Source organism: Solanum lycopersicum, chromosome 3 (assembly GCF_036512215.1).
Source record: "Solanum lycopersicum chromosome 3, SLM_r2.1".
NCBI lineage: Eukaryota > Viridiplantae > Streptophyta > Magnoliopsida > Solanales > Solanaceae > Solanum > Solanum lycopersicum.
Window position 1 is genome coordinate 56,442,827 of NC_090802.1, and position 72,089 is coordinate 56,514,915.

Genomic DNA, 72,089 nt, shown 5'->3' on the forward strand with positions numbered 1-72,089 from the left:
ACAAACTTTTTTTCCTATTATACCCTTGTTTAAACTTCTAGAAAATTTCTAAGTTTTAGTTCGTCCTTTTTGAAACCATATTTAATAAAGGTAAAATTGTAACTTCACTTTCTTAATTATTATTATTTTAATATGTGTGTCTTTTTTAAAGTGAACAACTAAATACGGAGAGAGAGAGTACCATTTATCTCCGAGATATTTATCATCTTCGATCAATAATAAATATCAAATAATTTTAATTTATGAATAATATTTTTTTATTTCTATTAAAATTTAATAATTAAATTATATTTTTTAATTCATGTCGCTGATCACTAAACCATATCGAACCTAATATGATAATAAGTGTTGTTGTGTGTCTTTATTGGCATAGTTTTGATGGGTGCTTCTTATTTGTTCTAGTTAATCGAGGAATATTCCAAACCTGTCCAATTTTAAAAGATTTTTGTCATGGGCTAAAAATGTTAATATTTGGAAAGAAAAAAAATAGTATTTGAAGTTTAATTTTTGAAAAACAATCAAAAACTAAAGTTGGGTATGGACATGTATCAAAATCTGAAAAAAAAAAAAAAGAAGTTGCTACTAATTTTGTGAGTGAAGTTGTTAATCTTCAACTTTTTATACATGTATCAAAAACTAAAGTTGTTAATTTTGAGAGTTTTGGTTAGAGGGAGAATTTGTGGGTCACAAGCTTGATACATTATCACTTGTGTGAACTTCCCACGTTAAACCTTTGTGTCTTTTGGTATATTCCTCGTTGTCTTTCTTACTCATGGTCTTTTGAGGTTTGCTTTGCTAGCTTCTGCGTTTACACCTGCTTATTTTCGGTCCTAACACATTGCTCATTGAAAGCCTTTCTCTTGCCAAGGTTCACTCCATCAATGTATTATTATAAATCAGTACAGGACTTTTTCAAGGAAAGACTGCAAGCTGATCATCAGAAGGCTCACATCAGTCTTTCTTTCAGCCTAAAGTTTTCCATGGTTTCATGGAAACAGAGCGAGACATCTTTAACAGCGTCAAGAAATAGCATTACAGCCATAGTTGGGTATCCTGTCCAACTCCCAATGTCTTACCTTCCACCTCACATGCTTGGACCAGAAGCTATAGAGTAGATCGATGCAGACAGTTTTCTTTTAGTTCATTTATGTTCTGATGAATTCTGTTAGTGTTGAAGTGGTGATATGACCAACTTGAATCTTTTTGGACAGTTGAAGCACTTACAGTATGTGTGAGCAGCCCTTCACTTTCTACACTCTTAACATAACCTTTTAAACGATTTTGAAGTAGCTTTGGACGAAGTATTGATCTCAGCGGCTTGGTTGCACTGATAGGTGTAGCTGAACTTTTTTGACCAAGAACTCTTTGTCTCCTCCGCCTAGCAGGTGTCCCTGAGCAACAAATGTGCATCTTCTTACACTTCTTTTCATGTTGTGGAGAAGCAGTCAATGTCTCTTCAGCTGAAAGATTAAGCATGGACTTCAGCAGCAAGAGGAGAACCTCCACCGAATCATCGATCATCCTTGTCATCACTTCCATTTTGCAGTCTCATCTGTACAGATTTTTTACAAGCTTGGTGTTCTGTTGCATTACTTGCTTTGTATGTCTTTACTATTTTTCGTAATTTTCTTTTCAATCTGTTTTGGTTACATATTTTTTGAGCTGTCAGAAACAAGTTTTTCTACAAATAAAAATAGGATAAAGTCTGCGTACATCCTATCCTTTGCAAGCCTCACTTGTGAAATTAAATTTGTTGCATGTACCTTGACTAATTTTACGAGTATTTGTTACCTCCCACCAACATATATTGAGACATCTAGTGAAATTTGAACCCAAGACCCATGATTTTCAACGCAGTAGGCCACACTTGGGTGCTAGTATATGCAATTTTCAAATAAGCGTGATCTACCTCTTTGAAGTTCCAATATATATAGCTTAAAATTAGAAAACCAAATACTCCACTACAATATTAAAATCTTGTTCACGTAATAATAATTATGTATACAATTAACAGATCTGTATACACTGCGAATAGTACGATGGGAGCAGATTCTACAGTTCGATTAAAAACAATTACTACTATGAAAATGAAATAGGAATGAAAAAAAAAAAGAGAAATTAAGCTGAAAGATGTTAAAGCAATGAGTGCAGCTTACGTACCTGAATTTCAGTAAACTGACAATAATGGTGATGCAGTGGTGCGTTGCAAATTGCAATGGTGGTGGAAGTACAAGTTGAGAGTTTGTTGTAACAGAAATGATATTGTTCTAAGTTCTAAAATTTTTATTGTTTATGATAAATAAATAATATTATTAGGCAGCATTTTACCTTTATAGCCGAATATAATCGGATATCGAAAATTATATGTGGGTCTCACTTCTCGTGGCGTACCTCTTTTCTTTCCTTTTTCTATGTTGTTACTTTGTAGACTTTGTCTTCTCTCCCAAATCTCATCTACCGGTCAATCCTGCCCGCCGCTTACTTGGTCTTATCTCCCAGCGAACGGCCGGTCAACACTCTGTTTTTTTAACTCCAATTTTTGTCACCAAACCCATAAAGCACAAACATACATAACTTCAACTTCATTTCAATTATAATCTCTAGTAGAAATGGAGAATTCAAGTCAAGAATCGCATCTCCGATCTGAAAATTCCGTTACATATGACTCCTCTTACCCGATCTACGCTATGGCTTTTTCATCCTTCACTTCTTCCCTCACAAACCGCCGCCGTCGACTTGCCGTCGGAAGCTTTATCGAAGAGTTCAACAATCGGGTTGATATTCTCTCTTTCGACGAAGATACCCTAACCCTTAAGCCCGTTCCAAATCTCTCTTTCGAACACCCTTATCCACCAACAAAGCTCATGTTTCATCCTAATCCTTCTGCTTCTCTCAAGACTAATGATATTCTTGCCTCTTCCGGCGACTACCTCCGTCTCTGGGATGTTACTGATACTTCCATTGAACCACTTTTCACTCTCAGTAACAATAAAACCAGTGAATACTGTGCTCCTTTGACGTCTTTTGATTGGAATGAAGTGGAGCCGAGAAGAATTGGTACTTCTAGTATAGACACTACTTGTACCATCTGGGATGTTGAAAAAGGAGTTGTGGAAACTCAATTGATAGCACATGACAAAGAGGTTTACGATATAGCTTGGGGTGAAGCTGGGGTTTTTGCGTCTGTTTCTGCTGATGGATCCGTTAGGATTTTTGATTTGAGAGATAAGGAACACTCGACGATTATTTATGAGAGCCCGAAACCGGATACGCCATTGTTGAGGTTGGCTTGGAACAAACAGGATTTGAGATACATGGCTACCATATTGATGGATAGCAACAAGATTGTGATCTTAGATATTAGGTCTCCAGCAATGCCGGTGGCTGAACTGGAAAGGCATCAGGCGAGTGTGAATGCTATTGCTTGGGCTCCGCAGAGCTGTAGACATATTTGTTCTGGTGGGGATGACGGACAGGCGCTCATTTGGGAGTTGCCAACTGTTGCAGGGCCTAATGGGATTGATCCCATGTCAGTGTACACCGCCGGAGCTGAGATTAATCAAATTCAGTGGTCTGCTGCACAGCGTGATTGGATTGCCATTACGTTTTCTAACAAGTTGCAGCTGCTTAAAGTATAAATCGAATGGAATAATTGAAGTTTTACTTGTAGATTAATGGCTGTCTTTCTTTGTTAGAGATGAAAAATATTTTGCCTTATATTTCTTTAATAGTAAATTACTTGAATAATAAACATCATTATCTTTGGATTAGCGCCCTATTGATAGTGTCTTCGGAGTGTTGGAGAAAGAACTCAATCCGCTAATGGGGTCTCAGTTGATTTTCCTTTCTTTAGCTACTAAGATGTTTCAATTCGTTATGAATTATAACGAGATATTTGGCAAAATTTGAACAAATAGAAAGTCATTTAATATTATTGCTAGAATTAAATTAGAAATCTCATTGATTATTCACTTATTTCATGAAGAATAAACCTGTCCACTCTTGAAGTTTTATGATTTTCAATTTATTTCAGTGACCTTAGGCCATATCCTTGAAATTTATGACGCGATAATTTTCAACATATCCTTGAATTGTATGATCCAATGATTTTCAATTCATTTCAATGATCTATGGCCATATCCGCGAATTATATGACGCCAGGGCCGGAGTCACCTTGAACGAACGGGGTTCATCGGAAAATTATATTATTTATACATGGTTAAAATAATTTTATGTGTATATATAGTAGATATCGAACCCCTGATTACTTTATGTTTATTTCTACAGATTTTAAATCTCTTATTAAAAATTCTAACTCCGCCTCCATATGATGCGATGTAAGAACTAGTTGAGGATGAAAATCACACATATCGAGGTCCCATTACTCATCAGCCATGTTTTCTTTTTTCTCGTCGTCTTGATGGGAGCTTAATATTTTTCCAGTAAGTTGACGTATGGGCAAAAATGTTGAAATGTTAAACGAAAAATAATAGCGTGCTTGTAGTTAGAGCTTTTTAAAAATTAATCAAAAACTAAAATTATGTTTTTGGGGACATATATTACATCTGAAAAAAGAAGTTACTAATTTTGTCGTGTGGTTTTTAATCTTCAATTATTTTTTTACGAAAAACAAACATTATGTTTTTTTTTAAGAGAGGAAATTAGGAAAACATATCTATAAACAAGTTTCATTTTTCAAATTTATCGCCGAAAATCCATTCACGTAAAAATCAAAAAACAACATACACATAAACCGCGAGGGGAACATATACATAATCCACGAGAGGAGGGTGAGGGAAATATACACATAATTCACGAGGGGAGGGTGAACGGAACGTACACATAATCCACGAGGGAAGGGTGAGCGTTCTACCCATAATCCACGAGGGAAGGGTGAACGTTCTACATATAATCCACGAGGGGAGGGTGAGCGTTTGACACATAATCCACGAGGGGAACATACACAATCACGAGAAGAGAGTGAGACGTAGGGAAGTTGTTTCCAATAGATCCTTAGCTATCCTTAATTATAATCCAACAAAATTACACTATTAATATCTTTTCTTTTCTTAATTGAGATCTTAACATAGTTGGTTTAACTTGGTGTGATAATGTCCTTTTCTTAATCTATTGTCCATTTATCAAGATGCTTCACAATTAATCACAATAAAACCTTCTATGCAAAATCATTCATCAGTGTTATCAAAAACGCGCATCAAGAGCAAAGCAAGGCGAAGCGCACCCACACTTTTCTTCACTGAAGCGAAGGATTCAACAGTTGAAGCGACAAGTGCAAGTAAAGAAAAGGCACGAATTAGGGTTTTTCTCAACAAAAATTGCAAGTGCTGCGACTACCACAAGGTAAGTTGTATCTTCTTCTCTTTGGTTGCTATTTGTGCTTAGAAAGAAGATTTCTTTTTATTATTCGAACGTACCAACTGTTTAGCAGAAAGACGGATATTCCTTTGGTCATTATCAAACAATCACTTATTCTAGTTATGAAATCAGATAGCTAGCTAGCTAGTCGGAGAGCTACATTTGCCTCGACTTTATTTTACTCCTTCCTTTTTCTGCTTCTCGCTTCCCCAAAACACTGTTATTCCCTAATGTATACTACAACAGTTATATTAAAGCTTCTAAAGTGAAGATTGAATCCTATCTCTGTGAATAATGCTTGGGTGTATATCAATGGTGAATGTGACACACAATTAAGAACCACAAATCCCAGGCTCCTTTCACGTCATTCCATTTAATTCATGAGGAGTCACATTGATCTGTTAATAGGATATTGAAATAAATATCCAACTTACAAGGAATCAAGATTCCTGCTTTTAAGTTTACAAGATTGCTAACAAATAAACCTTAAACTATGAGTCTCCACCCTCTACTCAAACACAACCAAGCTTTGTTCAAACAAATAATTATAACCCACTTGGAGCAACAATACTAACAGGCAACCTGGTTAGAGTTTTCTTGCAATAAATTAGATCCAGGGAGTTGACATTCATATATTTTGGTCCTTTCGGAACCGGGAGGAGAAAGCAGAATTCCAAGATCCCAGAGATCGAGCATGGTGATGACAACAAGGTGTGACCAGATCATGGTGGTGTTATAACCATTTAACATTTAACCAAGCACTACAAAATGACATTGATGAGGATTTGTAACACAAGCTTTGCCACTTTTTTAATTTGTTTGATCAGCTCTTTGCACTAATCCCCGATGAAAGCAACAATAAGCTAAGCAATTCTTTTGTAATCTTTTCTAGTCCGCGATGTTGGTGGAATGTTTGGAAGAGGATTGCTACCTCTACGCCCTACAACAGCACAAAAAGATTGTGGTTAGAAACCTGTCAAAAATTATCCAATCAACTCTTAAAGAATTGGATTTGAAATATGAAATCATGTGCAAAAGAGAAAACGTTTTAACTCTATAGAATGCAACTAAATACAAAAGGAGAAAAGGACCAAAACCAGAGAGAGAAGAGAATACTGAATCCTTACCCCATGATGCACCATTTCTTACAGCAGAAAGTGGATTATCCGCATTATAGGTAGAATGAGATGACTGCGCCATTGCATGACCTTCACTATAATGAACAGCTGTTGCTCTCCCCTGGTTAAATCGGTGAAGAGGGGGCTGTTGCCCCAAGCGGCTTGGAGAACTTTGTGCAAAATGAGGCATCAAATATGATGGATTAACCATGTTATGCATATATCTACCATGCAGCTCATGACCTGAAGCAGGGCTTCCTACCTCTCCTGGTAAAAATGCTTGAGTATGCCCAGTAGCTCTATATCATGCAAGAAAAAGCGAAAAGAATGAAAACAAGAGCTCAATTGCCCAAGACAGGGGTAAAAGAAAATGAGCACAATTAAACAACTCAAGCAGTGGACATCCTAATTATCTCAACAGTCCTAATAAAGAAATTTCCAGACATAATATACTAATTCCTACAAATGCAAAGTTGGACCCACAAATACTTTTCAGTACAACCTTCTCTATCTAAAATAAAATAAAAACTTAATATATGACCATAACATTTGAAAAAAGAAGGAAACAAAACTTAACAACTCTAGTTTTCAGCATTTCACTGGAAAACCATGCAGAAGCAAACTAAGTCATTTTAGGACGAGGAAAGAAGCAGAAAATCCATGACACTCCTAAGATTTAGAGCATCAAGTCGATTTTGAAGCATAAATTTCATCAATAAAATTTGGTTAAGCAAAATAATAGGTAACTAGATGTGAGTAGCTAGCAATCAGAGCCTCCACTGTCCTAGGGAGAACAAACAAAAGTTAAAATAATGCATGATGAGATATAGACCAGATGTGTTTTGCCGCATAAAACAAGACTCTTAAGGGAAAATGTGTATAATAAAAGAAAAGGGATGTGAGGACATGTATGGGTGCTTCTTCAGAAAAAAGTTAAAATTAGAAGTTACCTCTGAGACATACTGGGATTCAGATTAGATATCTGGTTTGGTCTTCTCATTCCAGTAAATGGTTCTTGAGAGACCCCAGCTTGACCAAGATGCATCCCCTTGGAGAATTCACTAGATAAGCTGCTCATTTCTGAGCTATCTTCTTGCAGAAGCAGTTCTTCACTGTTTCAAAGACAAGGCAAAACCAAATATGTTATTACATATCATATGAACAAGGATTTACCTAATAATTTTACAAATTGAAGAGTACAATCCATGAAAGAAAACAAACGGCACAAGCCAAAAGAACTTGGTGAAAGAGGCTTCAACTTAAACCAGTACAGAAAACAATTGTTTCTTCTTGTATATTGAAAAAGATAAAAAAGGAAAACCTTGATAGTGACAAGAATAAAATTGACATATTAGAGTGTAAGATGTCAAAAAACTGCCCAGAGAAAAATCAAGGACAGCTACCACGTTTTGTCAATTACCCGTATGTACCAATTTACAAAGAGAGGTCAGTTTCTATTAAATAATGCATGCCCTTAATTTACCTATAATTGGGATCCCAATCGCCAGGATCAGGCAATGAGTTACTAGTATCAGGTTTATCACCCTGGGTTTTCTGGAATTGTGCATGCCCACCTAGCATTGATGGACTTGTAATATTATGTGCATTAGAGAAACCAACATTCACACTGTTTGATGCTTTCTGTCTGGGGTTTGAGTTACTGTGTATATGCATCAGAGAGCCACCAAAAACTGGAGAATTGGCTTGGCTATAGTTGTTGCCATCTGCAACCTGCCCTTGCCAGTGCGAGGATGATGATATTTCTTGAGACTGATAGCTACCTGGATATGCCCACCCTTTTCTTCTATTATACTGGCTACCTGCTGCCATCTTCCCTAAAGGTGATCCATGACAACTACCCCTCGATGGTGACGAAGGACCATAATTTCCTGGAGAACCAGCGGAGATCTGAGTATACATGCTAGGAGGAGTAAATTGTGAAGGACTCGTTCCAAGAGACATCGGAACAAAATTTCCTGGGCTGACACCAAGCCCATTCCCATGAGGAAGCTGCTTAAATCTCCTGGTGTCTGGACTGCTCCCAAGAATTGATACACCATTCTGTGCATAGAGATGCATCCCTGATGGACCCGCAGGTGAATAAAATGCATGGAGATTACTGTTATCACCATAACTTCCATAACTACTACCAAGCGCAGCACCATCGTGGTAGCTGCCATGACTTCCTAGGCTACCATAACTACCTATATGTGCATATTGCATAACCTGATAATGAGGGCTGCTCGGCACTGCAACTCGATTTCTGCCTGAAATCTGCATGACAACACAAAATCCTCTGCTGACGTTACTGAAGATAACAAGTAGGCATATTTAATTGTGTCTATATAACAGTTTGCTCACATTAGGAGATAGACCAGCAGCAAACCAATGGCCTCCAGATGGGTGATGATCCACCCTAACATTCTGAGAAACGGGCTGTAAGAAAAGAAAATAAGTCAGAAAATCAGATATGATTCCTTACAACCTTATGTTCTGAAAACCTATTATCTTTTTTTTTAAGGATAGTAACACTTCTGAAAACCTATTATCAAGAGAAGTGCATCAGTATATCTGAAGTAAAGTGAAGAGGGCAATCAGTTATTAGATAAAACAACATGAAATTGTAAACTTCAGTCCATACATGTGCATTGAGAGGAAAAGCTCAGCTCGAGCAATCCAGGTCCTATCTCAAACTAGGATGAGCACAGGGCACAACAATGAAGTAAGCTAAAGAAAGAAATTTAGAATTCATGTTGCAAATTGCAAAGGGGAATCGGCTTGCAAGGAAAATCTTTATTGGAAGTCCATATCATTCTATTTTCCTCTATCTCCGGCTAGAAAAGAATGTATGCTTCAAACTTTGATGTCTCCCTGGTTCAGATATGACAAGATAATCATCAAAATTGGGAAATCTCAACGGGAATACCTCACCACACCGGTACCGGTTATGAGCCACATTCAGCGAAGAGTTTCTGCTCTTTGTCCCTTAATGCATTATAAATTGCAAGGAAAAATGAAAAAAAAAAAAGAAGTGGAATTCTATAGGTTTAGCTAAGACGATTTCGGAAATTAGAAACATTCCTTTTTTGTTTGGTGCGAGCTCAACTTAAGCTATACATTGCCCGAGAAGAGCGGTTTCAACCACTTGCGGCAGAATCTCCAAAATCTATTTAGTATGGAGATGTTGGCACAAGAAGTACAGTGATACACAATTACTCCTACAGATTGGACTGACAAGCACAAAAAATAGATATAACACCACTCAAGATCATATAGATAATAAGATTCCTGGTAGCCCAAAAAAGGAACCACTCACCAGCCGAGGTGTCTCCGGTGCAGGTCTATAGGGACATGTGAAAGGCTCTCCAGTCACAAAAGGATGCTTTGATGCCTACATCACAATATTTACATCTCTTAAAATATGAAATTTGAAAAATTGACATAAGATGCTGAGTATCAACTTTAAGGGAAGTAACTTCCATCAACTAATGGTGCTATCAGGCGACATTTGAACCACAGTTGCATACTTCATTATTCATTATGTAGGATTAAGATGCACGAGACTTCTCAAAAGTGTGAAATTCAGTTACTTCCATACCCCTTTGATAGAGTTTAAACGAAGAAGCTCATCATATATGAAAAATTAAAAAGAATAAAGATGCCTAAAGAGAAAGGGAACTCCATGTACAAAGAAGGAGGGGGGGGGGGGGGGGGGGGGGGGGGGATCTGGAGACATTAGATGAAATAACCTTATCAGCAAAGGATTATATTTCATCTTCGAATATTTTGTCCACCTTTTCCCTAAGATAATTATTGTCTAAAACCTATCCGACTAAAAACGACTCATTTTCACAGAAACAAAGGCCTTACTGCAAGTTCTTACTAGTTATTCTTAAGACATATGCCACCACAAGATCTCCGAAAGCATGATGACAAAGGAAATCTACGTAACAAGCTCAAGGAAAAACCTCCAGCAAAAACAATGACAGTACCAATAGAGAGCATACAACTTCCTATGTTACAAATAATATGCATTCAATTACCTGCTTTGAGAATGACAACTTTAATTGCATGACAGTACCAATAGAGAGCATACAACTTCCTATGTTACAAATAATATGCATTCAATTACCTGCTTTGAGAATGACAACTTTAATTGCACTAGTGGTGCCTCATTATTCCAGGACTTTACAATGCTATGATCCGAGGAAGGGTGGAACTTTTAAGAGCTTATGTGAGAAAGCATTTCTCCGATTCAATAAAATCAGCTGCTTTATTTAACCAACATTTAAGAATTGGTTTGCCCAACTTATTGCATCAAGAACTAAATCACTCATTCTAAAATGACTTCACATTGTTCACAAATATTTATTTTCTATACAAAAAATTTCATTTCAAAACAACACTTGCATTGAAACCGCAGATGCTTTTTATCTTAAGTTATGCTTCCTGCCCGATCCCCATCCCCCAATCCTCATAGTCACTTGTGTCCCTCTATCATTCCCTCAATCCCATCAAACTTGCACCTACCTTTATAAGTCGGTCTCACTCAATCAAAAATGGACTTCGATTTTATTCGTAATCCAATCAAGAACTTTATTTCTTAAAAGGTTCAGATACATTTACTCTCTATAACTGATTTTGTCTCAAACAAGAGAAATTCTTTAGCATAAAATCACTTTCTTATAGATGATCAAAAGATGCTCCTACGAGAGTAGTTACAATGTGTTACAAACAACTACTAAAGAATATTAAAGAATTTTGACTTTGCAATTTGTGTGTTTGGTATGGAGGAAACAAGTTCCATAAGTGGGCATTCCACTCCTAACTATCCTTCAACACACCTCATCCCTCCCCCGATAGCTCCCACCTCAACCACCCCTACACCCCTAGCCCAACCCCAACCTCCCATTGTGTTTGTCCATATTATTTGTAAATGTTTTTGGGATAATATTTTCTGCTTACTTACCAAAAACCAGAAAATAAGTAAGAAAACCACTTATTTTTTCAGAAAACATTTTCCTTCATACAAACACACATGCTCATTCCATAGCAATGTTTAACCACCAAAAATTCATGATCACAGAAAAGTGAATACAGCATGATAAGGGAAGTAAATCCTCACTAAAGATATCGTTCAACAGAAACTAGAAAGCAAAATATTTTGTACAAGGAAATACTAAGCAACCTGCACAGGTGACCATCGCTTAGCTGGATCAAACTCAACAAGCCCCCTCAAGAAATCTATTAGTGCTAATCGTATTTGATTCTCTGCAACAATAAACTTTTGTCAAGCATCAGAAAATCATCGAGAATATGCAAACGGTATCCATGAGTATGTATTTATGCCTTGAAATGTATGACTTCCAACCTTTAATAATCTCATCCTCCCGCAAAATCTTCTTGTAAGGATATTTCCTGACGATGGCTTCAAGGTTCATGTGATTGAAATATTCCTTCCCAAGTACGGGCTTTTTTGACTCTCTCTGAAAGATATGTAATATGTCATTAGAGGCTGAAAATGAACACACAATTCAAGACCATATTGCAATTCCTCTAGGAAAAGTTGAAAAGGGATTAACTAGGATAGTTTCTTTCTTTGATAAGGTAAATAATTTTATTAATGATGGGAAAATCTCTAGTATATAAACAGTCTACCAAAAATTAACTAGAATAACTTATTGAAGAGCGCCACTCATTATCATGTGTGTTTACATAGGTGTATAACATGAGTGTGAGCAACATTCACTCATAAAAGGTTGGTATTATTTTTTTTCAGAAAGGTAAAATCAATAGTAATTTTTCAGAGAAGGATAAAATCAACAGTAATAACTACTTCAACATGTGAAGATGCCACACATTACAATGTAATGCACAAAATTTCTACGCCTGTTTCTTCTCATTAATGTTCTTCCTCTATCTTAGTATTTTAGATATTTTAGGTGCAAAAGAACTTATCTATGGCCTGGCTACAACTTAATTACCAAAAAACAACATATAAAAGAAATTAATCTTCTTATTATTGGTGTAAAAAGATAGAAATAGGTGAATTAGTACAAGTAGATTTGTTAGGATCTCTGTATAAGTAGCTTCCTCCTCTTTTTTTTTTTTTTTGTTGCTTCTTTTGAAGGTTTCCAGCATTAAGGAAATGCTGAGGAATACAACATTACCAATTTAAAAAAAGAAAAAGAAAAAAGAAGTTGATCTTCCATTAGTTTTAAATCTCATTGACTTACAGATTCATATTCTTCTTCTGTCAAAGCCTGATAAACACTAGATCTGCTCATAGGACCTGGCCCACACTCTTCTTGATTAATGCTCCCAACAAACTTGAAGAACTTGCTGGTATTTTTGGCATCCTTTAGCATGTAATCAGGGGGCTGCCCCCTACACAAAAAAAATTGTATTCAACTAAGCTACTGAGTTGATACATGAAAACCTGAACATATTGCAACATAATAAACAGAAGAGCAAGCAAACATGTTTCCTTCATAACCAAACTATGATCAAATCAATAGACAACTAGCATGGAGGACAGAGCTTTACAAAGAAAATAAAGACATCAGCTTGCCGAGCAAGAGCAACTGCCCTGCTGGTAAAGAAATAGTGAAGACAAGAATCTTAGCCAGTTAGGGATTAAGGGCTTGGCGTACAACCCTCAAGAAGATAATGATACCTCAGGACACCTTCTATGATGAGCATGTTAGCTAACATGTTTCAGATCCCACAATGGAGTCGTGTGCAAGGAAAACTTGTAAAAGATCCTACCTATATCTACTTGGTTTCTAGTGTTGGGCATCTCCACCAATTTAAGTGATCTCCAGAAATGACCTATTAGAGAGAGGAGCATTCCCTTCAAATAAGCCATTCCTAAGAACTATATCTGAAATTTGCCAAACGTTATTTTAGTATTTAGGTCTGATTGATGAGATTATGTTACATGTAGATTGATAGCCAACCATATCATCACTTTTCAAAGTCATGTGCTTCGTCTACTTCACAATATATGGAATGATGCTTGTTGCACTCACTATGAACTACCACATTGCTCCAGTACACTACTAGTAATTTGTTGCAACAAATATCCAATAGATTTGTTGTGGAAGTAACGATAGTTTTTAAAAGTTATGGGTATAAATCATATTTCTTAAGAAATGAAACATGTTTCCCAAATACTAAGGCCAAACACATGGTGAAACTTCATCCAAATTATCACCCAATAATATTTGCCAAAAATATGTAAGAATCTATGGCCGAACGCTAGCTAAGAATTGCAAAATGCCTTGCAAAGGCGTCAATTTTTTTTTTCTTCTATAGTCTCTCTAGCCAGTCCTCAATCAGTAATGTTTTTATACTCATAAGTCCACTAATAATGAACATGACCTCGACCAGATCTCTCTGTATAACACATCACATGCTCTCTGCTATCAGGATGAGTGATTCAATCTTCTCAAGAGAAATCTAACATGTAATATCTTGTACCTTAGGGCTAAGGTTTGACCCATTGAATATGAGTAACTCAAACCAAAGGGATACAGGTATACTGGTGATTTAAGGTCTACGGAAGGCTATAGCACAAAGTTGAATTGAAAGCTACAATACAAATTAAAATTTTAATTGAGCTCGCAAAAGGTCCAGCTTCAAACAGTAACCTCTCAAGAATTATAAAGAATTGAGTGGTGAATTTTTATTTTTTTTTGAGAATGATAACTTTTTTCCTATTTATCCACAGGTATACTACATCAAAGTAGCCCCCTCCAAAAGTATTACCAACTAGACTGACTCCATCTGTGCTTTTTGTCACAAATATTCGATAACATCAAAAAGTTTTTCTGCCTGTACTAAAACTTTCTGTTTACACCAAAAATAATAAAGAGCTATACAATTCATCTTAAAATTCTGTAAATTGTTCTTCTTGCCCTCAAAACATCTTTGATTCCTTTCTTTCCACACTGTCCACCATATACAAGCTAGGACAATCCTCCATCTCTCCTCCTTAATTGTAGTATTGCCTATATTGATCCAACAATTTAGGAGTTGTGCTATATTTCTTGGTTTCACCCAAATGATCTTCCTAAGGCTGCTGAATATTCTCCATAATTGATCTGTCCATTTGCAATGCAGGAAGAGATGGTTGATTGTCTCTGCCTGTTCCTCACACAAAAAGCATCTTGAGCATAGTTGGAACTTCCTCTTCTTTATATTTTCTTGTGTCAGCACTGCTTCCTTTGATAGTAACCATGTGAAACAGTTTACCTTGTATGGGATTTTAGGTTTCCATATCATCTGCCATGGCGAGAGCTCCTTCCTGTCATTTGAATTTGAATGATTGAGATCTTTGTAAGCTGACTTGACACTAAAAAACCCTTTGCTGCCAATCTTCCACACAACCTTGTCTTCTTCCCTTGTTAGATTACTAAATTGTGCCATTGTATCATGGAAGGCCACTATGTTCCCCATCTCCCAATCATTTAAATTCCTCCTAAGATGTAAGTTCCACCCTTGTCATGTCCAAATTCCAGCCACAGTTGCATTTGTTGCAAGCTCAGTGTATATAAGTCTGGGAATAAATGTTTCAGGGTTCTTTGGGCTATCCATCTGTCCTCCCAAAATAACACCTTCATTTCATTACCCACCTGGAATCTGATTCTAGAACGAAACAGAGGCCAAAGATTTCTTACTGATCTCCAGATACCACATCCATATGGTGTAGTCACCATCTTTGTCATCCACCTATTCTCCATTTCATATTTATCCCTAATCACCTCTCTCCAAAGCATATTCTCTCCTGTCATAAACTTCCAGAGCCATTTCAGCATTAAGCTTTTGTTTTGTTTCTTCATGTCTCTAATCCCAGTCCCCTCTTTCTTGTTTTTTATAACCTCTTCCACTTGACTAGATGAAACTTCTTTTTGTCTTTATTTCCCTGCCAAAAGAAATTTCTTCTCAAAGCATCTATCCTCTGTATGACTTTGTCTGGTGCTGGAAACACAGACATCATATAAGCCGGTATTGCATCTAGCACACTATTAACCATGGTTAATCTACCTCCCCTAGACAGATATTGGCTCTTCCAGTTGGTTAGCTTCTATTCGCATTTTTCTATCACTCCATTCCAAATCCCTATTGATTTGCTCCTTCCCCCAGTGGCATACCTAGGTATATTGTTGGTAGTTCCCCTACCCTACTACCCAAAACCCCTGCCAGATTCTCCACCTCAGCCACTTCATTTATGGGATAAATGAAACTCTTCCCCCAATTGATATGTAAACCAGAGACTGCTTCAAAGATGATGAATATTACTCTTAGGATCAACATTTGCCCCATCATTGCTTCACAAAAAATGAGAGTATCGTCTGCATATTGTAGATGGGTAATCTCCAAGCCATTTTGGGCACTGGTGTCCACCCTAAAGCCCCTTATCCAACGCTTCATCTTTGCTGTGTGAATTAGGTTACTCAAACCTTCCATGACTAAGATGAATAAAAAGGGTGACAGGGGGTCACCTTGTGTCAGTTCCCTTTGGGATGGAAAGAAACCACTAGGAGTTCTATTAACTAAAATAGAAAACTTAATTGTGCTTATGCAGAATTTCACCCATCTAATCCATTTGGCTCCAAAACCCATCCTTTGCATCATAAGTAATAATAAAATCCAATTTAAATGATCATAGGCCTTTTGTATGTCAAGCTTGCACAGAATTCCAGGGCACTTGCTTCTCTGTCTAGACTCAACACATTCATTTGCTATCAACACAGCATCCATTATTTGTCTACCTTTTATGAATGCCATTTATTGGTTGTCTACAAGCCTGTGTAGCACCTTCTTTAACCTTTCTGCCAGCAGTTTGGTAATGATCTTGTAAACTCCACCTATTAGACTAATAGGTCTAAAATATGTCAGTTCCTCAGCTCCCACTTTCTTAGGAATCAAAGCCACAAAGGTGGCATTAATACTCTTCTCAAACCTCTCTGCCTTATGGAACTGCTGCACTGTAGCCACCAGATCGGGTTTAATGATGTCCCAGCATTGGTTGAAGAAAGCCATGGAATAACCATCTGGCCCTGGTGCGTTGTCCCCTGCACATGCTTTTATGCTCTCTAGAATTTCCTGTTCCTCAAAAGGTGCCAAGAGTAATTTGTTTACTTCTTCATGAATCATAGGAAAATTTCTCATCTCCATGTATGGTCTCCATTCTTCTGGCTCAGAGTATAGTCCCTCATAATAAGTTACTATCTCCTTCTGTATCTCCTCTGGTTCAATCAAATTTTCTCCTCTCACTTTCAGCTTTGAGATTGTATTCATTCTCCTGTGTGCATTTGCTGTTCTGAGTGGTGAATTATATACAATTAAACTTCTTTGGATCTAGTTTTTAAATCATCAAACCATTTGTCAATCCGAGCTTTATGCAAGAATTTTTTTTTGGATGAAGAGCTTTACAGAAGAAGTTATGTACATTTTAAGAAAGAACTGGTCGTGGTACTCGTCCACGGGCTTGCAAAGCTAGTAGGCTAGCATTCCAAGGCAATCTTGTGTGCAGCGAGGCAGCGAAGTGAGGCCAAAAGCATACACGAGCACAGACAAGGAGGCGAATGCTGCTGGGCATGCAAAGGGTACCATGGCATGCGAAATTTTGAAGCCTTTTAAGTGTATTTTCGTGAAAACATTTTTATTCATTCTCTAATTATCCAAACCCTATTTGATTATCCTCTCTTCTCCTCTTCCTCCCAAGTTAAGATAAGCTTCTTCAAAGGAATATTCTACACTACAATCTTAGGATTTTCAAGAAAACTCATCTCAAGATTCAAGAAAGGAATTTTTTAGATGACTTAGTTGATCGGGCCGAGATTAGACTACATGTGCTCACATGATGGTTTTGTGTCGGTTATACTAATGAACTCCCACAACGAACTAACGCATGACTAGGACCTAAATGTCAAAACAAGTTGGTGACTCTGGATTCACCTGATCCTTCCATGTTGTGTCTATGATTCTGTTGGTCATCCTGTTTCTCTACTTATATGTACTTTTATGTTTCATTCTGACATTTTAGATACTGCACTATTCCATAAGTACATACATCCCTTGGCAGGGGGAGTTGCATTTTTTAATTGATGCAGACTCAAGTATGTATACACAAGATCGAGCAACACGCTAGGCTCCGCATTCTCTGGTTTTGGTGAGCCCCCTTTCTTTTCTTAGGGGCTTAGTCTCTAGTTTTAATAGTTAGGATAGATTGTTTGAGGTATGTCGGGGGTCTTGTCTCAGTAGACGGCACTCAATATGTTAAGAGGTGTGAGAAATATTGGAAAAGAATATTATTGAATTGTGTATCTACATTATTACACAAAGACCCTATTTATAGACACTAAAATACAATCCTTTACCAAGTAGAATACTATTTACTATTCCTATTCCTATTCTTGTTCTAAGTAGGATTGTATATACCTATACCTATTCCAACAAGAGGCTTCATGGATAGATAGATAACCAGTATGCAGTCATGTCATGTACTCAGATTTTGACCTTTGTGTGGTTTTACAATATAACATATGTAGTATCTACTTTACAAGATTTATTTCCTCAAATGCTTTAAATCATGTTTTCCGCTCATGTCTAGATGAGTGCTCTCGATTTATGTCATGTTATGGGTACGCTCAGACCAGCAAATGGCATCGGGTACGGTCTTGCCCAGGTGTAGGCTTGGGCCGTGGCACTTACCATCTTTTTACTAGGTACGTAAATCACCAAAACAAGGTAACTGCTATAGTGCCCCACAGGCTCAGGTACCCAAAATCTGCTAGAGTATCCAATTTTTGATACCCTAACAGTAAAATTCACTGCTAGAAAACTAACTGTACAAACAATAAAGCAAAGACCAAAAACAAAACATAAAGTTGGATGGCACTGAAGCCAAGACACAAACAGAAAATACAAAAATTATTAATATACAATGGAAACAAATTGTAAGATGAAATAGGAGATTTCTAGGCATGGGAAAGAAGCTTACCCAAGTATTTTAATCATTCTCCTCAGAAGGTCAAATTCTGAAGCTCCAGGGAACAGCGGAAGTCCTAGAAATAATTCAGCAACGATGCAACCAAATGACCACATATCAATAGCAGTGGTATATCTGAGGAAGGATTAAGGTATACGATACATAAAAAATCCAAATAAAAAGGTACAATACTACATGGAAATAAAATAGCATTTGTGATTGTCCCAGTATGATAAAAGACTGCAAAAATAGAACTTCACGTAGCTGGTGTCTCACGAACAGCCATGTGAAGGGGAGCAATCATTTGTAGTGGATGTGCACTATGTGAGAGACACAATGAGGATGCCAAACATCTTTTTATTCACTGCAGTTATGCTAGATAGAATGGGATTTTGTTCTGAAAACCGCTGGGATTAACTGGAAAATACCGAGGATGACAACAGAACTACTCCAATTCTGGTAATCAAAAGGTTTGGGTAAGACAAAGATGAAAACATGGAATACTTTCCCTTCGAGAGTATGGTGGACCATTTGGAAGGAAAGGAATGTAAGGATTTTTTAAAGCAAACCAGAATCTGTAGTTAGTACCAAGTACAGGCGTTTATCCCAACTACTTTTTGGGTGTAACGAGGCAACTGCAAATGATAGAGACCGTGATAGATTTTTTGAGCTCATTACACAAAACGTAATGGAGCTACCCCATGTAAATCCCCCAAATCACCTTCTGATTGCTGGACTTTTAATACAAAGCTTTATTAACTATCAAAAATAAACTTTTGATGCCCTTACTAGGGACAAAAGCTGCTCTTTTTGAACATCATAACAAAATTTAACAACATTTCCAAAACTGATGAACTTCATAGTTGCAGAGGGTTAAGGGAGGACTTCTCCTATCATTTTTATCTAATTAGAGAAAGCCCACCTGATAGTTTGTGATTCTGCTGGCAAACTTTAAGATGAAGGTTGGAAAGCATTCAAATCATATTGCCACAAGAAGCTGAATGAAGAAACACTTCTAACTGAAAAACTACGGAAGTTACTACAAAAAGTTTCCCCACACAATGATACAAGCAGTCAAATTCGGTGCAGCCTCCTGCAGGCACTCATATAAGAAACGATGAACAGAAAGTAAGATCAAACTAAATAACTCAAGGATACTGATATCCAAGGAGCACTTCAGGTGACCTATAGTACCGACTCTGCATAAGAAGATATTAGTAAATTAAGAGATATTAGAGCAATCAAGTAAACTTTAATAGAAAGAAGCAACAATGACCTGGATATAAGAGTAAACAGTACGATCCTCCATGCATGCTGATCCAAAGTCTATAACTTTTATTTCAGCTGGCTTTTCACTGACAAGATGCAAGAAACTAAGTGAAATGAAAAGTTAGTGAAGCAAAATGATATCTCCAACATTGGTATCAGAGAAGCTTGCCTAGTGCATAAAAGAATGTTCTCAGGCTTCAGATCACAGTGAATTATACCAGCATCTTTCATTAGTGCTAATCCACGCAATATCTATACACAACGGTAAGGCAAACATATTACAAACTTTATTACACAAACAGATGTGGTCACCATCAGAAGTTCTATGTTCAGACCAGCAACCAATTACCTGCTTCGAGAACAACTGGACAATGCTCAAAGACAATCCTCTAAAATGGTTCAACTTTATAAGCTCATAGCTGGAAAAAATAAGAAATTTAAATAAATCAGAATGTTGAGTCTGTAATACATTGCAGATAGTCACACGAAACATTTTAAAATGCTGCTTCTCCAGAACTTACAGATTTGTGTCAAGCAGTTCAAAAGCAATGCACAAGTGACGTCGATATACAAAGTAATCATGGATCCGGACAATATGGTGCTTATCATCAGGGTCATACTTCTTATTTAACTGGAAAAAGAAAAAGGAAGGGAGCTAATGATATCCGCATCAACTTTACAGACAGCACTGAAAATACAAAACCAGCTGAGTAATTTTACTGTTGTCAGGATAGAAACTTCAACAAGTGCTTGTTGATAATATGCTGGTTGATTCTTGATGACCTTAACAGCAAGAAATGAATTCGATTCTTCAACCCAGCACTTAGCAACCTGGCCAAAAGTTCCATGCCCAAGCATATCCTTCACTACATACCTGTATACAGTGAAAACAGTACAAAATAGTCAAATTTGTGACAAAGTGAGAGGATTTACAGGAAACAATGACTAGAATGAAGTATGCAGGTGTGAAAGAAAAAAAAAACTTCACTGGTCATTAAATTGTTTCATGGAAAAAATCATAAAAAGGACTGCCCGCTGAGTATAAAAGAACTTCAGACTCATCACACAGCAACACATTTACTCATAACTAAAGAGAGAAGCATGATCATTCAAGTCGTTAAGTAGATAATCAAATATTTGTTTTCTTTCTTATGTAATCTAATCTTGGAAAAATATTTCAGATACATTTTTTCTTTTACTTTTTTCAGGCGGTTTAGCCTGCAAAGGAAAAGCAGTGTCACACAAAATAAAGTGCACTTGACCAAAAAGTACATAAAAGCATACACAGCAAAGAAGTATTCAATTGCTATAATGAGACAACTAGTAGCAAAATATCCAATTTACCCAAATTAGATACTTCTGAAGTGTAAAGTATAAAAAGAACCCCACCTCTCTAAAGCTTTTGCATATCAACCCTCTCAAAGGGCAATTAGGACCCAAAAATACATGACAGAAAAATGTGTAACAGGGAAGACATTACCAACCTTTTCTTTGTGTCCAAATTGACCAACTCAAGATTGACAGAAAGAATGAGGTCTGAGTTTGCATTATCGTGGCCATCGTTCAACACACCGGCCGATGGGGACGTCAGGAATCTTTTTGGATTTAATTCTTCAGAGTAAGTGAAATGAGGATTGCAGATGCGGTATGTCTCAACGATATCTTTAGTTAACCTTGCCACCAACTGCAGTTTTGAGATCATGGTGTGAGAAAGAAACACATTATTATTAATTAGGCTTAGATTACAGGGGCGGCTTCATTAAAATTATAAATAAATAATGATAAAGCAAAATTGCAAAGATGCTGAATAATTGTGATAAGTTCATACACTAGATGTATTTGAATTCAGATGTAAAAAGAACGTAGAAAGAACGTAGGTGGAATTATAAAGTTGGAGAACATACAGCGATCAAATGACAATGTAACCTGTATACATTCAATCATTATGTGGTGTAGATTGATAGGACACAAAGTTTAAGAAATACAAGCAGACTTTTGGAACTTGTGTCTTAAACATACCATGAGATTATATAGCTATAAAGCATGCATTAAGGAGAAAATCAGACGCTTAAAATTAAATTGTTTCAAGAAATTGAAAGACGTCATTCTTTTTAGATAGATAATAAGGAAATGGAATGGAGGAGTACTTATCTCGATGTTTTTGAGATAAAAATAAAATATAAAGTATAAAACACTAGAACATTGACCCACCATGTACTTGTGATCAAAATTCCTCAAACATTTTGATCAAGTAAGAAATGACTAGTTTAAAATACATGTGACGGGTATTTAGTTGAAGTACACTATAATACAAACTTCATAAATAGCTCTATTTAACTAAAATAATCAGTATGATATCAGGGATGATATCCAACATCATTTCATTGGTGAAGTGAGGATTTTCTTATATATAGAACCCTGGAACTGAAACACTCATAGACATATGCAAAGGTAAATTTATTTACCACATTTTTGACCCAAGGTTGATAAAAACAGACAGAATAAACAGGACTGCTTCAGACTGCCATACGATGAGCTTTACGATACATTTAACTCTTTAACCATTTATGATTTTCTACAGATTCAGAAAATAGAAAAATCATACTTCCAATTACTCATTGATTTCTAAAACTCAAACCTCAGCAGGCATTAATGAACAAAATCATATCTCACCCCCAATCGAAGAAAGGCCCAAATGCAAAGAGGAATAAAGTAAACAGTACCAGAAAGGGGCACTTACAGGTCTTCTAACAACTACCCGCAAACTTTGGGGGTTAGCATTTGCCTGGACAACAGGCAAATAAGGACCAAAGACTCGTTGGCTGGGACGCCATGATGTCACTGCTGCCGCAGCAGCAGCAGACGATGATGATAAGGTTCCCTCTGCTGCCAAGTCCGAGGAATCAACAGCCTTAGAGCTAGTACTAGCCTTATCCATGAACATACCTCCACTTAATAACTATTGGTATTACAACTTACAACAGAAACAAAAAAAAAATGAAGCAAGGGCATCATTGGATCAAATAACACCTTCAAGTAACGCGTTAATCTTCTGGAAAACACGAGGAATTTAACCATAAGATTCTAATCCCATCCTCATTCACCCAGTTTTCCTCAACGATCAATCAAACCATGATCTTTATCATCAACAGATCCATCCTTCAAGATTTTCAACTCCGGGAGATTCACTCGAATCAATTTTCTCCCTTTTCCATAAAAATCTTGTCTTTATCAAGAAGATGATGATTGATACAAAGCAGACGGCACTGAGGATATCGGCGGTGACAAATTGAACGGAATATTAGGTGTAATCAACAAAGAAAATGGCGATTGATGGAGTTTTTGAGTGAATCTGAGGTTGAAGAAGTGACAATTTGGAGAGGAAAGTCAGTAACCGTCACTGGAGTTTGCTCCAGATGGGATTTTTCAGTTTTGTTTTCTTTTGTTTTTTCAATGTGGGCAAAAATCTGCTGTGTCACAGCAATAAGATTATGTAAATCTTTTATTTAAGCTTGTATTATTTTTTTCAACTCTCATTTATTGTCAATTGGACCAAAAAGATAATGCCAAATATTCAATTATTCAACACTAGTAATTGTAGAGGAATTCTTTGTACAATCGTATATATATAATTGACTGGGTATATACTACCAGGAAAATAATGTAAGATAATTGAAATAATATATTTCAAAGACAAGTAAAAATATAGTGAGAAAGCTCTAGAAACGGATTTAAATTTTAAAGTTTATAGAAACAAAATCTTATTATATATATTCAGTAGATTTCTCGACAGATATACAGAATTTAGACAGAAATGTTGGATTCTGCCAAAGTCGTACTTCCCATGCTAGATTCGTCTTTAAAAAGAGTGTATTATTAATTAGACTTCCTACCAATGATTGTATAATATTTCTTTATACTAGTAACGTGATACTGAGAAGTTTAAGTTAAGGACAATAATTGAAAAACTATTAAATGAAATATGTATATCTTTGTAATTTGCAAGTGTGTAAATCATGTTTGGTGTGTTCGATGTTATATATATGATTGATCCCATCGTTCATTTAGGGAGTTACCTATTTATAGGCATTGGTTTATGAAGGCCAAGTTATAGTAAAGTCAATGACGATGGGAAGGGGTGGTAATGATCGTTGTCATGTAATTGAGCATTTCGGGTATAGCAGAGATAGGACTCTCAACCTTACTCAGCAAAACTCATTGACCCATACTCACCCCTCCTTGGAGCTGATATGGCATACAGTTATCACCTCTTCACCCAGGATAATGTTGTGGATTAAACCAGCCATGTAGTGGACTCCAAACTCTAAGGGGTCATTTGGTGTGAGTGATAAAAATAAATAGTATCGGGATAAGAAAAAAGTGATGGGATGAAAATTTTGTGTCTTGTTTGGTTGCCATGCTTGGGATAAGTTACCCCCGAATAACTTGTTCCCAACCAAACGACCCCTAAGCGATACAGCTTCAGCTATCAGCTCTAAAATTTGACCAATACTCTTTCTTATTAATAGCGACAGATATAACGTATGATTGAAGCCCCTCCAGGGTACACTTCCTATATCTAGATTGACCTGCCTCAAATGGGTTCCTTCCTTTGTCATTTTTGACAAGGTTGAATAAAACAAACAGAATAAAGATGACTGCTTCATACTGCTATACGATGAGCTTTATGATAAACATTCAACTCTAAGAACATAAGATTTTCTACAGATACAGAAATTCATAATTCCAGTGACTCATTGATTGCTAAAACTCGAAATTCAGCAGACATTAATGAACAAAATCTTATCTGAGCCCCAATCAAGAAAGTCCCAAATGCAAAGTGGAATAAAGTAAACAGGATCACTTACAGGTCTTCGAACAACTACCCGCAAACTTTGGGGGTTAGCATTTGCCTGTTGTCCAGGCAAATAAGGACCAAAGATTCCCTGGCTCGGACGCCATGATGGAGCCACTACCGCAGCAGCAGCAGCTGATGATAAAGCTCCCTCTGCTGCCAGCTCCGATGAACCAACCGCCATAGAGCTAGAACTACCTTCATCCATGAACGCACCTCCGCTTAATAACTATTAATATTACAACTCACAACAGAAACAAAAAAAAAATCTAAAGCAAGGGCGTCATCGGATCAAATAGCACCCTCGTGTAACACATTAATCTTCCGGTAAACACGAGGAATTTCACCAGAAGATTCTAATCCCATCCTCATTCACCCAATTTACATCAACAATCAATCAAACCATGAACTTTATCATCAACAGATCCATCCCTCAAGATTTTCAACTCACCGAAATTCCACTCAAATCAATTTTCCCCCTTTTTCCGTAAAAATCTAGTCTTTATCAAAAAAGACGATGATTGATACACAGAAAACAACGGGGAAAGTATCGGCGGTGACAAATTGATCGAACTAATAGGTATAATCAACAAAGAAAATGGCAATTGACGGAGTTTTTTGAGTGAATCTGAGGTTGAAGAAGTGTCAATTTATATATAAATTTAGAGAGAAGAGGCAGCCACCGTCGCTGGAGTTTGCTCCAGATGGGATTTTTCAGTTTTGTTTTCTTTTGTTCTTTTCGATGTGGGCGCTGTGTCACAGCAAAGAGATTATGTAAAACTTTTATTTATTATTAATTAATTATATATATATTAAAGCTTTCTTATTTATCATTTATTGTTAATTGGACCAAAAAGATAATATAATACTCTACTAATATCCAATAATCCAACACTAGTATTTGTAGAGGAATTTTTTTTCTTTTATATATATGTACTTGATTGGGTAATTATATATACTACATATATAGAAACATAAAGTATAATAGTTTGAAATAATCAATTATCAAAAATATAGTCGTAGAGGTTCGGAAACGGATTTAAGATTTACTGTTTATAGAAATAAAAAATTGTTTTATTTACACCTATAGTAGATTTTTGATAGATATACATAATTTAGAAGATAAAATTGAATTTTCTCGAAGTCGTGTTTTCTATGCTAGATTCGCTTTTAAAAAAGAATGTCATATTCTTAATTAGAACGTGTGAATTTACCCTTTTTCATTCAGATTCATATCATATTATCAAAATAGATAAATTAAAATAAGTTAAAATATATATTATAATAATATATAGTCAGAGAGGTTCGAATACTGACTTAAGATTAAAAATTTATAGAAACAAAATTTTATTTGATATATATTTAGTAGATTTCTCGGTAGATTACAAAATTTAAAAGATAAGGTTGGATTTTATCGAAATCGTGTCTCTCATACTAAATCCGCCTTAAAAAAGAACGTGATACTATTCATTAGAACGTGTGAATTCATCCTTGTTTATTTAGGCTCATATCATATTATCAAAAATAGATAAATTAAAATAAAATTAAAATAAGTTAAAATATATATTATAATAATATATAGTCAGGGAGGTTCGAAAATTGATTTAGACTAAAAATTTATAGAAACAAAATCTTATTTTATATACAGAGAGAGTAGATTTCTGCATAGATATACAAAATTTAAAAGATAAGGTTGAATTTTATCGAAGTCGTGTTTTTCATACTAGATTCGCCTTTTAAAAAATATGATACTATTAATTAGAACGTGTGAATTCACCCTTCTTCATTTAAGGTTGTATCATATTATCAAAACAGATAAAGTAAAATAAAAATGAAAAAAAAAGTTAAAATATATATTATAATAATATTTAGTCAGAGAGGTTCAAAAACTGATTTAGGATTAAAAATTTATAAATACAAAATTTTATTTTATATAAAGTTAGTAGATTTCTAGGAAGATATACAAAACTTAGAAGATAAGGTTGGATTTTATCGAAGTCGTGTATCTCAAACTAGATACGCCATTTAAAGGGAATGTGATACTATTAATTAGAACGTGTATATTCACCCTTCTTCATTTAGGCTCTATCATATTATCAAAATAAAAATAAAAATAAGTTAAAAATATATTATAATAATATATAGTCAAAGAAGTTCGGAAACTGTTTTAAGATTAAAAGTTTATATAAACAATTTTTATATTATATATGTAGTAGATTTCTCAGTAGATATACAAAATTTAGAAGATAAAGTTGGATTTTACCGAAGTCATTTTCCCATACTAGATTCGCCTTTAAATAAAATGTGATACTCTTAATTATAACGTGTGAATTCACCCTTCTTCATTTAGATACGTCTCATATATCAAAATAAATAATTAAAACTAAAAATAAAAATAAGTTAACATATATATATATATATATATATATATATTATAATAATATATAGTCAGAGAGGTTCAGAAATTGATTTGAGATTAAAAGTTTATCGAATTTTTTTTATTTCATATATATTTAGTAGAATTCTTGATAGATATATAAAAATCAGACCAAAATGTTTGATTCTACTAAAATCGTGTTTTTCATACTAGATCCAATTTTTTTTTAAAAAAAATATAATACTATTAATTAGAACGTATGAATTCGTCCTTCTTTCTCTGGACTCACACTATATCATCAAAATAGATAACAATAACAATAATCATGGCAACTATTGTACCCTATTTTTAGCTATGTTTGTGCTAGTACAAAGTATTTGGAGGTGTTCATGTCATTTTCTTGTATGTGGTTTTAGGTTTATTATGTCTATTTTTATCACTTCAAGTATCATAGTTTCGCACCTACACATAGATACATATATTGGTTTGACGCATAAAATGTTCAAACCATCTTAAGTAATCTTCTCATATTTTATCATCAACGCATGTTACTTATACCTTTCGATGAGTATGATAATTTTCAAATTAATATGATCACTCATTTATCATAGTATCTGCACGATCTCCACAACATACATTTCGTGGATATGCTGAACTCTAGCGATCCAATATCCACTATCATAATTCATATAATATATTCGATCTTATAACTTGTATGAAATTAACATTTTAATTTAAAACTAACTTGTAGAACTCGAAAAAATCTTTTTATTTCTATATTAAATAAATTTTAATTTTTTTTATATAACTCAACATCTCATTTTATAATTAGCGAATACTAAGTAAAATTATGTTTTACTAAGAACTCTTTCCCCCTATGTTGCCTTTCCTATAACTTTTATAATTCTTCTGCCTTCTGATTTTTGAAAAATCAAACAATTGTTTTTAATTAGATAAGAAATTTACTAATTATATAATAATGGGAGTTTATTTTGCCCGGACATGTAAGGTATCAATGTATTTCAATATTTTAATTTTTCTGCTACTTCAATATGTTTTATCATATAAAAATATTGTACAATATTTATTATAAACATTACATTTATTATTTTAGAAAATTAACGTCATGGGGATGCAAAAGCTGATAAAAAACATGAAGCCATTACATTCCAAAAAAAAATTATAATTCCTAGATGGTGTTTTACATATGTAATGATGACATTTTAGTTTTTTTTTCTTTTTCTTGATCACGTATAAAGAATGATAATACGTCCAAATAAAAAGCTTATAACTGTATTCTACAAATGACTGACATTGAACAAAAAAAAAGAACAAACAAATGATGCTAAAAGATTCTCTTGGTATATTTCCCAAATTCACAATTTTAATAAAAGAGAAATATTTTAAAGCTCTACACATATTCAACAATTTTAATAAAAGAACATGATAGCAATACTTTTAGTTAAATGTACTTTTTTAAAAAAACTTTTTGTTGAATATAACAATAAATATTTGTTGGAGATCAAAAGTAACCATTTTTGAAAACTTAAAAGATATCAGTTTAAATCCTTACCAAATACAAAGAACTAATTATTGTTTAATGTTTTATCTATCATTTCTTATAACAACAAGGAAGAAATACACAAGCATTTAAAATTGGAAAACTTTTACATATAACCACTAAAAAATAGTTAAACTACTCCCCATAACTATAATTTGATGATTATAATCCGTATCTACATGTTATAAGGAGGAGATATGCGAGTGATATTGGGAGAGAGAGGAGAGATGCAAGAGGAAGGGCAAAAAGTGTGAGAGAAGTGAATTGTTTATGTATATCGGTTAGATAATTATATATTATATATATGCATTTGTTTATATTGCAAGCGAGATTGAGAGAGGAAGGAGAGACGCAAACGAGATTGAAAGAGGGAGGAGAGAGGCGAGCGAGAGAGGGCAATGAGTGGGAGAGATTTGAATTGTATATGTATATCGGTTAGATAATTGTATACTATACCTATGTATTTGTATATTCTTACGAATTATATGTATACAAATGTGACTAATTATTCTTCATCTAAATATGTTTGATTTAATATTAAATAAATTTGAATAAACTTCAATTTAAACTTTGTCATTCTTAAGGGACACTGAAATTTGGAAGAACATCTTTGATATTTTATTTTATTAAATAACGAATTACGTATCTTGAAATAGTTTTTCATATTACATAGTACTATTATGATAAAAAATAATAATTTCGAAACCATATATAGGAAATAAAAAAATAACATAAAATAATTTTAAACATTTTATTTGGGGGATTGCATATCTGACGACCTCTAAATTTTAATTTGCTTGTGACCATATACGGGAAAGAAGCAGTAGGGATGACGAAGGCTCTGTTTGTGAGGCCAAACGTGGCGGCGCTATGTATCCGGCGACTTAGCTGCTCCGTTCAGCCACGTCTATCTGCAATGGTGAAATGCTATTCTATTGCAGTCCGTTCCTACAGGCCGATGAAGCAACTTTCCCACATAGGGTTGAAGTTTGAGGCTTTCGCCGGTCATCGGAGTTTCAGTATTCGAGCAACTAGCGATACTGGCAGTAGCTCATTTGATTCCCCTCTTATGCAGTCTATGGAGAAAAAGGTTAAATTCATTGACCTTTTTTTTTTTAAGTATATTGAGTTTGTTGCTCCTATTGCAGATTATAAAACCTGAGATTTGTGTTTTATTGGGCTTTTATTTATCTGCTTTGTGCTTGGGCATTGCTACGTAGTAAGTTCTATATAAAGATTAAAACTTAAGGGATTACTATTAGACTTTGTTCCAGAGCAATTGCTAAATCTGACCTGAAGAAAAGTAGGTAGATTTCATAAAAGGCATTAGGAAGATGCAATAGATACAAAATGTTGATCTGTTCAGTTCATTTCTTAAGTATACTAAGGAGCTAACAACAACAATGTAATTCCAAAAGTGGGGTCTGGGGAGGAAAGGATGTATGCACCCTACCTTTGTGAGGTAGAGAGGCTGTTTCCGATCTACCTCGGCGCAAAAGATATGTTACCAAAACAGAATTGCAAGTGACTAAAGAGCTGATGAAATTCAATGAATGGTCAATGTTAATTATAGGGAACAACTTGCACCAGCTAAATATATTCATTAAGCATCTAGCCTTGAGGATATTCCTTGGAGTTTAAATTTCATTAAAGCATCTTTCATTTCTTTTTTCCAAGTACACCAAAAAATACAACAAGGTACCACGCCCAGATTTTCTTGATGGCTTTATCAGCTTTCCATGAACTCCATTTTCATGGACTTCTCTAGTGCTGAATGGCGACATTTCTTTTTAGCTCCTTACACTGTTGCTTTTTTCTTTCTAAACTCTAAAACATCTGATAGACTAGTTATGAAAGATAAGCAGATTGAACTAATAGTACATTGGGTATCAAAGAAAGAGAATCTTAATACCTTTTAAAGAATTAGGTGGAAGGAAATTGGACAAAAAAGGAAGAACTTGAGGTGTAAAACTCAAGGGCCTTTGATGTAGTGTTCGGGTCGTTTGAAGGGGCACATATTAGGAAGAAGACATCCTTGAGTATATGCTGTCTTGCCAAATCACTTAAAAGAAGGAACCTGATACGGATTGACTTCGACACTACAAAATATTCCCATTTAAAAAAATACAGTACATAATATTCATGATATTTATTACAATGTTTAATTATTATTTTTTTGAGGAACAATTACAATGGTTAATTATGTAATGTTGAAGATGTTTTGTTATTTGGAGAAATGAAGATGTTAGGATTTGAGAAGAAAAAAGAACAAGAGAAACAATGAATGAAGCACCCTCTAGATATTCAGTGAACCATGCGATGAAGGCCCCCCCCCCCCGCACATGTCATGGATTTGAACACGAAAGCTTGGTACTTCAGTGGAGAAGGGGGGAGGATCAAGCTGATTGTCCTCAGAGTTCCGTACCGTGCACCACTAACCCTTAATAATTTCTCGGTTGTAAACAAAAAGATGAACTGACCTACCTAGGATAACAAATGTTGCATATTTTATCAAATAACCAACTAGTGCATTGGTGCAACGCAACATCTTGATCCATGTGCACTGAACTGTTAAAGTTAATACAAAGATTCAATTTTTATAGTCACCAGAGTTGTGATGAGTTTTAAGTGTCGGTTGTAAGCAGCTGAATGACAAAGAAACATATAGATGCTGAAAACTATGTGGATTTTGGACTATGTAATCACAAGAGGTAAAGTAGTGCACATTTCTTGACGTAGTGTTGGTGGGTTGGGATTGAAAAGTACTGCAAAGTCAATAATCAAGTATTAGGGAAATCTCACAATATTCGTTTGGGCGTCATGATGAACTGAATAGAGCTATGTCTATAGAAAGACTTGATCAAATCAAATAGAAGAATCATTATTTGAGTTTTTGACTGAACTTGTGAAGTCCTTCCTAGAGGATCTTTGACCCTAGTTTACAATATTCTGAAATTACTTTGAGGTGTTTGGATAAGCTTATAAGACTGTCTGATAGCTGATTAAAAGTAACTGTAAGCATCAAGGGTTGAAAAACACCTTTACATGCTGAAGCTAATATTTAAATAAATAGTTACGGGTTTGGATAGAAGTGTTGAAGCCGATAATAAGCCATTAACATGTTTGGTAAGTCTTGATAATCACTTTTTATGTTAAAATGATTGAAATGTCCTTCAAGCTAAATCTAGTAGTAATTTTTACATATAAAAGAACAAAAAGTGGAAATAGAAGGTGGAGAACTAAATATTATGGTAGGAAGAGTATTTTGGAGATCACAAACGATACAAGGGACGAATTGTAGGAGGTTCGATCAAACGAAGAGTGCTTATAAGCTATAAATCCATAAGTTAGGGGTGACTAATTTATGACTTTAGGCGACATTTACCAAATGCCTAGATAAGCCAAAAAATTGCTTATAAGCTAGTTTGACCAGCTTATAAGCTTAGAGGGTGTTTGACTAAGCTTATAAGCTGGTCAAATTGGCTTATTAACACTTTTTAGCTTATCTACTCATTTGGTAAAACACCAAAGTGTTTATAAGCCAAGTGCTTATAAGCCAAAATCAGCCAAAAGTCATAAGTTGGTTATCCCAACTACGACCACCCAATTTATGACATTTCAGCTTGTAAGCAATTTTAGCTTACCAAGTATTTACGATTTTATCCTTAATACTTTTTCTAAATTTTTTAATTGATATCTATAGAGACTCTAACAACTGCGTTAGAGTCTCAATATTCTTTATGTACTTGGTTCTCCTGTTTACACCAAAAGTGAAAAAGTGAAATACGATTAAGCTTTATCTTCTGGATTGGGTTGTTCTTTCCTTACATCTTAGATTCCTTGCCCTTCACATAGTCCACCATATACAACCTAGTATCATACTCCCATCTTCTTTTTTGGTCTATGGTGTGTCCCCTTTTACTTCAACGGTAGATCATACCTTTTCTAATTCACAACATATCTTTTCCAAAACAAAGCTTCTTACTTTCTCTCCATTTTGTATCCGTCGTTCCTCATTTTCTTTACACGGATACTTTTAAATTATATTTTCTTGCAAATATTTAAGGATATTTTAGTTATTTTAACAACAGAATATTAACACACATCTTATTCATCGGAAAAAATGGAGACCCACACTTTCACAACTCTATTTTTCCGTCCCTCCCTCTTTTATTACTGAAATATATATATATATATATATATATTCAAAAAAAAAAAGATCTGGAAAGATAAATTTTCGGATTAAGAGGGTCGATTGAGACGACGACGGTGGGTGGACGACATTTTGAATAACGGAGTTGCACCTTTTTCACTCCTTGACCCTTCATGAGCTGTGAACCTGCTCAAAGATCAATTGTTGATAAATTTGTCTGTACTCCATTGATTATGATTGAAGTTGTGAACTAGTTGAAGTCGAAGACGAGACATAGTGGTGAGACTGAGGGACAACGCCTTTAAAATAATTTTTCTTTCTTTCCCCCCCCCCCTCAAGATTCACATGTTTGTTGTTAATCATCAATTGATTATAAATTTGTCTATACTCCATTGACAATGATCTAAGTTGTGAATCTGTTGAAGATGAGACATAGTGGTGAAACTGAGGGACGGCAACTTCAAAATATTTTTTTTTCTTTTTTTCCCTTCAAAATTCACATGTATGTTGTTGATTAATCAATTTGCCACGCCATCGCAAGTGTATTACACACTTTTCATATTTTTAGCTGATAACAAAAAAAAAATGTTCAAATGGTTTAAATTCGAATTTGTAGAGGTGTTCACTAGGTACTACTCCTAGATAAGGTGTTTATGCGAACAACTTTAAGGGGTCAACGATGACTTGAGCCTTAGGTATTTATTATTAGCTTCAACAATTCTATTCATAGTCAAACACATAACTGTGCATTTTTATAATCAGTTTCAACACTTAAATGTGCTTGTAACCACTTAGTATGTACCCTCTATTCTTTTTATGACTGACAAATTTGCGTGGAGTCAGCCTTTTGGCCTGATCGCAACCTCGGGAGTCGGGACTCAAGAATGATGGGCCATCCCCTTTATTTTTCTCTACTTAAATACTGGACTGAGGTTGCTTGGTGCACGACTCAAACTTATGACCTAATAAGTCCCTCAACCTTTGGCATTATCTAAACGCCAGGGCATCTATAACCAACTAACCCAAACTGGCTCATAATCAGCTCTCTTCTTTTTCCTCTAGTCATATTTATAATTAATCATATGCACAAATTGTAGAATGCTACTTCTTTATGACGTATATTAGCTCCTACTTTAATTAAAACATGGCAGCAAAAGTCTAAGCACGTCATGTTTACAATAACAGTTCCGGTTTCTCTTCCCTGTCCCATCTTTTGCAACCAATTTTGCTGCAACAACAGCTGTTCTACCTAATAGTCCACCTCTTTTGAGTGTGATTTCTGTTTTATGTTGCCCGGCTCCAAGGGCATACCAATTGAAGTAGATTCTTCTTTTGAGACTTCATTCCGTTCACATGTGGCATTAAACTTCTGATATTTGATCCTTTTTATGTTTTGGTAATTTTTTTCATGGTTACAAAAACAAGGTTGTGGCCTAAGATTACATTAACAAGGGTAGCATTACTTGCTTAGACTACGCTACGTTTGGCTGTACAGATTCCATACTCCTGTAATATCTGCCTGGGATAATACATTCATGTCCTTTGTGATAGTGTAACTCCTGTCGGTATAATTTTCCGGTTGAGATCTAAATATATGTCAACAGATCAAGGAACAGTTGGATGCGGACACAGTCGTAGTGAAAGATGCTTATGGTGATGGTCGGCATGTCAGGTGAGGTTTCTTCTCTTGTAGATGGTGCATTGGATGGAAATACGAAGCTGGTTTACTAAATCAAGGGGTAATTGTATTTGTTGCTAGTTCTAGTCATTTTATTTCTCTCTTTGCAGCATTGATGTAATCGCTACAGCTTTTGAGGGACAATCAGCTGTGAATAGGCAGAGGATGGTCTACAAAGCCATATGGGAAGAACTTCAGAACACTGTGCATGCAGTCGACCAGATGACTACCAAAACACCAACTGAAGCAGCTGCAGGGAAGTGATAGAGGTACAACCTAAGAGTACCAAAACACCACCCCAGTCAACTACTTTATTTTCAAGTAGCAAAACTTTTCAATTGACACATACAGTTACTATTAAAAAAAAAGAACATTGAATGATGTCAACTTTAAAGTAATATTGCTTTACATTGTTAGTTAGAGACAGTGCATTGAATACTTGCCATTTTGTTACAGCAGTTTGTTCATTTTTAAAGTCTAGTTCTTCCATGCTACTGGTCTAAAGAACAAGAGTTGGATGTGCCTGTCCAATGGAAGAACAGGTTAAAGGCTTAACGCCATGGATATGATGAAATCCTGATGAGAAATAAGTGCTTCACATATAGTACTGCTTCTAGCATAAATAACTCATAAAATTTGTCTTGTGGATTATATTTGGCAGGTTGTAACATATTTGCTCTTCGTAAATTACTCTTGTCGAATTACTTGCTAGATATTCATTTTAAGTTATGATGCATTTGAAAATATTATTGTTGTAGTAATTGAATTAGAGTAGAAAAGACAAATTTCTTATCATTTCTGTAATTAGATGGTTTAGACACAGCTAACACATACGTGTGAAACACAAATTTCTTGATGTTTACATTTGTCAAACAAAGTGACGATAAAACTAACAGAAATGCAAAATGTGTGGGTACAAGAAGTTCGCTTGTTTGAAAAGCAAAAGAACAAGAAAAAAATGTGTTTCAAAAACTATAAAATGTATCAACTCATTGTCTTGCCAGCCCAATAGAATGGTGGTCAAACACGTTACCCCACATTGAAATGTAGGGGTCGTTTGGTAGGTGTATAGAAATAGTATCGAATAGAATGTATTAGTAGTGTTAAATTAGTCATGTTGCGGATATTTTTTTATTCATTGTTTGATTTGGTGTATAGACATTAACATGCATTTCATAATTTTCTAAAAACAAATATAAGTTAGCTTTATATACTTTCAGGGACTTCGAGAGCAGTCACGTCGTTAACCATGTAAATTCATCTATTAAGAACCCTGCTATAGTTTATGCCATGATTTGCTATATATAATGATGATGGTGAATAAGATGTATAACTAATACAAGTATAATTAGACTGAGTTAGACATAAGTTGAAAACACTACCAAAAAAGGGATTAAATAATATAAAAAATCAACACTAATATCGTTTTCTCTAATATGTCTTGTCCTATCAAATGATCTCTAATTCGAGACTCGTTGCAAATGCATCAAGTCTAGTGGTGATATACAATCAACCCTCTCTGTAAATGATGTTCGTTTGAGCACTTTTCCTTGTTCTAGTGAAACATTGTTTTCGAGAGAATATATATAGTATAACTATAACATAACTTGAAAAATTGATTCCAATGCGAATTTGATGTTATGCTAAAATAGCGTCATAGATGATGATTGTTATAAAGAGCGTTTTTGAGCATCCCACTGCTTTTGTTATTACATTGTATGTAGTAAAGTAACTTTCACAAGATTTCGTGCTATTACTACCCTCACTCCTGCCCCACAACTATGATTTCAGTCATAAAAACTTCCAAATGTACTTCATGTATATATGAACAACTACAGTGAATGAATTTGATACTTGTTTAAACAGAATCTTCATGCTGATCCAAATACAAGGAAAATCATTAACTATAGTTAAACAATCAAGAATCGTATAGACATCGTAGCTGTATGAATATATATTTACATGTTTCATAAAGTTTTTTCTTTGAATTATATATACAAATGAAAATTACCCCGTGCTTTGTTCTCGTGGTCAAAAACCTGAATATATAATTTGCAGATCGAACCAGGGCATCAACGTATGTGAGAGTCCGCCCAAACATTCACCAGATGGGCAGAAGCATTAAAAATTTGGTTTTGTTGAACTCTTTCAAGGTTAACTGGTAGTAGGCAACATTGGATCCATACCAAGGCCAAATTCCCAGAAGCTGCCGGGTTCAACATGCTTTACTTTGCCAACATATCTAATATGACGAAGAAGCCTGGCCAAATATGTGTTGTGACATATAGTTGAACTGTCACAGACAACTGCTACATGCTTGCGCGCCCTTGTTATTGCAACATTCATTCGCCTGTTGTCTCCCAAAAAGCCAACTGCCCCCAAATTGTTTGATCGAACCTGGGCATTATCAAGCAACGCCATATAAGCAATTAAGCATTCACTTGTGTATTCTCTTTCTCAAATTTAAACAATGTACATTGAAGTGCACAATGTAGTTGGATCAACTCATGGAAAAGTTACGCTTAGAAATGTAACACATCAGAAGAGTGACAGCTTACCATGGATATAATCACAGCATCTGCTTCACGGCCTTGAAAGCTATCAATAGTTGCAACATCAACGCCAGTAGCCATTGGAATCTCATCAATCCTGTCTCTAAGTAGTTGCACTTGAGCAACATAAGGAGACTGCACAGCAATGGCTGCAGGAGGAACACCTGCAGAAGATAATTTAAGATAACTGATACTTAACTAATCTATCCTGATTTATGATACATGAAGCAACAGAGGTAGAAAGTAAATGCAAATTCCCCAAATGTAAGTAAAAAGACTTTCTTCCATCTCCCACATAAAGGATGTGTTCATAAGCCCATCTAAGCAAGGTGAAAAGTCTTTAGGTTCAAAGGATGTAGGATTTGGCGTGATAGATATAAAAGTGTCCTTGTTGAGTAGCTTTTGTCAAACACTTCTTCCAGTAATACGAAAGAGGAGTTGAATTTGTTTGCTCTATATTTCTCTATAACCTTGTTCATTAAGCTCAACTGTGGTAAAAGAATGTGATTCATGTACAAAGAAGAAAAACCAGTCATTGGCATGGATTAGAGAGAAATGTGCAGTTCCAATTGAGATTTCATGAGCTTTTACTTTAGCATATACTTGTTATAAATTATAATCGGAGAATATAAAGTTGTCCTCACCAAGAGTCCTGCTACCACTCTACATAAGCTACACATTCTGGTGGGTGGACAGGATACATGCAAGATGTTTAACAATTGAATTCAATGAATGCTTATTTTGTCCAGTCGTAGCTTGAGCCACAAAAATACTCATCATGGAAGTTTTATTTAAGACTACATTCAGGAGAATTGAAGGATTTTATCATTTCAAGAGAAAATGAAAAGTGAAGGGCACGTACCAGCATAAATTAAACTGAATATATGTTGAATAACGATTTCTGCTTCCCCTTCATTGAAAAAGGAGCCAGTGCCAGCAGGGTCCAGATGCTCTTCACAACCAACTGATAAGCTTCCGTAAGGCATTCTCGTATCAAGCAATAACAGCGGACACTGTGTAATCCATGTTGGCTGAATGCAGAAATTAGAAGAATTAAAATCATCTATAGGAATTCTTTCTGTAACCAAATACTTGTTGGCCAACAATATGCTGAAGTTTCGAAAAAGCACATAACCCAGACTAATGTTGCAAGGCAATGCCAAGAACATTTAAATGCAGCAGCTAGCTCATGTCAAAGATGGTAACTCTACAAGAAAGGATTCAAACAGCAACTTTATTTCTAAGCCTAGTATGTATTGCATACAAAAGCAATAAACAAGATGTTGAGGGAAGAGATTCAAATTTGTTGACAGTATTGAAAAATATCCAGGAAGACACTATGGGAGTTAGGAGTTTAGACCAAAATACCATTTAATGGTTTGAAATTCTAGATTAGGTGTTCATACAGTTCCATGATATCTGAGGGGTCGAGACTCAAGAACTCTTACATCTCAATCTCAAAATGGTATCTTCTAATGTCCATATAAAAGTTACAAAAAATAAAAAGTCGACATAAAAGTTCACATGGTTCTAAAAGTAAAATCTCTAATGGCTTGCAATGGCAAAGCGTTTCATACCTTGACAAAAGGAGAATCCACCAGAAGATGAGAAGCAACGGTTGGAGACGATGTTAAAGATCCATCATACATCTCCTTTGAAGCCCAGCTAGCTATGGCATCGTTCATTCTGTACTGTGTTGTTAACTTTGTCGACAGCATCCCATCATGCAAAGTTGCTGCCCTCTCCAGTAATGAAACTCCAAGGCCACCTTCTAAGGCTTTCCTAGAAAGGATCACAGGAGCAAGCTGGAATTGATCTCCTGCAAGTATACAACGCTTTCCGAGCAATATTGGTATCCAAGATGATGGTTCAATTGCTTGGCCAGCTTCATCTATAATAACCAAATCAAATGCATCCAGCCGTCTAATTAGTGGATCAGCTGCCCCAATGTTTGTTGCAAGCACAACATGAGCAGTTGTTAAGATTTCCTTCACAGTTTCCTTCTCTTTCTTCTTGATGGACTTCCCAAGCTGTTTCAGAAGTTGACGTATACCAGCAGCTAAAGAGTCATCCTTAAGACAATACCTCAGGTCCCTTCTAAGATCTGACTTCTTCCTCTCAATTTCTGCTCGGAAATCAGACAGCCTGTTATTCACAATTTCAGCCAAAGATTTTGAAGCAACATCAGGGGATATTCGTGCAGGATTTCCAACCCGAACAATGTTGATTCCAATATCAGACAACTTTTCAACCATGTTGTCCACAGCTGCATTTGTCGGTGCAGTTACAAGCACCCTTTCACCTTGTTTTACAGCAAGAGAAATCAATTCCTTAAGCAAACCAGTCTTCCCTGTGCCAGGAGGCCCTTGAATTATCATTATAGGTCGATTCTTGTTTAAACCTAATGCAATTGCTTTTCTTTGGGAAGCATCAAAAGATTTTCTGCAGGTAGAATCAGGAAGTTCCACTTCAGCCCAATCTGCCATGTCATTCTCCTCAAGCCACTTATGGTCTTCTTTGTCTCCAAAAAGTGTAGCTACCACCGCTACTGAAGGATTTTTCTTCCGAAACCCTTTCTTCTGAAGCATCATTAAGGCTTCACAATTGCGCTGTCAAAAGAAAAGGGTGAATACCACATTTTTAAGATAAGATTATGTTCTCCTCAAACCTAATGAGAACCCAGAAAATCTCAAAAGATGATGTTACCTTTAATTCAATAGAATAAAATGTTCCAATCTATCACTAACTTTGTAAAGCAGCAAGTGCTCTTAAACATTTTATATAAAATTACTCTTTCCCAATATGAACAATAGTAGTAGAGGACTGTAATTATCATAAAACATTCTACAACACCTATCAAAAAACTATTGCAGCAAAGATTTCAAAGATAAAAAGCCAAATATGAAAATCTTAATAACTTTTTTTTGTTTGAACTTAATTTTATAGTTGTGTCAACCACGGCTCTTACTCCACTAACTGTACTTAACTCAAGAAGTAAACTAGTCATATTTTTTCCTAAGACAACACATCACAGGAAATCCTATGGTGGTAAAGGAAGATATGGAGTAACAAGAAGATAATAAAGAACTGCTCATTACCAATGGTAGTGTACAACTTAAGGCAGGCATGAATTACTTTAAAGATCATAAGGGGCTGTAAAGCATTGCTCTTTATAAAGGGAAATTCATGTACACAATGAATATACAAAAAGTATAGAACCTTAGACAATTTAATTCTCTAAAAGAGAAAGCAATACTCTATGCTCAACTGGTATTCCGCAGGTGTCTGTGAAACCCCTTTATAAAGAGTAATGCTGTGAATGCTTCGATGAGACCAAAACCATCCTCTTTTTTTTAATTTTCCACGCTACCCCATGGATAAAAAGGATAATAAGATTGGGTGATACAACAGCATGCCAAAGCCAGCTGGAAGGAGACGAATTCCTTAGAATAAAGCTCTCTAATTTTCAACCAGAACGCATAGCATGAATAGAAAATACTTGGATACAATCAAGAGGAAGTACGAGAACAATAGAAGGAATTAAAAAGAAAATATAGAAACATTATGCTGTAAGAAAAGTTGTAGGAGAACAAGTGACGAAAAAGAGGAAAGAACAAGAAAATGCTGAAGGCATATTTGAACAACATGAAAACAAAAAAGCGCAACATACAACGTTGATTCTAGAGTACTAATCACCACCAATCATAGTGACAGAAGTGATACATAGGTTTTTCTTGTATTCAGCCTTGGAAATGAAGAACTGAATTTCTAATAACTGCTTGCATACAGAGAGTTTTGTTCAAAATCAAAAAAAAAAAAAAAAAAACTTTAGAAAAAGTATGAACTCCTTAGGTTTTTCAATGTTAGGCCTGAACCTTGGAAATGAAGTATGAGTTTCCCCCAAAAACAAAAGTAGACAATATAAGTGCCAGAGTCTCTAATCCACTATGAGAAGAGGATCAAGGCATCAAGCTACAAACATGCATTATCACAGGTTGAGTGACATGCAAGAATAATCTAAGGGGGGAAAGATTCTTATCAAGAAAAATTCAGAAATTAATAGCATATCCAGAAAACAAATTAATTTAAACGGATATGGGACGGAAAGCGAAGCCAGATGTTTAGTTTCAAAAAAAAGAAAGCTAAGCCTAAAGTCTTTCGATCCAAAATCATAATGCAACAAAATTTCACATGTTTTTTCTCCAAAACATAAGAATCACAGCTGGGGTGAGCATTTCTCTCCTAAGATCAATAAAAAAGAACACGGGGAACTTGAGATGGACTTGGTAGACCCCTACAGTTTTGCTTCCTCTAAATTAATTAGGTTAACCATATACTATAAATTGTTGTCAGTCTGACCTAACCATTTAAGTTTCAACATTCCGCTTTTCTTTATAACTATGGCTTCAACAAGAAATTCCACTTGGCAGAATTGAAGAAGGAAATATACCTCGTATGTGAGTGCATCAGCCAATCCTTGAATACGATCAATGCGGACATTTTTCCCAAAGAGCTTGGAAAAGGTAGTATCTCCCTGAAGTGATTCAAGAGCCAAACTGATGCTACGTTCGTCCTCGCCTAGGTTATGCACAAATCCTTGCATGCAAGAAGTTGCGCCAGCGCCTCTACTATCACATATTCTGACACAAACCATGTCTCCAGGTGAGAGGTTAGTTGGAGGCAATCTGTGATTTCCCTCCAATTTGAACAACACTAAATGCATTCCACCTAATCCTGTGTGTAATGCAAAAACATGTCCCGGTTCAATGGAGGCAGTAAATACTGGCAAACAACAATGTAGTTAAAGAAAGTTACATTACCTATAGATGTGCTAACTGCTGTCAGATTGCAGATAGTATCACAGAGTTCCTGCTCAGGCTGCGCATGGCTAACCAGGAATTCTAATGGCTTCTGAGCCTCAGAAGTAACATCCGGTGCAGGGACAGCATTCAACTCTTCCTGAGTGAACTCCAATTCAGCATCCCTTTCGATATGCAGCAAATCTGACATACGATTGGCGAAATCATCAATCCTACTCTGAATGGCTTTTGCTTTCTCGAGGTCCATTCCCATTACACCAGGAACAGATTTTGGTTGAGATTCCTTCCTTGCGATGGCTTTATGCTGAGCTGCAAGTAAACAGTGTCAGGGAAAACCAAACTGACCAATTCCAGAACCCCATCAGCAAAGTTAGAAAAAATCCTTTCTCAATCTATATGAAACATTGGACACCATTCTTTTCATGATATTGCTTAATCAATTCTCAAGAATCCAATATTCCCTCCAATCCATTTACAGGAACATCTTTGCCTTTTGATCTATTTCAAGAAGATTGACAATCTTCTATATTTGGAAGCTATGTGATTTTATCAGTCATTTAACCCTTCATGAAATGCTCTTATAGGATTGACATAACACGAGAATTTACGGCGCTGTTATATATCTTTACGTGTCAAAAGTCTTTCTTTTGCTTCATAAACTCTTATGTCAATACATATATCATCGTGTAAAATGTATAAAATGAAACAGAAAGAGTACATTTTTTATATCAGATTATTATGCAATGATTAATAATACTATATACATAAACCTTTCAATCAAATATGTCATATAATATTGAATCCAGTGGAGTAATTTCCGAGGGTGTCACCTGAACTGGCGAGATCCTTGAGCAGCTTCCATGACTCAGTCTCACGCCAATCTTGGACGGATGACTTGCTCTGAAAGTCCTGAAGAACCTCTCTGAGCTCACGCTGGAAGTTGTCGAAAAGGGTAGGATAATGGGTGCAAGCCTTCAAGCAAATAGCTTCAAGACCAAGAGGCATAGGGACAGCATTAATATAAGGCTGAGCTTGAATAACAAAAGTCAATCCTGGTTCCATTCTCTGCTTAAGCTCAGCAAACTCTCCCTGCATCTCTGCTGTAACGAAATCCAAAGCCATAGCTCTCATTCCTTGAGATAACCACCTAACCACACACTTACCCAAATCTTTACGCCCCAAAGGGTCACCATTCTGATGCAGTGCTCGCACGTTCACCGGCCCATCATCCTGGAAACACTCTTCCTGCTGCTTTTTTCTCTTTACCTGTACTTTGTCTACCACTTTCCCCGACGACCCTTTTGTTGAAACTGCAGGAATCTCACTAACTTTCGCATTCTTGCCGGACCCACCATTGGTTCCACCATTCTTGGGTTTTCTTCTCCGGGTAGTAACAGCCTTAGTGCCACCACCACTACTACTACTACTTGCAGTTGCTCGAATAGAAATAGAATCCAGAAAGGTCCGATTCTTGGCAATAAAAGAAGAAAGATTGGATCTTTTTTGACGGAAACGAAGACTGAGGCAACTAGGAGCTAAAGTATAGATGCTACTGCAGAAATTGCAAGAAGCTTCCATCTTTAACAGTTTCACTTGCATCCTGAACCCAAAACAGAGTACTAGGAAACAGTATCAGGGTGCCATTGAATGAAGATCAAGATTCTTGGAATAGTGAAAGTACAAATAAATAAATAAGCTTTAGGGGGGTGGAGGCAACCATTCAAGTAGAGATTTTTAGGGCAATTTAGAACGTCATAATCAAAAAGAAAGAGGGGAAGATCAGAGTCCGAACACGTCTTCCTATTGGGTATTTGAGATTCTAATAGGGCTTTGTGAGCTGTGTATTGATCCAACGTGTTCATTTTCTGTCCTCAACATTTAGCCTATGGAAAACGCTGTGGCAGTGTGAAGGGACGGCGATTCTTCTTTGGAACTTTCTTCTTTAGAACCATCTTACACCACATCTTCATTTCTCCAATTCGAGAAGTCTTTTGGTCGATTACATTGAATATTTTATTTTATATTTTTTATATAGCTTTGATACAAAAATAAATGTTATTATAAAGTGATAAAAAAATTTATTTTTAATTAAATATACTAGATTTAATTAAGTTTCTATACGGAATATCCAATAAAAAATTTTATTAGTGTTTTGCTTCTTTTTTTTTCCTTTCAAATATAATACTCACATGAAGTTAATGAAAGATATCTCTATATTGTTTGGTGTGTGTGACATAAACTATGGAATAAGAAAATATGTGCATTCAATAATATTACACATGAATGAAAACATTAAATTGACAAAATTAGCCTTTCCAATAGTGAGCAAACCTTTTGTTTTTCTAAAAATCAATCGAATATTTTAATTATGTTATAAAACTATTAAATAAGAAGAAGAAGCTAGAGAGAAAAGAAGAGAAAACTTGTTATTTCTCTTGATGAATGAATTTACAATGAAGAGGGACACTCTATTTATAGGAGAAATCTAACTTGGTCCCCAAGTAGGAGGACTCTTTAATCATATCCTAAAAAGGACTCACATGATAGTCATTCACTATAATACAAATACTTTATAACACTCCCCTGAATGTCTAATTCATAGATGATGTGCCTCGTCAAAAACCTTACTAAAAAAAACTTTAAGAAAAGAAAAACTCTAGTAAAGGAAAAGAGTACACATATCTATTAATATGCATCTAGGCTGCCTCATTAAAAACCTTACAAGGAAAACCCAGTGGGACAAAACCTCGTAAGGGAAAAAGAGTACAGCGCGTATTCACTCCCCTTAATGAGAACATTAATCCAGAGACTTGAATCTTCGCATTCCAAGCTTGTGCACCATTTTCTTGAAAGTTGTAGTTGGTAGAGACTTGGTAAATAGATCAGCCACATTGTCACTTGAACGAATTTGTTGCACATTTATATCACCATTCTTTTGAAGTTCATATGTATAGAAAAGCTTCGGTGAAATGTGCTTTGTTCTATCTCCTTTTATGAATCCTCCCTTAAGTTGCGCTATGCATGCTGCATTATCTTCATATAAAGTGGTGGGTACTTTATCACATTTCAAACCACATTTCTCTCGAATGAGATGTATCATAGACCTTAACCACACACATTCTCTACTTGCTTCATGAATAGTTATTATTTCAGCATGATTAGATGAAGTGGCTACGATGGACTGCTTTGTAGATCTCCAAGATATAGCAATCCCCCCATATATAAATACATAGCCTGTTCGGGATCGAGCTTTGTGTGGATCAAATAAATATCCTGCATCAGCATAACCAACAAGATTTGGGCTACAATTAACAGAATAAAATAAGCCCATATCAGTTGTCCCTTTAAGATATCGCAAAATGTGTTTGATCCCATTCCAATGTCTCCTAGTAGGAGCATAACTATACCTTGCTAGCAAGTTAACAACAAAAGCTATATCAGGCATTGTAGTGTTAGCAAGATACATTAGTGCACCAATTGCACTAAGATACGGTACTTCAGAACCAAGAATTTCTTCATCCTTTTCTTGAGGTCGGAATGGATCCTTATTCACATCAAGTGAACGAACAACCATCGGAGTACTTAATGGATGCGCTTCATCCATACAGAATCTTTTCAACACTTTTTCTGTGTAGGCAGATTGATGAACAAAAATACCATTTGTCAAATGCTTAATTTGCAGACCAAAACATAATTTTGTTCTTCCCAGATCTTTCATCTCAAACTCATTCTTTAAATAATCAATTGCCTTTTGAAGCTCTATTGGAGTTCCAATAAGATTTATGTCATCAACATAAATAACAAGTACAACAAATTCTGATATTGTTTTCTTTATAAAGACACATGGACAAATTGCATCATTTGTATAATCTTCCTTACTTAAATACTCACTAAGACGGTTATACCACATGCGCCCAGATTGCTTCAAACCATATAATGATCTTTGCAATTTAATTGAATACATTTCTCGAGATTTTAAATTACACGATTTAGGCATCGCAAATCCTTCAGGAATTTTCATGTATATCTCATTATCAAGTGATCCATAAAGGTAGGCTGTAACCACATCCATCAAATGCATTCCAAGTTGCTCATGGACTGTGAAACTAATGAGATAACGCAATGTTATTGCATCCATAACGGGTGAGTATGTCTCTTCATAGTCGACGCCAGGCCTTTGAGAAAATCCTTGTGCCACAAGGCGTGATTTATACCTTTGTATTTCATTTTTCTCATTTCTTTTTCGCACAAAAATCCATTTGTAACCAACAGGTCTAATACCATTAGGTGTTTGAACTATAGGTCCAAAAACTTCATGCTTGGCAAGTGAATTCAACTCTGATTGAATTGCTTCTTGCCATTTTGGTCAATCATTTCGTTGTCGACATTCTATAACAGATTGAGGTTCATGATCCTCATTATCTTGCATGATATTTGTTGCAACATTATATGCAAAGACATAATCAACCACTATTTCTGATCGATTCATATTAGTTTCAACATCTTTTAAATTTATGGATAGTTCATTATTTCCTTGAGTTTCAAGTTCATTGATTCTTTCATGAATATCAGACTTATTCAAATTTTGAACTTCCATATGAGATTCTTTCATAGTGTCATCTTGACATTTAATCTTTCTTTTTCTAGGATTTTGATCCTTAGACCCCAATGGTGTACCACGCTTTAGGTGTGTTTTTGACTCATTAGCTATGACACTAGTGGATGGTCCTTTAGGGACATCAATTCGAATTGGGACATTCTCTGCAGGAATATGTGATTTAGTAATCCTTTTCAAATCTGTAAATGCGTCTGGCATTTGATTTGCAATTTTCTGCAGATGAATAATCTTTTGTACTTCTTGTTCGCAAGTAGAAGAATATGGATCAAGATGAGACAATGATAAATTTTTCCACAAAATTTCTCGTTTCATTTGACTAGTCTCTCCCCCTAATTTTGGAAAAACTGTCTCATCAAACCGACAATCTGCAAATCTAGCAGTAAACATGTCTCCAGTCAATAGTTCAAGATAGCGTATAATGGAGGGTGACTCAAACCAAACATATATTCCTAACCTTCTTTGAGAGCCCATCTTAGTGCGGTTTGGTGGTGTCACAAGCACATATACAGGACTTCCAAAAATTCTTAGATGGGATATATTAGGTTCTTGACCCATAACCAATTGCAATGGAGAAACCTTATGATAACTTGTCGGTCTGAGACGAATAAGTGTTGCAGCATGCAAAATTGCATGTCTCCACACAGAAGTGGGCAACTTAGTTTTCATAAGCAATGGTCTTGCTATTAATTGCAAACGTTTAATTAATGATTCAGCGAGACCATTCTGAGTATGAACATGAGCAATGAAGTGTTCAACTCTTATCCCAATTGCTAAACAATAATCATTAAATGATTGTGATGAAAACTCTGCAGCATTATCAAGACGAATGGACTTAATCTGATTATCAGGAAAGTGTGCCCTTAACCTTATTATTTGTGCCAATAAATTTGCAAATGTCAAGTTACGAGATGACAATAGGCACACATGAGACCATCTAGAAGACGCATCTATTAGAACCATAAAATATCTAAATGACCCACTAGGTGGGTGAATAGGTCCACAAATATCCCCATGTATACGTTCCAAGAACGCAGGGGACTCAATCTTAACTTTCATTGGTGATGGTCTCACAATTAACTTGCCTTGATAACAAGCAGTACAAGAAAATTCACCATTTAAAAGAACTTTTAGGTCTTTTAGTGGATGTCCATTCGAATTTTCTATAATTCGTCTCATCGTTATTGACCCAGGATGTCCTAGACGATCATGCCAAAGTACAAATGTATTGGAATCACTAAACTTCTTATTTACTATAAAATGTGCCTCAATTGCACTAATTTTTGTCCAATACAAGCCAGAAGATAAAGCATGGAACTTTTCTATAACACATGTCTGCTCAGAGACATACTTGGTGATACCAAGATATTCAAGATTTATTTCATCTATTGATTGGATATGATAACCATGTTCACGGATATCTTTAAAACTCAACAAGTTTCTCTTAGATTTTGGAGAAAACATAGCATTATTAATGATGAGTTTAGTTCCCTTGGGTAAAATTACAATGGCTCTTCCAAAGCCCTCAATCATATTAGTACTACCAAAAATTGTAGTAACATTTATTTTTCCCATACTTAAATGAGAAAAATGTTTCTTATTTTTGAATATCGTATATGTTGTACCAGAATCAATCAAACAAATATCTTCATATTTCGATAATATGTTCTTAGACTTATCCATATCTTCACATGAAATGACATACACAAAATAAATATATATTAAATATTAGTGTTGTCAAAAGGGTACAATATATTCAAAGGAATAAATTAATGATTAAATATTAGAAATTGAGCCTTAATCTATTGTTTCCTCTAAGTCAAAAACGAGTTGTTTGGAAAATAAAATAAATCATTATTTAATCCTAATTAATAACAGACTGCATGTTTTTAACATTAGATCAAGTTAAAGACCTAATATAATACAAACACGTGATAAAGTTTAGTATTTGACTAACTCTATCATATTAGAATCATATAAGTAAAACAATGAAAAATATATATTATTTTATTAAGAATTAAGGAACAAGCTAATGAACGACTAAACTAATTTAAAATACTAATATTCATGCAAACAACTATCATTACATGAAATTTATTAATAAATACTACAAAAAAAAATATCACTCTTCCATGTTCACAGAACCATCACCAATTAAGTGATCTATTTTTCCTTCAGGATGTGCGAAGAAATCTGCTATATCCAAGTGCGTGATGTCAACTTGATTTTCAGAGATAAAATTTGCCTAAGGATTTTTCTCTTTCTTCTTTAGTGATTCTTGATAAAGCTCAACCAAGTGTTTGGGAGTACGACAATTACCTGCATAATGACCTCTTCCACCACATCGAAAACAACCTTCCCTAGTTGCTTCACGTTTCTCATCCTTTCTTTTTTCCTTTTTATTTGATGAATGATTAATGCCAAGATTAGAATTACGTTCTTGACCATAACCACGTCCACGACCACGTCCACATCCACGATTAGGACCGCGACCTTTTCCACGCCTAGCATGGTGGGCGTACGCCTCATTCACTTCAGGAAGTGGTTCAGATCCAGTAGGTCGATTCTCATGATTTTTCAATAATAAATCATTATTTTGCTCGGCCACAAGAAGATGAGAAATTAGTTCAGAATACTTTTTGAAACCTTTCTCTCGATATTGTTGCTGCAAGAGCACATTCGAGGCATGAAAAGTGGAGAATGTCTTTTCCATCATATCAATCTCACTAACCGTTTCTCCACATAATTTCAATTGAGAAGTGATTCTGAACATGGCAGAATTATACTCATGTATAGACTTAAAGTGTTGTAGCCTTAGATGCATCCAATCATATCGTGCCTTTGGATGTATGACCATCTTCAAGTGGTCAAATCTTTCTTTTAGGTTTTTCCACAAAACAAGTGGATCCTTAACTGTCAGATATTCGATTTTCAGAATCTCGTCAAGATGATGACGCAAGAATATCATTGCTCGTGCACAGTTTTGATTTGATGCCTTATTTTCTTCTTTTATGGTGTCTCCAAGACCCATTGCATCAAGGTAGATTTCAGCATCCAACACCCATGAGAGGTAGTTCCTGCCCGAACTTTGGAGGGCAGTGAACTCTAGTTTTGTAAGATTGGCCATTAAAATTAAAAACAAAAGAATAAATAATACCTTTATTAATTCTTCAAATCTAACCTTCACTTTTGAGAAGTTAGAGTCTCGTGCTGATAACGTGTTATAAAACTATTAAATAAGAAGAAGAAGCTAGAGAGAAAAGAAGAGAAGACTTGTTATTTCTCTTGATGAATGAATTTACAATGAAGAGGAGCACTCTATTTATAGGAGAAATCTAACTTGGTCCCCAAGTAAGAGGACTCTTTAATCATATCCTAAAAAGGACTCCACATAATAGACATTCACTATAATACAAATACTTTATAACAAATTACACTTTATCACTTAATATTTGCATAACAATTCCTACGTTGTTAATGCCTTCGTAACTTAATATTTGTATAACAATCATTGATGTATATATTACTAATTCATGTAAAATTTATATCATAATCTTACCTTCGAAAGTTTATGTGAGAGTCTTATTGAAAAATAGAAAAAGTAGGAATATATTTTTTAGAGTAATTTTCACATTATCAAAGGAATTTTTTATCAAATAACGAACTCAAAAACACAGTTTTTAATTCGTTTATTAAATTCATTAATACATCTTACCAATGAATCCGCGAAATATGAAACGAATAAAGATCTATTCATGACAAATAAATAAATTAAATGCCTTAGAAAATGAATTTAGACACATAAACTCACTCATCATTTTGATTGGAATGAACAAAAAAAAAACACCTTTTTTTAAAACAAAAAAGACATTACATTCATCTTCCTCAACAAAAAAATTACTCCAATTTCTTTTATTTTAATTTATGTGATATTATTTGACTTAATATAAAATTTAACAAAAAATTAGTATATTTGGAATTTGTGATCAAAGTATCAAACACTCTTGACCATTTGTATAGTATAAATCATTTCACTGCAAACAAAAATTAAATTACATTATTTTCATTTATAAAAATGTAATATTTTTTTAATGCATTATATAAATATGATGTGGCATGTGAGATACATAACAAAATTTTCTTTATGAATGTATTTTAAATAATTAAAGTGTTCAATCAAACTTTTCGAAAGAAGATAAATATTCATGAAAAATAACATTAATATTTTTCAGAAGCTTAAAAGTTAAATTTTCTCGATTTTTTTTTTTTAAAAAGCTTGACCAAACATTTATAACTGCTAAAATAATGTGTTAAAAATTGATTGGCAAAACATAAGGTATTCATTACAAGAAGTATTATTTTAAGAAAAAGAATTCTATAAATATATAAATATATATTTTATAATAAGGTGAGTAAATCAATTTAGAGGAGTTGTACCTCACATATTTCAACTCAAAGTCAAACCAATTAAAACATCACCACAAATGAGTAGCCAATTGGATTATTTGTAGTGGTTGAGAGTGCTTCACTATTTTTATACGTGGCTCTTCCACACTTCAAATAATTACAAGTCAATATTATTTATGTTTTTTCTTATATTATTATTATTATTATTATTGTTGTTGTTGTTGTTATTTATTATTATTCACCTTCACTAAAAAATGATTTTTGTATATTTGAGCCATCACTTGTCATTTTTTGGAAAAAAATATCTTCTCTTTGCCAAAGCTCTCCAAGTGTCTTTTGGGAAGGCACAAGTTCCAAATATTAATTCAATTTTACTAAGAGTTATTGGTGGGTTCTTTGATTTATTTATACTTTGTTTTTGGTGAACTAAATTTGTGACCTTTCTTGTTGCTTTTGTATCTTTTCATCATTTGTTAGTTGTTTTGATTATTATATTATTGTGTTATTTTATTTTTTAAAATAGGTTTTGCATGTTTAGTTACAATTAATTTTGCATTATTTTCTTCTCTTGTTTTTTTTTTTAAAAATAAAGTTAGTTTTGTTGTATTTGAATCTTGAAATTTTCTAAAAGAACTTTCCTATCTCTATGAAATAATGAGAAAATTTGTGTACACTCTATTTCTCTTAGCATCCACTTGTGAAAGATCACTCGTGAGTATGTTGTTGTTTATCCGTTGCAACTACTGCTCGATATATAATATCCAATTTATCTGTCATACTGCGGCTTTGTTTTCATTCTTTAAACGTTCAATTTATTTACGTAAGACCACATATAATACTAGTTAGCAAATTGTTATCAAGAGATGTGACAAAATAGATAGAGAAACTTCACCCTCAATTTTAGTTAAATAAATGTCTACAGAATGAGAAATTGTATATGAGAAACTTCACCCTTATTTGTTTTATACATAATATATACTTTTTTTCGTTCATTTTTACTTGTTATATTACTTTCTAAGAGTCAAATTACATGAACATTGACTCACATTTGGTTTTAAAAACTAATCAAACTTACTCTTTTGGAGTAAAATATGACAAGTAAAGGTGAACAGAGAGAGCAGTATAACGAGTTCTAATCGACCAATATACAATTCGATTGATATGTGAAGGAATTGGGCATTAAGATACTTGAATTGGGCCTTTTAACTGTTAATGAGAGAACTATTTGGCCCATCACTGTCCAATCTTTACACTTGAAAAAAATAAAAGGAAATTTTCATATATGACAAACTTATTTGATTAAATAACATTATATGGGTATAGTTTACCTAATTACATTCTATGGATATAGTTTAGTTATTTTAGGTATCTTTAATTTTGCATATAAGGTTTCTTTTGTTTTTTATTTATATAATTTTATTTTAAAAAGTGGTTTCTAACTGAAGCGTTAAATATGCTTACAATAAATATAGATAATGTCATAATTTAAGGTAAACGTCCCTTTTTTAAGGTAAACGTTCAAATTCAAAAAAAAAATCAAAAAAAATAAGAATTATACAGCAATTGAAAGAAAAGATAAACTTGTTTTTGCTGTTTATGAAACAGCAGTTCATCAATTTTTATTTATTTTTCTTTGTAATCGAATTCAGGTAAGTGTTCATTGGATGAAAATTCATGTTTATTATTGCAATAATTATACAATGTTCTATTGGATTTACAAATTTTAATTTATGTGCGTTTGTTATTGTGGTGTCGTATTTTTTTTTTTGAAAACTGGTTTCAAAATATGATTATTTTAAGCAGAAATTTCGTACTATACAATTATATAATTTTTGTTAATGTAGTATTTGTATATTACAAAGAAGATCAGTGTAAGCGAATACAAGTAATCGTTGGTGATAATGGTATATAGCCATTAAGTAAGTGTTTTGCTTTTAATACAATTATATACTTTTTTTGTAGTATTTGTATATTAAAAAGAATATTAGTGTAAAATCAATTCAGTAATTTGATTGTATAATAGTGTTGTATTAATTGTATATATGATCTCTTTAAATGATTTGAAATATATATTTTTTTATAATTGTATAGATAATGGCTTCATTGGCTATTTTGGTTATGCATTATGGTTAATATGTGTACATGAATATAGTAGTTAAACATGGCAATATATAAACTTAATATATATTAACTTCAATAATTTGTATATAACTACTAAAATATACAAATTACAATCATGTATGAAATTTTCCCATCTGTATAACTAAATCCAATTACTTTGTGTATATATGTATACAAAAACAAAAATAATAATGAGCCTTTAATATACAATCCGCTACTACCACTATTAAAACTTAGTATATATGTATACAAAAATAGTCAATTTTGAAAACAGTCATGGACAGATCAATTTTTATATATGTATATAAACTTAATATATACTAACTTCAATAATTTGTATATAACTAATAAAATATTCAAATTATAATCATATATGAAATTTTCCCATCTGTATAACCAAGTCCAATTACTTTTTGTATATATATACAAAATCAAAAACAATAATGAGCCTTTAATATACAATCTGCTACTACCACTATTAAGACTTGGTATATTATTCATTATACATAACTTAAAGTATGTATAAAGTAATCAAATACACAGACACATATACAAATATATAACTAAAACATGTGTGTACTAAACATGCAATATACTATATACAATTACGTGAATACAAAATTTACTTAAACAATAATTTTTTGTATATTGACATCTAAGTAACAAAAAAATTGTATCTAAATTTGTGTTTTAAGCCACTACCTCATAATTATGATGTTCTTCAGATCCGTCAACTTCACATGCATTTTGTTTACTGCTTTCCTCTTTCTTCCTCCTTGTACAATTTTAATGCATCTAGCTTTAGCATTGTCAATAACTTCTTGAACTGTCGTAGGGTCATATTTTTTCTTTGATCTTAATTCTTCCATTGTTTGTTCATGTTGAACTTGTTTTGATTTTACCATAGACCCTACATCAACCCCAAAATCTTGAGTTAAACCCATTGAAAACGATGGTAAATTTCATGCAATGGAATACCTCTGATAATCCCCATAGATGAAGATGATTCATTCATACTATGACTAATTTGAGATCTAATAAGAACAAACAATCGATTATTTCATCAAAAAAATATGAAAAAACATAAGAAACACAATACATATACAATTGTTGAATAAGGAAAAAAAAAGGAAAACGACTAAAATTTAGGAGTACTGCGAAAATTGAATTCAACTTCGGGAGGGAGTAATTGAATTTTGGACAATTTGAAATTCAAATCGGATAGAAGTATTAATTGTAGGAGAAAAAAGGTGGAATATGAATAGGAGAGATAATATTGCTTTGTGTAAAATTATTTACAAAATAAAAAAAAAAAGATTTTTATACTATTGGTTATATAATAGGTGGTGGACCCCATTCATTATAGTAAAAAAATAAACTAAAATTATAGAAAGTAAATAAATTAATCTATATCCCTATTATATAATTACTTAGAAATGTTTGTCATTCCATATAATTTTCCCAAAAATAAAAATGAAATGATCCAGTCCATCTTTTAGATGGGCCTAGAGAAGAAGAAAAAGGGAAAATTGTGGAGAATGACAAATTAAGGAAGGTAATTAAATCAAATAAATCCCCTTTCAGTTATTTTCTTTAAAGGACGAACTGTCCGTAAGTTTGCTATACCAGGTCCCACCATTTTGTATAAAAAAATTTCCCCAAATCAAAATCCTTTTTTCCCTCTTTCTGCACTTTTTATACAATTTCTTCTTCTTCCTTCAATTTCTCCACAATTTTCTCCTTAATTGCAATTTCAAACTACCATCTTCTTCTATCACGCACGTCATTGTGTTTTTTCAAACTATTTCAAAAAATTCAAGGTACTATTTAAAACTCATCTCACATTATCAATTTTTGTTCATTTTTTTAATTTTCTTAAAACTACCTTTTCACTTCACTTGTTAATTCCTTCAGAATTTTGGTTCAACCAATGGATGTCCAATCTCCATCGAAAAGATTCACAAGAGGTATACCATTGCATGTTGAAATTGATGTTGAACACCTATCATTTTCATTGGGTCTAACTCAGGAATTTGGGAAGATTTCAGGTTCATTGTCTAAATCTACTACCATTTAAGAGATCAGATCCAAATTCAATAATGACCCAAGTAGATTTGTTGATGGAGGTGTGAAGAATCATGCCGATGTTGTTATTGGGTCAAGTAAGAAAAGGAAACATAAAGCTGATGTTTATACCATTCATAATGATAAAAATGAAGCGGTTGGTTCTGGGTCAATCGAGCATCATAATGTATCTGTATAATCATTGTTCGTGTATATGTTTAGATTTTATATTATATGTTTTGTCTTTGTGTTGATTCATGTCTTATACAATTGTAATTGTATAAATGTATAATCTATATTAGTATATGTTTTTGTGTTTCTGTTGATTCATGCCTTATATAATACCATTTGTATAATATGTATAATAAATTCTTGTATCTGTTTATGTGCTTATACAATTGTAGTTATATAAATGTATAATCTATTTTAGAATATGTTTTTGTGTTTTTGTTGATTCATGCCTTATACAATACTATTTGTATAAATGTATAATAAATTGTTGTATCTGTTTTTGTGCTTATACAATTGTTCTTGTATAAATGTATAATATCTTAATATCTGCTTTATATTCATATCTTATACTGCCTAATTTACTGTCTCATTATACAATTGTGTGTATAAGTGTATAATTTATCTACTTCAATAGCTTGATCAATTTTTTGAATTGTCTATAATGAAGCTATTACGAGTGAAGGAGAAAAAGAGAGAATGAAACTAAAATTGAGTTCGCGTGAATTATGGGATCTTTTCCTTATTTATCTGCCGCCTATTTTTCTTTTAAAAAAGTTGAATTGTATAAAAAGGAAGATATCTGTTAACTGTTATATACAAAAAGTCACATGTAGCAAACTTTTAATTTTCTACGAAACACAGTTTTAAATAGTTTATTATAGCCTACAATTGTCAATTTTTTTTTGCTATATATAAAATTGGAAAAATTGTATATAATAGCAAACTAATAACCTAAAATAAATGGAGTAGCTAGGGTTTGATTTAATTGTGCTCCATAGCAAACGTTAGCCAAAGATTGTCAGGCGCCTCCCTCCCAAAAATCTCGCTCGCCACTCTCCCATTCTCGCTCGCCTCTCTCCCTCTGCTCTCCTCTCTCGCTTTATACACAGAAGTGCATAAATTCTGTTTTTGTGTTGTATAAAGCGAGAGAAAATTGTATATACACATGCAAAAACATATATCTTCGTGTTATATACTTAATTATACAATTTACAAACATTTTACTTCAATTCAATTGTAGACAAATTCAAATTTTATACAAGTATTGCAGAGAAAAAGGCCAACGAATTATACAATTGCGAATTATACAATTGCAGTGAAATACAATTTTCTCTAGCTTTATACAACAGAAGTGTATATATTGTGTTTCTATTTTTGTATCAAGCGAGAGAAAAACATATATCTTCTTGCTGTACACTTATAATTATGCAATATACATACATTTTAATTCGATTCAATTGTATGCAAAACAAATTTTATAAAAATATTGTAGCGAAATAGGCAGCGAAATATACAATTGTGCATTATACAATTACAGTGAAATAGAATAGCGAATTATACTATTGCAGCGAAATAGGCCAGCGAATTATACAATTTAGGCCAGCGAATTATACAATTGTATATGTATAGCGAATTATACAGTTTTATGTTTGCTATGGAGCGCAATTATGCAAACTTTGCTATAGCATACAAATATAAATTTTTTGTTTGCTATATGTGAAAGTTGCCCTATAAAATTTGCCCGAAGAAAAACATATTGGCCCATCACTATTTGTTTACTCCATTGTTCATTTTGCCAAAATTTGGGCCCCCACAAAAATTTTAAGGATTAACTCATTCCATAAACATTGGATATAAACTTAATTATTTTCACCAAATATTGTTACATTTTAATTATGAGTAATAAACTATTATTGTTTCTCTAATTTAAATTGGATTAGTTTAATTGGAGCATTGTATTTATTTTTATATGTCCACATTGGACTTTGCATGGTTGTTAATAAATAATAAATCAACTATTTATTTTATCATAATATCATATTGTATAATCTTTAATAGACTACGAAGTGATAGATGAGTAAAAGTAGAAAATTATTTTTGATATAATGAACAAGTAAACGTATATAGAAAGAATGTCTTTTTTAAAAGTATATTTTCTTTTATATAATAACTAATAATGTATTTATTTTGATGGACAACTAAATATGTAGCCTTATATAACCTTGTCAACATCAATTACTTTAATTTAGTGGACAGAGTCAAACTTCATTTTGGATACAAGAAAACAAAAATTCTTTGAGTTGAAAGCTTGGCATAAATTAATGCAATAATAATAGTTCTAATGATACTGGATGATTGAAACAATTATAGCATTTAATGAAAAGTTATCTCTTTAATGGTTTAGCAAACCCCACTTCTTGCCATATTCAACATTAAAGGAAAAAAAATAATTGAGCTTGCTTATTTTTACTTCTATATATTTTGAATTTTTCATGCAATATTAATTAATGTCTTGTATTAAGGAAAATAATAATAATTGAGCTTGCTTATTTTTATTCTATATATTTTGAATTTTGCATATTTATTAGTATATATTATACTTATTTTAATTAACGCCTGATATTAAATTTTGAAAAATAAATAACTAATATTAAAGATGAAATATGAAAATAAATAGGATATATTAAAAATAATTTCTTTTTAATGGACAAATAATAATGAACTTAAAATTAGCTAGCGTTTGGCCATAGATTTTCAAATATTATTGGCAAATATTATTTGAGTGAAAATTTGCTTGAATTTCACCATATGTTTGGACATAGGATTTGGGAAATATATTTCACCTTTTTAGAAAAATATGATTTATACACACAAGTTTTAAAAACTATCAAAACTAACTAAAAGTTTGTATTACAAGTCAATTGGATGTTCGTTACAACAATAACAAATAATGTCCATGACACTAAAGCAATGTGGTAATTTGGAGTGAGTGCAACAAGAATTATTCTATACATCGTGAAGTAGACAAAACACATGACTTTGTTACCTAGAGCCAATTTTTAATAATTTTTATTGACAATCATATCATTATTTAATATTCACTAAATATTTCATCACTATTTTGGTATTCACATAAAAAATTATGTAATACAATGCAAACAACTACTAGAGAGGGTGTTCTTGTAAAAGATAAAAGATTGGGGTAAAATTTAAATTTTCAAAATATCCCAAATAATGAGATTTGACCCAAATACTAGGAAAAACTAGTATTTGGAAATTTGAAATATTTGCCAAATAATAATAAATTATATGGACAAACATTATTTGTCAAATTTTCCCCAAATATTATTTGGAAAATTTATGGCCAAACGGACCCTAAGTTATTTGTGGTCAATAGTCATGCAAAATCAATTGTGGGGCCATTCCATGTTTCTGAGTCCTTTTAATTGTGATTTTTTAACAACACATAAAGTCTACTCTACAACAATATGTAACTTAAAATTTTATTTTATTTTGATTTATCGAAGGTATAATTAAAATTAGAGAGAATATAAATTAGATCTTGGAATGAAAAGTCAGTGCGTAGTATGTAGTAGCTAGTAGAGTGTTGTTTCAATTATTTTTTTTTACTTAATAGTTGTAGTATATATAACTCAGAGAATTTCTCGTCTTGGTGTGTCTATTATTTTTTTGTATTTCATTTATCATATTATTTATTTATTTATTTATTTATTTTCAGAAGGCTTATGCATTCTCTCTGTAGTATTTTATCATGATAACTTTTTATCTTTTAAGATAGAATTAAGGTATTCCATATACGCTATTTTTCACTTTTCAAATTTTATTTATAAAATTATACTACACACATTGCTATAAGGTTATTGCATACACCAATAATGATAATAATCATGCCTTGTATAATAACACTATTATTTTTAAAAGTATTTTGCGAGCATTAATTTTCTTCAAAATCAATTCTTATATTATATTTAATTATATTTAATTATATATTCTCTATAATAACATGTCGCGAAAACAAATGAACGTGAAGGGCTTTGGTATTGGGCTCCACAATGGGTTCAATCACATGCATAATGGGCTATTTAAGATAATATGTCGGCCTTTTTTTAGACAAATGTGACGATTTTATTCTCTGCTAAGATGTATGTAATAACCACTAATATTCAATTATTCTCCAATATATCCTCCTTTATTTATGTCACTAGTTTTATGTGCCATTTTCAGAGCTCACAATTGAATAATATGTAAAAATATATGATAATAATTTTCTTATTGCAATGTTATAATAAAGAAAAACTTTTCTATATAGTTACTTAAAAATAATTAATTACTCTTTATAGTTATAATTTGATAATTACAATTTGTAGTTACATGTTATTTGGAGGAGAGAGGCGAGTGAGAGGGTAAAAAAATGGCAGAAAAGTGAATAGTATATATATATATATATATATATATTGAATAGATAATCGTATATTATACATATGTAATTGTATATATGACAAGAGAAATGAAGGAGAGAAGCGAGCGAGACTGGGAGAGATAAGAGAGAGGTGAGCGAGATCGAGACTGCAAGGAGATAGGCGAGCGAAATTGAGACTGCAAGGAGAGAGGCGAGCGAGAGAGGTGAATTGTACATGTATATAATTATATATAACTGAATATTATACATATATATTTGCATAAATGGCAAGCGAGATTGGGAGAGGGAGGATAGCGGTGAGCGAGATTGAGAAAGAGAGGAGAGAGGCGAGCGAAAGAGGGCAGAGAGTGAAAGAGAGATGAATTGTATATGTGTATAGGCTAAAAAGTTGTATATTATACATATACAAACATAAATAATTATACAAACTAGAAGTCATGAAAATTATGATGAGTAATTAAAAAATATAAATTTACTTATTCACATAATTTTTCCTATAATAAAACTACTACATTAAATAAATATATTAAAAATACCAACGTGAAAAATGCATGTGATGTTTATGATATTTTATTGGAAGAGGGAATTTGTTAATAGTAGTGAATCCTTTTATTGTTTATTATTCATAATGAACGGTAGCTGTATTTTAAAATTTATTTCTCACATATCATTTATTCTATTTTTTCTCCAATTAATTGACCACTAAAATTCAAACTCTATAAACATGCTAAGTATTCAAATTCTCACATATTCTTTATTCAATATACCAAGCATAATTTTTCGATAAAGAATATTTAATCAATTACTTTTTAATGTACGTGGCTACGTCACTTATCAAGTTTTAAATATGCTATACTACTGTAATTTCACTTATAATATTTGAAATTCTGAAATATTGCTTCTTTTCTTTTCTTTTCAATTTATATATTTTAAGTGCTTTTCTTCAACAACTTTTAGCTAATAATGTTTTGTAGTGCATTTGATTTTCTCTAGAATTAAGAAGCAAATCTATGATGATTAACATTTAAAGATTGTAGGACCTTTAATTTTTGTAGTTTTTTTTCAAAGTAATGATCGATAAAGAAAGGTTGCAGTAAAAATAACACTTTAATAATAGAACGAAATTATTAGCAAATTAGTGGTCCAAATCATAGTTCAAAATTTCTTTTTGCTTCTATGCTACAATGTATTTTTCATTTGGAGAAAAATCTTCAAATGAATAAAAGTTTGGCCTTCACAATATACATAATTAAAATAAAAGTACATCACGACCAATTAGTATTCCATTTGTTTTTACTTTCATTTATAGTCAGTTTTAAAAGACAACATCTCTTTCCTCTTCTAACGTTGTTTTAATTATACATTTTCACGTGACTACAACATTAAAGAGATTTTAGTATATTATTTGATTATATCTTTAATTTAACCAACAAAAGATTTAAAAAGAATTTCTTTACTTTTATAAATTCTGCATCAGATCAAAATCAGACAAACAAATAGGTTAGACAGTTTTATCATATATATATATTTTTATTTTTTGTTACAATTATCATATTGGCTCCTATGTTTAGTCAAATTTCGAATGAAATCTCAGACTTGACATGTCGTAGCCACCTGGCATCCATGTCACTAAATTTCTAGAGGCTTCCACCGAAAGAACTAAGAAGAAAGAATATATGGGGTCTTTATTTTATAATCTTATTAGCTTATATATATAAAAAAATAAAAAAGACTTTTTGATCTTATAGTTCTAAATTAAAGTTATGTCAAATATATTAAAATATCGTTTAATTATGTGGTCTTAAACATGCCACATGAAAAAAAGTTAAAGTATTACCAAAAAAGGAAATGAGTCATTCTTTTTTAAACAAACTATAAAGAAAATAACGACATTCTTTTTGAAACGGAGGAAGTATTATATAACATATTATCGAAGATGTCTATACGACAAGTTGAATACAGTAAAATGATGATTTAAGAGTGAGTTCTCCACTTAAAAGAGGGATAAGAAATTGATCGATTTATAATATTAGTGAACAAATTTTTAGATATAACTAATCTATATATAATAGACTTCAAAACTCTATGGTTGGACATACGTGCAAGAAGTTACCAGAAAAAGGCAATACATGCTGTAGGCAAAAAGTAAAACAAAAGGTCAATTTTTGATATGAGATTTATATGAAGATAAGTACCTAATTGGCTTAGATTTTGCATTGAAGCATGCAATCAACAAACGTTTTGTTTTCAGTCATATTCATGTCTTCACAATGCAAGGCAAAGACATTGATGCGTCTATTTCTCTATTTCCATAATCTCATCATTTAAGTAGCAAAGTCGAATTTCGAAAATTAAATAATTTAATTTTAATTGTGAATCAGGTATAATCGGAGAGAATACCCATATATGTGGAATGAATAATTATAATAAAAAAAAGATTTATCTATATAGGGTAATGGTTTTTTTCCTATGGACGATTAGAATTAGTAGTTGAGAAATTTATTTTATACTACCATAAAAGTGATTAGATATAAATTAAATTACCACCAAAATCTTGGATAAAAGAATGATAATATATATTAACATTGTAAATGACTTACTCTATTACTTAAACTCAAATACAAATCCGAAAATGAAGAGTAATTATAATTCATTTGTTCCAAATTCCAATTTGACCCATTTTTCTATTTAGTTCTTTATCTAGAAACATTTTTATATTTAGTAACAATTTAACTTTAAAATGCTCATTTTTATCTTTATTGAAATAATTTATAGTCCTACAAACATATTTAATTCATTTTCACTATAAATTTCAAAAGCTTTTCTCTGTCTTTTAAAGTTTCATGTTAAATCAAACAATATCAAATAAATTAAAACGAAAGAAATAATAGAGTAGACCATGACATAAGCCTACGTTTATAATGTTTTCGATAGAGTAGACACAAGTTAGTCATTTGCTTATAACTAGGTTGGTTCAATGAAGGAAAATGACCTTTAGATTTGTTGATCCTCTTAAAGTCTACTCTATCCCTAAAATAGGTTATTGCTTGTGAAAATAACTAACATGGAAAACCCCCTTTGTGAGAAAGTAAAAGTGCATAATTACGTACTTACTCTTGAGAGTTGAGTAACGCAAGTATTCTTCTTATGAGATCGTCTGGATCGAAGTCATGATCAGACATGATATCTGCTTAGTGAGTTTATGAAGTAAAATTGCATTTCTATTTTCAAGTACTCTGATTCATAATTTTTAACACGATAGTAAGTGTTTCATTCATCCCAACAAATAGCGTTATGCATTCGATTCCAAAGAGAAATGAATTGCGAGGGGGCTTATTCATTAACGCGATATACATGACACTTGTTTAGTAAGCTTATTTAGTTTAGAAATTAATAAAATTGCGATATTATTTTTTTTATACGATAAATAAACGATTGATCATAACAATTATCCATTATATCAATAGCTAGATAAGCATGCTTGGCTTACGTAATTTATCTTGTTTAAGCATCGTCTCCAATAATACTCTTGTAAAGACGTGTTAGGTTAACATACATTTTTAATCATCACTATATCCTAATTTTATCTGATTAGTGTCTCAAATCAAACAAACTAGCATACAATATAATATGCATGTATTATTGTTATCGATTGATAGGGACAAAGTTTGAAATTATGTTAATTATTCCAGGTCATACATGAAAATTTAAATTAACTTTTGTACATAGTAATTCTATATAGTTAATTTTATATACCTTGATATCTAGTGCCTACTGCCTAGTGGATTTCAAAATATTATTTAGCATTATATACTTGCATTAAATTTTAATTTGAATGTGTCTATGGATCCCAGAAGAGTGTAAATGTTTCACAAAATTGACAAACTTTTGGACCAAATAATTATTAATGTACAGATTGAGACCAAGTGGTCCCTTAAATTATCAAAATACATTTGTTTGCAGGTGCCTCCCACCGTATAAATTATTGTGAATAACTGAAAATCTATATGGACCACTATAATACACATGGCATAACATAAAATCTAGAGCGTTATTCGCATTTATATTTTACCTGAATTGATAAATCTAGGGACAAGTCATTTAATCTATTTTAACAATACATTATTTTAAGTAATATTATTTTTTTGATTTATTCATAAATAAATTAGTATATTTTAAATTATTTTGTTTTGTTTTATGAATATACTAAATTATATTTTTTTTTATAGAAAAGTAGAGAAAGACTATATTATAATTATTTTTATATTGAGTCAACATCTTCCGTGGAAGAAGTCACAGTATAAAGAGATAAAACACAAAGAAATTCACATGAGGTATTATGGGTATTTTCAATTAGACTTAATCAATTCATAATCATCAGAGTAATTTAAAGTATTGGAGGTAGAATAACAATTAAAAAAATCAATTGAAAAGAAAAAATATGTTTCAAAAAAGAAAAATAGAAAATGAAAACTCCTCTTGTTTCTTTTCCCAAACAATTTGTTCATATTCAACTTTCTCTAGCGGAATTAGACTTTCATTTCTATTTCTTCAAATTCAGCATGACATGTGTCAAGGATCAAAGAAAAGTTCGCCAATCGATTTGCCGATCCAACTACGGACAAAACACCACGCCCACGGGCTCGACCGAACCAAGCCGCCCAGGCCGTGAGCGACAAAGAGGCAGATTCTCAGACTGAAGAAGCAGTGGCTACACTCTATGGGCTGTTGAATTTCATTTTGGAGTTGCCCATTTCGGCAGCAATTGCAGAAAGCCTGTTTGCAGCATCCATAGCTATACGTGCTATTACTCAATTTCTTTGGTTTGAATTTGATGAAGAAGACACTTATTTCATTAAGGATTGTCAATAGTTATAGTAAAAAAAAATTATAAATAGTCTAGGTATGAATTTATGTATCTATATTTATATTACTAAAATTTAATTACTATATGCAATACGATATTTCGACGAAGGAGTGTTGCTCAACACCCTTGGACCAAGATAGGTCCTCTACAACATGTTGTCATTATCTTCAAATTTGAGTTTTTAATTCAAATATATATTTATTTTTCTTAATATTTTTCGTTCTTTAGAATTTGAATTCAATCAAAGTTTTAAATTATAACTTCAAATTTGTATTAATTTTATCGAATTAATGAAGTTTCGCCCAAAATAATGAACATCAAAATGAGAAAAAGAGCAATCACTAAATGCTTGTAATTTTAATTTTTGTGTCTTTATATCATGCTTAATCTTCCATGTCAGCTTAATCTTCCATGTCAAAGAAAAGGAAATTCCATTTCATCTCTTCATAAAATTACTTATCTTTTTGCATTTGTTTTGTTTTTTAGATTTATATTTAATTTATGTTTGGGGTTTGATTTGACAAAAGAGAAGGAGGGAGATGGCAATGACGATACCATTTTTTTCGACGAAAAATTTGTTGGCAAATTTGTTGACTAATAATAGATTTGTGAAAATAACGATCAATTTGATGGAAAAAATAAGGTGGTGTACTTGGATAAAATTGGTCAAAAATTGAGAAATCGAGATGGAGTTGTGGGTGGTGTGTAATGACGAATTTAGGATTTTTGTTCAAGAGTTCGAAAAATAAAAGTGTAAATATTTAAACAAGTCTTTAGAAATGAAATCCTTAAAACAACACTTTTAGCAAGTTTTTTAAAATTAAAAAAAAAGAAGAAAAAAACGTAAAACCAGAGCTGATGTGAAACTCAATTTCAAGGAGACTTACTATTGCTCTATCAGTTTTTTTTTTTTGTTATCGAGCGATTCAAAATATATATATTTATAAAAGGGAAACTTACATAAATATACTATAATAAAAAAATATTTACCATTTATACCAATAACATTTTTTTCACTTAACCATTTTTAATTCATTTATAATACAAGTTTAATGCATATTGCAAAGATAAATTTATTATTCAAATATAATACAAGTTTTAATGATGGGTAATACATTTATCACATATTTTAATACACTTATGATACAATGTGACAATTTTTTACCAAACATACATAATATATTTCAAAAATAATTATAATTCACATATATTACATACATAATTTACTTTTAATATATATTACAGATTTAGCACAATATTACTATAAATAATAATAAATAAAAAGTATTGCTAAAATCAGTAATTATTATAAAAAATGTATCAATTTATGTGGATGGTTGAAATGGTAAAATGGTGGTGGGAGTATTCATGGAAACAAGAAGAAGGACAAAAATAATTGGCGAAAAAATATTTTTCTAGGCGCCTCTCTTTGTAACACATGGTATTACCTTCACTTAATTAATTACTACTAATAAATTTTATAATTTTAACTATTTAATCATATTAAATAGTTAAGTATAATGATAAAGTAAGAATTGTTATTAGTAAATTATAATAAATACAAAATTTTATAAAATGATTATAGAGTACTTCTCATTTCTTTCAATTTAGTAACTTACATAATATAATCCATATTTCGAAGATTTCTTTTAGTAAATAATTATTAATTTTAGCGATATTTTTATTTATTACTATTTATAGAAATATATATCAATTTTATTTTAAATTCTTAATATGTATTAAAAGTGAATTATATATGTAATATTATGTATTATAATTGGTTTTTAAATTATATTATGTTTGTTTGATAAGAATCTGACATATTATATTATAAATTTATTAAAATTTGTGATCAATGTATTGTCCATAAATAAAACTTGTATTATATGTGAAATAGTAAACTATTCTTTGTAATATGTATTAAACTTGTATTAAATAAATTAAAAATGATCAAGTGAAAAAAATATTATTACTATAAATGATAAGTATATTTATATTATAACATATTTATATATGTTTTCCTATTTAGAAAGTACAGAAAACGAAGTCTTATAAATTTTTATTTGATTCTCAAAATTTAAATTATGTCATATAAATTAAAATCGGGATATTTCTTTGTGGGGCCCACTAGTAAGATGTGCCAATTTATGAGGGTAACAACTTAGTTTCTGCTCACATGGGCTTTTGTACAGTGCCTGTCATCTCAAACTTCATATAAGTTTGAGGCTACTCCCATTTATTAGGCTCTTTTGTATGGTAAAATATAAAATTTGACTAGCTATCTCATTAACTTTTTCTTACTCCTCACATCATTTTTCTACTTTTATGATAGGAATTAAAGTACCAAGGATAGAAAAATAACAAAAGGGGAAAGAAACAAAATATCTATTAATATAAGATTTGAAATTGATAATGAAATAACAATAGGAGGAGAAATGAACACTAGTTGTAGTAGACATTTGGGTATGTGATTTTGAGATTATGATTTCAAGTTTTCTATTTGATGTGTTGTTTATAACAATTTGTTTCAAGTTTGAGTTTCAGTTTTATATGATCCTAAAATGCTTAACATTATTCTGTTTTATAACTTCTAATTTCAGTCAAATTCACTAATCTAACAAAATTTATTTTAATTTATATGATATTTTTTTGGCTTCTGAAATGTTATTTAACTAATTTTTAAAGTTAAAATATGTTCGATGAATTCAACATTTTAAAATTATAGTTTAGATATTTAATAATTACTGTCTCGGTACACTTTTAACTGTCATAGTTTTGTTTTTAAAAGTCAAACTATAGAAATTTTGACTAACATTTTATGATGTATTTTTCATCATATTGATATGTAAAAATTGAATTTATAGAACTTTTTTCATATAGTTTTTGAATGTATAAATTTGTAACGACCTGTTTAGTCGTTTTGAGCAGCAGATTTTATTCTGGAAAAACAGGCTGAGGCGACGGACCCAACGACGGACCGTCATGGGCACGACGGACCGTCGCAGGGTCTCGTTTCAAAACACTTAGAAAATCTGAAATTGGGTACTGAAAATCGACTCTCTGAACTTCGTAATGGAGTGGCAGGACGGACTGTCACAGGTGTGACGGACCGTCACAGGCCATTCACCCAAAATCAAGTTTCTGAACTATGCGACGGACAGCAGGACGGACCGTCGCAGGCGCAACGGCCCGTCACAGGCGCGACGGCCCGTCACAGCTTGCGTAATCCCAGTTGGAGTCGGATTTCTGGTTAAGTTTTAAAGGGGCGTTTTGGACTATTCCTGCTATAATTATATATTTCGTGGGTTTATATTAATAACTCAAATTCTTGGGGGTTAAAAGAGGTAACCTTAAGTTAATTAGTGGGGTATTATTGCCATCTTTTATTCTTAATTATATACTAATTAGGGTAAAAGAAAGAGGGTTTGAATAAGAAAACAGAAAGAACAAGAAGGGAGAGAGAGAAACGATCGAGAGAAGAGGAAAGCACCAAGCTTTGAGGATTAACTTGCTTGATTTCAATTCTTCGGTGGAGGTAGGTTATGGTTTTTCATGCTTTCATAGTAAACTCTTAATAGAGAAATGATATGTATTGGTAGTATTGTAAAACCCTGCTATGTGCTTAATTGTATGCATGCATGAACGTGATTATATAATTGTGATTATATTAAGCATGATGAAGCTATTGAATCTCAAATCTTGATAAAAACCTAATCTCTTGTTAATGATGATGCCTTGATATAAAAGAAGGCTTGATGAACTAAAGTAATGAGATTGATGATGCCTTGGTGAGAAAGAAGGCTTGATGAATTGATAGAAAGAGATTAGGAGATCGGGTGTCACGAACCAACACGTAGATTTAGGGGATCGGGTGTCACGAACCGACACGTAGAATTAGGGGATCGGGTGTCACGAACCGACACGTAGAATTAGGGGATCGGGTGTCACGAACCGACACGTAGATTTAGGGGATCGGGTGTCACGAACCGACACGTAGATTTAGGGGATCGGGTGTCACGAACCGACACGTAGAATTAGGAGATCGGGTGTCACGAACCGACACGTAGATTTAGGGGATCGGAGTGTCACGTACCGACACAAGAGGATTAATGAATATGAGGGAGCAGAGTGTCACGTGCCGACACAAGAGAAATAAAGATAATGAATCTTGAAAGATGTTAATATACTCAATCTAAAGAACATAATTCCCAAATGAGTATGGTATTGAGGCTTGAGTCCTCATGTGTGAACTTGATGGTAATTGTTAATGATATAGTACTTGTTGTTGCTACATGTTGAGTATCATAGTTGAGTTTATGATATTACTTGGTATATACTGTTTTCTATTTTGAGTTGGCCGATGATATCTACTCAGTACCCGTGTTTTGTACTGACCCCTACTTTTATTGTTTTCTTCTTGATTATTTGTGGAGTGCAGCAAACGTGTCGTCATCTTCGACTCAACAGTAACTCAAGCCAGTCTTACTACATCGGAAATTCAGGGTGAGCTAATGCTTCTAGCTTGGACTGGATCTTCTTCTTCAAGTCTTGATGCCTTGAACTTCCGGCATGGACTAGCTTCTTAAGTATTTTTAGCTTCTTAGAATACTCTTAGTTTAGTAATTTGATTATAGATGTTCTTGTGATGACGACTTCCAGATTTTGGGAATAATAATAGTTATTGATTTTATTAATGAGTTTAAGTCTTCCGCATTACTTTATGTTGATATTACCTTGAAATGTTAAGGTTTAGATTGGTTGGTTCGCTCACATAGGAGGGTAAGTGTGGGTGCCAGTCGCGGCCCGGATTTGGATCGTGACAAAAAAAATTTCGTTTAATATATTGAATTAATATAATCTAATTTAACTTTGAAAATTAATCAAATTAATTTGTGAAAAGTGTAACATAGCAAATAAAAACGAAAGATGGGAATACAAAAAATATTATAAGTTGTATTTTCTTATATCAATACAATGAAAAGATATTTTTAAAAAAATATTATTCTAAATTGATATAATTAAAATTTTCAAAAACAAAAAAATACCACCTAACTTTAATAGATAATTGTTTGTACTTAAATATTGCTTTGCTATAATACGATACGTGTGTCGAATTACATTTTTAACTAGGGATACTTCGCCTAATCCTACCATATAGAATGAGACAAACCAATAGCTAATCATATAAAAAAGGGATATTGCACAAATACCCCATCAACCTATGCCCGAAATTCCAGAGACACACTTATACTATACTAAGGTTCTATTACCTCCTGAACTTATTTTATAAGTAATTTTTTTCACCCCTTTTTAGCCTACGTGACACTAGTTTGAAAAAAAAAAATCAACCATCATTGGGCCCACAAGATAGTGCCACATAGGTTGAAAAGGGATAATAAATTATTAATAAAATAAGTTCAGGGGTAATAGGACCTAAGTATAGTATAAGTGTGTCTCTGAGATTTCGGACATATGTTGAAGAGGTACTTGGACATTATCCCTATAAAAAATCTATCTAGTGGTCCACCTCTAATCCTACTTTAACTTACTTATAGTCTTTGAATAACTATATTTACTACTCTAAGTAAATATCACCTGAATTTATCAAATTGCGATAAAATAGTTAAAATTTATTTTAACTTTAATTAAGAATTATGAATTATTTTTATAATATGTATCGTTTTAAATCAAATTACGTTACTGTCCCTTATCACCAATCCCCCAACACTCAAAAAAAAAAAAAACAATACACAATCACCCAAAATTTTCTTGAGTTCAATGATTTTTTACATCGACAAGGTGCATCCATTGAATTTGGCTACGTTTTCCCCGCATCTTAAACGTACAAAATGCTGCAAATATCCATGCCAATTACATTTTTGATGAATCACATGTACTTTTTTTAAATCAAATTTAGAAAATCATTTAAAATTAGTGATACAATTAGCAGTATTAAGTACTCTGTTCGTTTAACTATAGTTGTTTATTACTATACAATTTTTGAATGTTTAAAAATATTTATTTATTTTATGAAATTTATTGATATTTTACTTTTAATTTTCAATTTATTTTTATCAGTAATTATACTCATTTCTCTATTACATTTTTCAAAGTATTATATTTATTATATTTAAAGAGTGTTATCGTAAAATTATTTTTGTAATTATATTTTTTAAAAGTGCATAAAATTAATAATGAACGACTATTGTTGAAGATAAGGAATTATTTAAATTTATTTACTCTTTATATTCAATTCAAGTAAATAATCTTGTATTCACCTTGATATCCATCCTTAAAGAATACAATAATACGAACTATCAACGTTTAAAATGAATACATTTTACTAGTACGGATTCTTAAAAAAATATTAATCTAAATTTGTCATTCTAACTTTTTACTACAGCAACATATTATGTGGTATACTAAGGGGATGATTTGGTAAGTGTATAAAAATAATATCCAATCGAGTGTATTAGTAATGTAAGTATTAGTAATACATGCATTAGTTATGTATAGATTATTCTTATGCATTACTTAATTTTTGGTGTTAAAAATAATATGCATTGTATAAAAATATATATTTTTAAAACTAACTTTCACAATTATGGGTAAAATATGTAGAAATACGTTGGAGGAGTAACTGAATCTTTAACCATATTAATTTATGTATTAAATCTTTTGCATCACTAATATATACAATTAATGTATACATTATTTTTATTATTATGCTCTACCAAACAACCCTAAGAGTTTGAAAAATTACTTCCGAGGATGCATTTTTATTAGAACAGTTTAGTGAAACATATTCACACACTTATCCTAGTAAGTGATGACAATATCAAGTTGATCATAAAAAAATATTTGACGTAAAATGATTCATCAAATAATATGATTAAAAAAATTAATAAAAGTTACTCAATTTCAAACAGTAAGGACAACTATCATTAATATTTTTCGCAAAACTATGAAAATTCAATTTAAGATAATTTAAATCATCATTTAACTATTATTTTAAGAATGGCTTATGAGAATCATTTTAAAATACTTATTATGGCTTATGAGAATCATTTTAAAATACTTATTTGACAAAACAATTTTTGACCACATTCTAAAAATCTAATCTTCAAATATTTATTTGACCAAATTTTATATCTTTCCATATTCTTAAATTCTAAAAGATTAAAAATGCTATAAACTAGAAAAGGAAAAGAAAAAAAAAATCAAAATCCACTAATATTATATATGACGTAATATATAAATAAATAAATGTTATAGTGAGAAAAATGAACACGGAAAAGAACACCAAAATAGTAACGCTGTAATGTTCTGGAACAGTGTTAAGTCAGTAATAAGGTTAGTGTCCATCGCACGTGCCAACTTTTTTTTTTTTATATATATATATATATAAAAGCCACGCCAGTTGTTCATCGATGTGGGATAAAAAAAGCAAGTGACTAGTGAGTGAGTGCCTCGTAGATTATCTCTATTGTCATCACTGTTAACCTTTTCTTGAGAATAACAACAACACTCACCATAACATAAACAAAAAGAGAGAGAGGAAAAAGAAAACAAACTGAGCTGTGTAAAAGTTGTGAGTTGAGTCTCTCTGCATAAGCTTATCCAACAATATCAATGGGCGAGGTTTACTTTTGCTCTGTTTTGTTTTCTTCATTTTCTTGTTTGTTGTTTGATATATCTGATTTTTGGGTTCGTTATTTTGGGTTATAGGAAGAGAAGAAGCCTGCAGAAGAAGTGAAGAAAACAGAGGAAGAGAAGAAAGAGGATGCACCAAAAGTTGATGAAAA

At 32.8% G+C, this 72,089-nt stretch overlaps 6 protein-coding genes and 1 long non-coding RNA gene across 9 annotated transcripts in view; 3 read left to right on the forward strand and 4 right to left on the reverse strand.

Annotated features, from left to right (window-relative positions):
• Positions 1-864: 864 nt before the first annotated feature.
• On the reverse strand, positions 865-2,301 carry LOC138347365 (uncharacterized). Its single transcript, XR_011220217.1, has 2 exons — positions 2,161-2,301; positions 865-1,637 (listed from the first exon to the last, which is right to left on the reverse strand). It is a non-coding gene; the product is annotated as an uncharacterized lncRNA (long non-coding RNA).
• A 37-nt stretch (positions 2,302-2,338) lies between these two features.
• Positions 2,339-3,770, forward strand: LOC101262902 (protein TRANSPARENT TESTA GLABRA 1). The gene has a single exon (XM_004235284.5). It carries the CDS (start codon positions 2,610-2,612, stop codon positions 3,636-3,638), a length of 1,029 nt encoding a protein of 342 aa, XP_004235332.1. The 5' UTR covers positions 2,339-2,609; the 3' UTR covers positions 3,639-3,770.
• Positions 3,771-5,708: 1,938 nt separating this feature from the next.
• LOC101245740 (dual specificity protein kinase YAK1 homolog) lies at positions 5,709-25,459 on the reverse strand. Of its 2 annotated transcripts, XM_010320001.4 has the most exons (19): positions 25,068-25,397; positions 24,630-24,814; positions 21,246-21,445; positions 20,482-20,635; positions 20,283-20,392; positions 20,111-20,180; positions 19,931-20,013; positions 19,769-19,847; positions 19,651-19,691; positions 18,505-18,627; positions 12,731-12,881; positions 11,866-11,980; positions 11,683-11,765; positions 9,811-9,885; positions 8,856-8,930; positions 7,978-8,768; positions 7,445-7,606; positions 6,504-6,793; positions 5,709-6,316 (listed from the first exon to the last, which is right to left on the reverse strand). In XM_010320001.4, the coding sequence occupies exons 2-19, from the start codon at positions 24,798-24,800 to the stop codon at positions 6,240-6,242; spliced, it is 2,850 nt and encodes a 949-aa protein (XP_010318303.1). In that variant the 5' UTR covers positions 24,801-24,814; positions 25,068-25,397; the 3' UTR covers positions 5,709-6,239. The 2 variants fall into 2 exon arrangements, with proteins under 2 accessions (XP_010318303.1, XP_004235274.1); XM_004235226.5 differs by having other exon boundaries at positions 24,630-25,459.
• Positions 25,460-29,297: 3,838 nt separating this feature from the next.
• LOC101268264 (protein BOLA4, chloroplastic/mitochondrial) lies at positions 29,298-35,129 on the forward strand. Of its 2 annotated transcripts, none has more exons than XM_010320003.4 (4): positions 29,298-29,644; positions 34,312-34,379; positions 34,496-34,654; positions 34,842-35,129. In XM_010320003.4, the coding sequence occupies exons 1-3, from the start codon at positions 29,384-29,386 to the stop codon at positions 34,647-34,649; spliced, it is 483 nt and encodes a 160-aa protein (XP_010318305.1). In that variant the 5' UTR covers positions 29,298-29,383; the 3' UTR covers positions 34,650-34,654; positions 34,842-35,129. The 2 variants fall into 2 exon arrangements, with proteins under 2 accessions (XP_010318305.1, XP_004235350.1); XM_004235302.5 differs by having other exon boundaries at positions 34,845-35,129.
• Positions 35,130-36,223: 1,094 nt separating this feature from the next.
• Positions 36,224-43,790, reverse strand: LOC101246606 (DNA polymerase alpha-associated DNA helicase A). The gene is made up of 7 exons (XM_004235229.5): positions 42,588-43,790; positions 41,758-42,066; positions 41,388-41,671; positions 38,515-39,546; positions 37,800-37,968; positions 36,944-37,101; positions 36,224-36,782 (listed from the first exon to the last, which is right to left on the reverse strand). Exons 1-7 carry the CDS (start codon positions 43,354-43,356, stop codon positions 36,540-36,542), a joined length of 2,964 nt encoding a protein of 987 aa, XP_004235277.1. The 5' UTR covers positions 43,357-43,790; the 3' UTR covers positions 36,224-36,539.
• A 4,827-nt stretch (positions 43,791-48,617) lies between these two features.
• LOC112941152 (uncharacterized) lies at positions 48,618-49,499 on the reverse strand. Its single transcript, XM_069295994.1, has one exon. It carries the CDS (start codon positions 49,497-49,499, stop codon positions 48,618-48,620), a length of 882 nt encoding a protein of 293 aa, XP_069152095.1.
• Positions 49,500-71,706: 22,207 nt separating this feature from the next.
• Positions 71,707-72,089, forward strand: part of LOC101258837 (heavy metal-associated isoprenylated plant protein 7) — a 1,943-nt gene continuing 1,560 nt past the window's right edge. Inside the window, exons 1-2 of the mRNA XM_004235270.5 lie at positions 71,707-71,925; positions 72,013-72,089. The exon at positions 72,013-72,089 is cut by the window's right edge and continues 119 nt beyond it. Of these exons, the coding sequence (XP_004235318.2) occupies positions 71,917-71,925; positions 72,013-72,089 (86 nt within the window). The 5' untranslated portion in view covers positions 71,707-71,916. The remainder of the gene's footprint in view (positions 71,926-72,012) is intronic.

Coding starts and splice junctions, on each gene's coding strand:
- LOC101268264 (XM_010320003.4), top strand. CDS start 29,384: ATGACGAAGGCTCTGTTTGTGAGGCCAAACGTGGCGGCGCTATGTATC. Junction 29,645..34,311: donor TGCAGTCTATGGAGAAAAAG/GTTAAATTCATT, acceptor ATATGTCAACAG/ATCAAGGAACAGTTGGATGC. Junction 34,380..34,495: donor GGTGATGGTCGGCATGTCAG/GTGAGGTTTCTT, acceptor CTCTCTTTGCAG/CATTGATGTAATCGCTACAG.
- LOC101262902 (XM_004235284.5), top strand. CDS start 2,610: ATGGAGAATTCAAGTCAAGAATCGCATCTCCGATCTGAAAATTCCGTT.
- LOC112941152 (XM_069295994.1), bottom strand. CDS start 49,499: ATGGCCAATCTTACAAAACTAGAGTTCACTGCCCTCCAAAGTTCGGGC.
- LOC101245740 (XM_004235226.5), bottom strand. CDS start 24,824: ATGGATGAAGGTAGTTCTAGCTCTATGGCGGTTGGTTCATCGGAGCTG. Junction 18,628..19,650: donor GAAGTGCTCCTTGGATATCA/GTATCCTTGAGT, acceptor ATCCTTCCTCAG/ATATACCACTGCTATTGATA. Junction 7,607..7,977: donor GATTGGGATCCCAATTATAG/GTAAATTAAGGG, acceptor TCTTTGAAACAG/TGAAGAACTGCTTCTGCAAG.
- LOC101246606 (XM_004235229.5), bottom strand. CDS start 43,356: ATGCAAGTGAAACTGTTAAAGATGGAAGCTTCTTGCAATTTCTGCAGT. Junction 39,547..41,387: donor CTGATGCACTCACATACGAG/GTATATTTCCTT, acceptor TTCTTTTGACAG/CGCAATTGTGAAGCCTTAAT. Junction 37,102..37,799: donor ATTCAGTTTAATTTATGCTG/GTACGTGCCCTT, acceptor TATCTTCTGCAG/GTGTTCCTCCTGCAGCCATT.